This window comes from Erigeron canadensis, chromosome 7, assembly GCF_010389155.1.
Source record: "Erigeron canadensis isolate Cc75 chromosome 7, C_canadensis_v1, whole genome shotgun sequence".
Lineage (NCBI taxonomy): Eukaryota > Viridiplantae > Streptophyta > Magnoliopsida > Asterales > Asteraceae > Erigeron > Erigeron canadensis.
In genome coordinates this window covers 29,684,123-29,745,480 of record NC_057767.1, presented here as the reverse complement: position 1 = coordinate 29,745,480, position 61,358 = coordinate 29,684,123, and the positions used below count along the sequence as shown (strand labels likewise).

General features: G+C 33.6%; 5 protein-coding genes across 5 annotated transcripts; 2 read left to right on the top strand and 3 right to left on the bottom strand.

Moving 5' to 3' along the window:
• The first annotated feature begins 2,333 nt into the window (after window positions 1-2,333).
• Window positions 2,334-6,106, top strand: LOC122606985 (beta-fructofuranosidase, insoluble isoenzyme 1-like). The gene is made up of 6 exons (XM_043779898.1): window positions 2,334-2,535; window positions 4,085-4,093; window positions 4,212-5,074; window positions 5,160-5,318; window positions 5,397-5,656; window positions 5,763-6,106. Exons 1-6 carry the CDS (start codon window positions 2,334-2,336, stop codon window positions 6,031-6,033), a joined length of 1,764 nt encoding a protein of 587 aa, XP_043635833.1. The 3' UTR covers window positions 6,034-6,106.
• Window positions 6,107-8,263: 2,157 nt separating this feature from the next.
• On the bottom strand, window positions 8,264-10,726 carry LOC122608702 (ubiquitin-60S ribosomal protein L40). The gene is made up of 5 exons (XM_043781796.1): window positions 10,519-10,726; window positions 10,312-10,398; window positions 9,243-9,345; window positions 8,831-8,897; window positions 8,264-8,454 (listed from the first exon to the last, which is right to left on the bottom strand). Exons 1-5 carry the CDS (start codon window positions 10,619-10,621, stop codon window positions 8,428-8,430), a joined length of 387 nt encoding a protein of 128 aa, XP_043637731.1. The 5' UTR covers window positions 10,622-10,726; the 3' UTR covers window positions 8,264-8,427.
• Window positions 10,727-13,413: 2,687 nt separating this feature from the next.
• Window positions 13,414-17,613, bottom strand: LOC122608701 (protein ORANGE-LIKE, chloroplastic-like). The gene is made up of 8 exons (XM_043781795.1): window positions 17,357-17,613; window positions 15,795-15,912; window positions 15,564-15,677; window positions 14,722-14,808; window positions 14,563-14,639; window positions 14,359-14,486; window positions 13,822-13,958; window positions 13,414-13,746 (listed from the first exon to the last, which is right to left on the bottom strand). Exons 1-8 carry the CDS (start codon window positions 17,575-17,577, stop codon window positions 13,669-13,671), a joined length of 960 nt encoding a protein of 319 aa, XP_043637730.1. The 5' UTR covers window positions 17,578-17,613; the 3' UTR covers window positions 13,414-13,668.
• Window positions 17,614-18,541: 928 nt separating this feature from the next.
• On the bottom strand, window positions 18,542-21,069 carry LOC122607025 (beta-caryophyllene synthase-like). Its single transcript, XM_043779944.1, has 7 exons — window positions 20,963-21,069; window positions 20,573-20,846; window positions 20,104-20,485; window positions 19,771-19,989; window positions 19,533-19,671; window positions 19,195-19,443; window positions 18,542-19,029 (listed from the first exon to the last, which is right to left on the bottom strand). The coding sequence occupies exons 1-7, from the start codon at window positions 21,047-21,049 to the stop codon at window positions 18,736-18,738; spliced, it is 1,644 nt and encodes a 547-aa protein (XP_043635879.1). The 5' UTR covers window positions 21,050-21,069; the 3' UTR covers window positions 18,542-18,735.
• A 31,497-nt stretch (window positions 21,070-52,566) lies between these two features.
• On the top strand, window positions 52,567-54,206 carry LOC122609251. The gene is made up of 2 exons (XM_043782309.1): window positions 52,567-53,799; window positions 54,006-54,206. Exons 1-2 carry the CDS (start codon window positions 52,567-52,569, stop codon window positions 54,204-54,206), a joined length of 1,434 nt encoding a protein of 477 aa, XP_043638244.1.
• Window positions 54,207-61,358: the final 7,152 nt, after the last annotated feature.

The window sequence follows — 61,358 nt, the reverse complement described above, 5'->3', positions numbered from 1 at the left end:
CGATATTGGATAATGAATATACCGAAAAAATAGCGGAGTACCTCGGTAATACTGGTCGGTATATACCGGTATAACGGTATTTAAAACACTGGTCTCACCTAATATGACGAGTTTGAGATGATTTCAAAGACAAATTGAATTTCAGAAGAAAAATTAAGAAATGGTCATGGTAAAGTTCATGTGAGAAATATTCACATAATTTTAAGTATAAATTGATAATTTATATATGAACGAATATGTTTAGATATATCATTCACATATTAACATCAAGTTATATAATGTGGTTGTTCTCATGATTTTTTCGATTCAAATATTTCTCAAATAAACTTTTTTCTGAAATGATAATAAAAGGAATTGTAATATTGAAGGTTTGATATTGGAAAATGGAAATACACTTTGCAACAATATGATTAGATATATTTGACCCAACAAATTAACCCTTATAATTCAAGGCACTGCCATATGGATTTGAAGTTGCTAGTATCTCATAATCTCATTATATATGTCACGGAAATGGTAACCATTAAAGTCACTTTCATATTCTCTAGCTTTCTGACCGTTCTATATATATCCATTGCCATTCACTAAAGTCTCAGTTGTTGGATAAGCTTAAATAACTTTTCTACGGACGACTTTTTAACCTATCACGATGACATTTGTCGTCGCAAATTTATAGTATTTGGGATAAATATATATGATCCTACATACTTAATCGGGTTCAAAAATAGATAGATCCAATGTCCCATTCATCACTAAAGATCTATACATACGATACATGTATTAGGTGTATTTAATGTGTCCGAGCCTGTCCCATGACTGTATTAGAAATGATACCCAAGGATGGACGTAAAGCAGAACGTATAATATCTGATACAATAACAGATTGGAACGGTTGTAAGAGATGTGAATCTGTCTCCGCTACCCAACAAATTTCTTAAGTGTTCGAGTTAATTTATGAAATTAAATGACCGAGTTTTAATTTGATCCCTATTTGATAAAATTAAAAAGTTATAACGTTTTACAATTATTATCATCATCAATTTGATATAATCTCTAAAATCTTTATATCTAATAAAGAAGGATTGTTTTTTAAAAATATTTTTAGAAAGATTATGATGTGTCAAGATCACACATTTTTTAAAAGGTTTTTTCTTTCATGATGTCATATTTGACAAAAAAAAAAAAACTCAATCAATACTTATTTAAAAATCCCAATCTTTTATTTGAAACAAATAAATTTTAAATTTTCTATAAAATATTATGAAATGTCTTTTTATACCTTGTTAACGCAACATGTACTCTTATTTTACGTATCATTGTGTTAGTCGATTCACTATGTTCATATCAAGTTATAATATATTAATAACAAAATTTACATACATTCTTTTACATTTTTTTGGTTTTAAAATTTTGATTACAATGTCCATGTTGAACCCGGGTTGCTTAGCTGGTAAAAAAAATAAAATTACATTGTTAATCTTGTAAGTTCCTTCATAGGGGTGTCTTTTGGACCGAATTATATGGTTAAGTGGTTCATGTGCTTTTGTTTGGTCGACCGTTTATTATGGTACTTATTTTTCATAGTCAATTTATTATTGATTGTTTTAAATAACATTGTTGAAAATTCTTGCCTTTAATTTTGTAGGTTTATGTATTTTTTTTTTTCTATCAGTATAAAGCTTCTAATAATCATGTTAATTACTTTCTTCTACACCAATTCTAATTGAAAGATAATGCTTTAAATTACCAAAACTTAATTATAACATTTTGATTAAAGTTAATAAATACTAATATCGGAAACGATTGACCTTTTTGTTTTTCTTATTTCCCAAGGATGTAGATATAATTCGATCCCACTGCACGACGTGTTGAACAAGTTGCCATTTTGAAGGTTACAATATTAGAAGCTAAATAAATGCCCTTTTATCTTAAGAAAAATAAATGTGAAATATTTTGATAATTCTATATATAAACGTGTGAATATCTTTCCAATATAGAAATTATTGGACATCTTACTTTATTTTGACTAAATCCCCATCAAAGAAGGAAATATAAATAATCACACATTCGAAATGAAATCAAACTAATATTTTGCAACAACTAATTTTGAGATTTTTTAGATAATAAGCAATATAAATCGGTGGAGACTTTATCTATATGTATATAAATACCTTTTAAACCTCAACAACTTATTTCTCTTACAATACAATATTTTCTTCACACGTTAGAAGCATTGTTTTTGGTGGTTTCTTCTCTATTGATAATCTTTCTTCAACACTAATTATTTTACATGTTTATACATTAACATTCAATACATTATATTTTTTTTCAAAATGTGGGGTACTACAAGGTTTGCATGGCTTTTGTCAATGTTGATATGTCTTTTGCCAACGTTGAACAGCTTCAATGGAAGAGTGATGGCCTTCCATAAGGTGTATCGAAATTACTACGACGTTCAAACTCGTGACAATGCAGAAGTAAAGCAAGTATATAGAACTGGCTATCACTTCCAACCGGAAAAAAATTGGATCAATGGTATGTATTCGATCATTTTCATGTTCCTTGATTTGTATTGTATGTGTAATTAGTAAATACTAGTTGTATATGATCATGCATTGTATTATATATATATATGTTACTAATATATCTAATCTAGCTATATATATAAAATTCTGTTAACAATCGGATCATAATATCACATAAAACCAAATGATGAAATTAAGAATGAGAGTTAATGGATAACACTTATTATTCAATCAAGTTGTTTGTGAAATGGCTTTCAGATCAAATTCTTGATTTATTGTCATGTCCATGAAAAGAATATAAATATAATATCATATATAGTAACTATATATTAGTAATTAGTGCATGGTGCTATTTTGTTTAAACGTTTTCTTTGATGGCGATCAAGAAGGTGAAAAATTACTATTAAATTATATTAGGTTGTGTTTCGTAAATGATAAACCTTCAAATGATTGATTACATATATAAAATTGTCGCAAATTACAATTAGGTTAATTTTTGATGATTCTAAAGTACAACTATTTATCTATGTTTGATAATATTAATAACATATAGGGTAAAGAAATAAAGAAACTGTTCAGTACCGTATTTCATGAGTTTTGAGCTTCAATACCTTGACAGTGTATGAGGGTGGTTAAGACTCAGATAAAACTAAGTAAAGAGACTCTTCCATTATCTAACTAAATGGTGGAAAATGACAGTATTGCAATTCGTCAAAATTGATATATTATGTTACTTTTTGTTTTTCACTCAATTAAAACAATCACCACGTGACGACTTGATGATTTATCACGTTCCACTCCCTCCCCAGTCCTCACTAAGTTTTTTAATATTCTCACTATTTTTGTGAGAATTTTTCCACAACAGCAAAGCAAGTACTAAAAAGGGTATCACTTTTTAGGACATTGTGTATTATACATAATAGCGAAATGCAAGATGATGTTTGATAAACACATTTTTATTTAATCTGATTCTACTATGAAATTTTAAGTACGTTGCATAATATTTAAGATCGAAAGTAAAATTTGACATCTCTCATTTCTTAGTGTAAAAATTTCATAGCAGTATTTGATCGATTTGCCCAATTATTTTTATTTATTTATTCAAGAGTTAATCTCAAAAACCGTCCTTGTGGTTTTACCAAAAAATCACGTTTCATCCTTTAAACTTCAAAATGACACTGGTAGTCCTTCATACGCAGATAATGGTTACGTTGCGTCCTTTAGTCAACCGTATAAAGGACTAAACGTGACCATCATCTGTTAGATTAAAGGACGAAACGTGACCATCATCTGTTAGATTAAAGGACGAAACGTGACCATTATTCGTGTATAAAGGACTACCAGTGTCATTTTGAAGTTAAAAGGATGAAACGTGATTTTTGGTAAATTCACAAGGACGATTTGTGAAATTAACTCTTTATCTAATAACATTGATGTCAATTCAGACACCTAATCTTTACATTCTTAGTTTGTTTAGATTATTTTGAAGTTAATTAATGACTCTTTTTTGATCTTATTGCATGAAATGATGTGGGCACAACTATACTATATCCAAATAGATCCAAATGGTAAGTTTTCTTAATCAACTTCCAATTAACTTTCATTTAAATATAGCGTGTTATATATATATTTGACAATATATATGTTTTACTAACACTTTTATTTGTTTTTTTTACTTTTGAACAGCACCAATGTATTACAAAGGATATTATCATTTGTTCTATCAATACAATCCGAAAGGTGCTCTTTGGGGTAACATTGTATGGGCTCATTCGGTATCAAAAGATATGATCAACTGGATAAATCTCGAACCAGCAATCGTGCCATCGAAACCATATGACAAATATGGGTGCTGGTCTGGGTCCGCGACAATCTTGCCTGGTAATAAACCAGTAATCCTGTATACAGGAATTACTGCACTTGAACCGGCCCCTGGTCACCAAGTCCAGGTTTACGCTATACCAGCCGACTACTCGGACCCTTTTTTGCGCAAATGGGTCAAACCCGATGACAACCCTTTTCTCAAGCCAACAAGTGAGAACATTTCAGCTTTTCGTGACCCTACAACTGCTTGGTACAACAATGGTCATTGGAAAATTATTGTTGGTAGTAGGAGAAAACATCGTGGGATGGCTTATTTGTATAGAAGCCGGGATTTTGTTACATGGATAAAGGCTAAACACCCATTTCATAGTAAAAATGAGACGGGTATGTGGGAATGCCCTGATTTTTACCCGGTTTCATCTGAAGGAACATATGGTTTAGACACGTCGTCACTAGGTAGCAGTCTTAAATATGTTTTCAAGGTCAGCCTTGATATGACTAGGTACGAGTATTACACGATTGGGAAGTATGATCTAATTAATGATAGATATATCCCGGATAACACATCTCAAGATGGTTGGGGTGGATTAAGATATGATAACGGGAACTTTTATGCCTCTAAGTCATTCTTTGACCCGTCGAAGAACAGGAGGATCTTGTGGGGTTGGTCTAATGAGTCTAGCACCCCAAAAGAAGATATTGCCAAGGGTTGGGCCGGAATCCAGGTGATTGACTAGTTTCTAGGTGTATGTTTAACTTCTGTGATTTATGTGTTTATGTCAAACTGAATTAGATCATTATTTTGTGCAGTTGATTCCACGGAAGGTTTGGCTGGATCAAAATGGACAACAATTGCTTCAATGGCCGATTTGTGAATTGGAGACTCTAAGGAGTAATAAAGTGGAGCTTAACAACATTAAAGTTAACAAAGGTGACACCATTGAAGTAAAAGGAGTCACTGCATCTCAGGTTTGTGTGTTATAAAAGTAATTCTAGTATGCTTCATACATGACATTAACCGGCTTTGATGTGATATGAAATTTGTAGGCGGATGTTGAAGTTACATTTACATTTTCGAGTTTGGAAAAAGCAGAGTTGTATGAAGAAGAATGGGCAAAATTCCCACAAAATGATATTGGTAAAAGTATTTGTGGGGTTAGGGGTGCTACCGTACAAGGAGGGCTCGGCCCATTTGGTCTACTGACCTTAGCTTCAGAAAAGCTTGAAGAGTACACTCCTGTCTTCTTTCGGGTTTTCAGGACTACTGATAACAAACATAAAGTTCTGTTCTGTTCTGATGCCACTCCGTAAGATTCTCTCCATCGATATTTCATTTTTCTGTTTAGTAAAAGTGACAGCATTACCTTCACAAATATAATTTGAATAACAGAGACTTTTTTTTAATGAAAACAGTTCTTCATTGAACCCGAAGGGATACAAACCGTCATTTGGAGGCTTTGTGAATGTCGACTTAGCAGAAAAGAGGCTCTCAATTAGGAGTTTGATTGATCATTCCGTCATAGAAAGCTTTGCACAAGGGGGAAAGACGATTATCTCATCAAGGGTCTATCCAACACTAGCAGTGTCGGATAGTGCTCATTTGCATGTATTTAACAATGGGTCGGAACCCATCACTGTTGAGACATTGGAAGCATGGTCTATGAAGACGGCCCAAATCAAGTAGACTTGGACAAGTTTTGCCAGTTTTAGGAAAGTAACTAATAAAAAGAATGGGGTTTACTTAATAGAGTATCTTTTAGATATGTTAGGCATTTTTGTTTCTGTTTATGGATTGTGAAATAGGCAGTAGTCCTACCCTCTATTCATATTCTATATCTAAAGGTTTTGTAATCCCCTTAATCTTCTCAAGTTTTACTCAATATATATCAATGAAGTTTTTTGTTGGAATTTTATATGCCTCAAAGTTAAAATAAGTAAAGAACACGAGCAGTTAAGAAGAGAAGGCTAAGATTAGATGAAGAAGACAGCAGATTCATGCACAATCACAGCTGCAATAGTTTTTGCAACCTAAGACCAGTTTTATTTAACGCCTTCTCTGATGCAATCTCATTGTTCACATCCACATCTTATTGTTGGTCCTGTCTATTCTTACAGCAAACGACTTCAAGAGGAAGATATTCTCTACAGGTTACCTAAGAGAATTTATCTTATTGTTGAAAAGTAATAAACTATGTAATATATAATTCCCTCAGATAATATATAGACTTTTTGTTAGATTTTCTATATTATGATCAAGATATACAGGGAAAGCAAGTAACAGTATATATAGAACAAAAAGAGAAGAGAACGAGACTTTTGCACTTTACCTTTTAATTACAACCCGCATCCACTTCACTGTATGATCAGCCATGGTTTTTCTTACCAACCTGGCCGGCTTGTATCTTCTCACTTTCACAATATAAATTCGACACCATATACCTCATTTCACATTCAGGTTGCTTTTGTTTTAAAAATTCTTCTCTCAATTACGCTCCAATCTATACATTAACATGCTCCATAAAGACTTGCTTCTTCCAAGTATCCTATCGAATCAAGCAACCAAGATGCTTGCTACATGGTCTATCTATAGAAAAATCCCATGTATCTGACACATGATCTAAGATGTGCTCAGGCGCTCAGCCCTAAGAAGACTCAAATGCCTTCAATTTGCGAGCGGTCCAAAAATTGTAACGTCATCTGGTTTCAAACCAGATACAACTCTTTCATCAGAAACCTTTAGGCCATTGTCACCCAAACCACGCATACCATAGTCAACATTATGTTCCAGAAAGCCAAAATCTTTTGAGCTATCCCCTGTTGTCGTTGAAGTATTTTTTGAGGCAAGCAATGGCTTCAACTTTTGATACTCTCCTAAGTTGAGATTATAAATTTTTTGTGAGATTATAACCAGTAAAGTTGTATGATACACCTTTTATATTATAATAAAATAAAATGTGAAGATTCAAAGATCATTTTCAAACAAATGGTCAAAATTCTTCAATTTTAAAGGATCTCAAATCCATTTTTATTTTAATTTTAGAGGATCCAAAATTCCAATATTTTTTTGTTTAGAAACATCAATTTTCATTAAAAATAACTGGACGTACTATGATTTGGGACGTTACCAATTTACCATATATCAATGCTTAGGTTGTCTGGGCACTATAGTCTCAACACTTATTATTACATAGTTAGGGTATTACATAGTTAGGGGGAGGGAGTGGTCACCCATCCTCCCCAAACACTAACCAATTAAAACTTTACACCTCAATTTTTTCAAATCTTTCCCCATCTTTCCCAAATCACTAGCGACACTTTCCCCCATCTTTCCCTAATCTCCACCTCATCATTTCTTTTTCATTTATTTTTAATACTGTACTTTTTTTAAAATTATATAGACCTAAACATCTTTATATACATAAATACTTTAACTACAAGGACTAAATTACAATTAGTAATAAGTAAAAACATTTTTATATATAAACTGCATGGACTGAAATGCAATTAACAATAAGTAAAAATATTAAAAAAATAAAAACAGATCTAAAAATTCCTTTTCATCGTCTTCATATATACGCTGCTTCTCTTCTTCAATGTGAAAATCAACCAACTTAGGGAAAAAAAAAAAAAAACAGATTTTGCTTCTCTTCTTCGATGTGAAAATCAACCAACTTAGGAAAAAAAAACAGATTTTGATCATTGTGAGTCCTCACTCAACCAATTACACGCTCCTCTCTCTCCTTCCCCTCATGGGTGAACAACCCCGATTTTCACTCTCTCCCTCGGCAAACCACCGGCGGCCGCGCGGGGCCGCTATTGGGGAAGCCCTTTACCGCAACCACTCCCTCCCCTCTTACATATCATGACTAGGATAAAAGACACGAAAAGACCAAACTTCCAACTTAGAAGCAAGATAACCATAAAGTAATTTCATAACATCTTGAAATCCAAAGTACGAAAAACAAAAAATAATCCAGTTCACTTATTATAGGAAAACAATAAAACTAGAAGATAAGATGCAGGCTGGCACTACGACGACAGATCCAACATCCAACAAAAAGAAACAATCTGTAACCGCTTACTTGATCTTCTTCTTTGGCCTCAACTGCAAGATACACAGAAGAAAGCAATGAACCCGATTAATATAATGTAGAACACAAACTAAAACAAAAATGAATAACAGCAAACCAAAAACATATATATACAACAGTTGAATCAGCAGAAGAAACTAGTTTAGTGTTAGAATAAACAAATCCTTCTGATTTCAAAGATTAAGCCTCCTAGTTCACAACATATCTTTTTCACGCTTATATGTCACTCCTGAACAATTAACCTGGTACTCACCAATAGATAATATAAGTTGACAATTATATTTTTCATCTGTCTTACAAGTGATTCAGACTATCCAATATCATTTTAACACATTCAAAATTTTAATCGCAAAAGCAGAGCTTATAAAACGAAGTCTAAAAGATAATAACCTGGTTGCTGTGACCACACTTCTTCTTCCTGCAGTTAACTGCCCTGGGGTGAAGGCGAGCATAGCATCTGTATACATATAGCAACACATGTCAGTTAGGAATAAAATTAAAAAAGGTTCCACACATGAAGACCTGAAGTTATTACAATGAATACACTTCATGTTCCACACGTGAAAATCGACTGCAAGTACAGAAAAACCAGCTGACAAAGTTGTCGTGTGGAGTTTGATATTGGAGCTCGTAACAACACCCCCTCAAGCAATCAAGACAACAAAAGAGGACAAGTAAAAGCTCCAATAGCAATACACGATTTATTTAAAAAATGTAAAAAGCATTGATTTCTTGGTAAAATTATATGTTAGACAACTTTAATCCAATAAACTTAATATATAAACGGGAGAATAGAACTTACTTGCGGCAAATGGTCTTGTCTTGATTGTATTTTCTAGCCAAAGCCATCAGAGAAGGCTCAATGATTCCTCCTCTAAGCCTCAACACCAAATGAAGAGTGGATTCTAAACAAAATTTTTTTCACAATAAGCACTGTAATCAAAATGGTAATATCATAACAAAGTAAAACAATTCGCCTATAAAAAGCAAACACTTAATCAAATCTTAAAAAGAACTCACACTGAAGTTACCCGCCTATAAAAAGCAAACACTTAATCAAATCTTAATCATTAGAGTCATTTAGCTCATCCTGATCAGGGTAACTATCCCAGGTAATTCTGAACATTGTATTAATCGAAATTCATAATTCTATATAAACTTAATAGATTTAGGTCATTTACAAATCAGGTAAATTTAAACATCATTGATTTAATCCAAATCCATAATTCAATGTATGTTAACATAACTTAGGTAATTTAAAAAAGATAGTTTTAATCCAAATCCATAAACATTGTATTAATCCAAATCCATAATTCAATAAAGTTCATAAATTTAGATAAATTTAAAAATCAGGTAAATTTAAACATCATTGATTTAATCCAAATCCATAATAAGTCTAAGTAAAGTTAATATAACTTAAGTAATTTTTAAAAAATTGTTTCAATTAAAACCATAACACTATCGATTATCAAAACTTAAAAAAAAAAGACCTGAAAAAATCTGTTTTGTCAATACAAAAATTATACTTTTATGAAGTATATCAATGTTAAAAAATATATCATCAAACTTTGTCTTTCCAATAAAAAAAACAATATCAAGCTTAACTTTTTAACAAAATATGAAAACAATATATCATTAAAATTAGATCACTATAACCTTTTTAATCTTTCACAAAAGATATTTCATCCTTAAATTCTAAATTAAAAAGAAACACATATCACTTATAAAACACTTATAAAAACAATGTAATTAATATTACTAACATGAGACTCATATCTAGTAATAATCATAACATAAAAAAATTAAATTAAAGAAAAAAAAATTAAATCAATTAAAAACATTAAATAAAATAAAATCAAAAATTTGAATACCTTTCTGGATGTTATAATCAGCAAGAGTACGGCCATCTTCAAGCTGCTTTCCAGCAAATATCAACCTCTGCTGATCCGGTGGGATTCCTATTGTATTTTAATAAAATAATATTAATAAATAAATAAATAAACATAATTACTTTTTTTTTTATATAAAATTTTATCATAAACTATATATAGATATATTAGAGAGACAGAAAGACAGACCTTCTTTGTCTTGAATCTTGGCTTTGACATTGTCAATAGTGTCGCTGCTTTCAACTTCAAGTGTTATTGTCTTCCCAGTTAAAGTCTTGACAAAAATCTGCATCTTTCCTAGAGATTTTTTTTTATGTTGTATCTAAAGTTTGTATGTAAATATAAATCGCATGTACTGTGTTGTACTTTGCTGAACAGAGGCGGATGATTTGTTTATGTTTGATGTTAGGGTATTTATAGCCAAGTAGAAAGTACCTTAGGGTTTTCACTTTCTCGGTTGTGATTGGGCTGAAAAATGAAGCCCATTTTTTTTTTTTTTGGGCTTGGTTAAATCGGTCAACGGGGAATTTTAACTTTTCTTGCATACTAGCTAAGCAACCCGGGTTCAACCCGGGTATTGTAATCAAAATTTTAAAACCAAAAAAATGTAAAAGAATGTATGTAATTTTTATTATCAATATATTATAACTTCATATGAAGATAGTGAATCGACTAACACAATGATACGTAAAATAAGAGTACCTGTTGCGTTAACAAAGTATAAAAAGACATTTCATAATATTTTATAGAAAAAATTAAGATTTATTTGTTTCAAATAAAAGATTAGGAATTTTAAATAAGCATTAAGTGAAAAAAAATTTTTTTGTCAAAGATGACATCATAAATGAAAGAAAAAACTTTTTAAAAAATGTGTGATCATGATACATCATAATCTTTCTAAAAATACTTTTGAAAAACAATCTTTTTTTATTATATATAAAGATATGAAGGTTTTTTCCTTTTTTACAAATAAAAATCCATGCTAAATTTTATAACACGTACGTATATAATCCACTAAATTTTCTTAAGAATAGTAAGTATTATATATTAATGATTCGAATTCCGGAACTCGCGCACAGGATAGGAGCAGGACTCGGTGATTGACATGTGCAGTCGGCACAATCAAGCAGGGTACCAAAATTTAAGGGGCACCAATATATTTGACTTTCACATTACGTATATACATATGTATTCCAATTCCATAGCCCAAATGAGTTATATATTCTAATTCCATAGCCCAAATAAGTTATGCATTTACGTGTATGAGTGTGTCTAAATAGTCAGCCCAATAACAATGATTATTTTGTTTGTAAAGCCTTGATGACATTTTTTTATGTTTTAGTTATTTTTACTTGTTAATTGCAAATATAATAGCAATGATAGATTTTTTGCAAGTAAATTGGATATTCAAAAATATATTTATTGATGTAAGTCAAAATTAGATTAACTTTTTTTTTCCTTGACTAGTTTCAATTTTTGCTAATCATATTAATACTTTAATGTACTTATAGTATTTTTATCGTTTTAATAAATCATAATGCTAATTTATTAATTTATAAAAATTTAGGTGTTTGGAGGGCCTCATTTTATGCTATCAAGTAGGGTATTTAAAATCCATGAGACGAGCCTGGATAGGAGTGACAAACCGTATGCTCAAACACTCAAGAGGTAAATGTCTGAAATTATGAGAAATCAAGATTCAATCTCAGGTCTCATGCAATACTTTTTCTTTAGTCGTCTTATCTTTATAATAATTGATGCACGAAAATTCACGAAACAATTGATGCACGATGATTTTTATGATGCACGGTGATTTTGAGTGAAGAAAAATCTATTGCTTAATTTGTTTTACTTTAATATTTGTTTTATTTGCATACCACTTTTTAAATCGCTCGGTTCAAATCTAAATCTAAATTGTTATACGAATAATATTTAACTTCAGAGCTATATGTCGAATTCGTTACACATCCCCAAGCAACCATATTACTTTACTTAAAGTTATAAATGAACCGCAAATAGAGTTGGTTGCACGTTGGTAAGGTCTTTGGCCTTGGGAGATCCATCTGGGTTCGAGTCTCACTTCCACATTTCTGGGGGTGGGTTGATAGAAATTTTTCGATAGTCTTGAGTTTCATACCAGACATGCATGTAATTTAGGGTAGGAGTTGATTAGAATGCCATTTTTTTAAAAAAAAAGAAGTTATAAATGAACCGAATATATTACATACAGTTCGTGAAATTGTTTTGCAGGAAATCATTTATGTTCCTTTATTCAATAAACGAGCGAAACAAACAAACAAATGTCTTGTTTGTTCAACGCTAACTATGTTTGTAAACATCTGTTTAGTATTTAATATACCTAAAAGTTCAAGTTTTAAGACTTTCGGGTAAATGTATAAACTAGCATAATGTCTAAGGAGTAAATTTTACTCATTGATGGTTTGATGTGTCAAAGTAAATCTTTGCGACGATCCAACATTTAGCGAATTCTCAACATGAATCATCATGTATTCATGTGTTTGCGCAGAATTGACGAACCAGGAAGCAGAACAGTAAAAAGGTAGAATGCATGAATGCTTGTTTATTTATTCCCAATGTATTTATAACACTATCCGACCGGGCCCTATATTTGCTTAAAATTTGTATAACGTAAAAGAATGAAAACAAAGGTTAGCTAAGTAAATTTACAAATGAAAAGCTTGCGGCTTCTATGAAACACTATTAAGGACTTTTTTTTTCTTGAAACTCCTAAAAACTTTTCGCCAAATATAATTTTAAACTCCAAATACAAGTCGTTTTACATAGCATTAATCTAGTCCAATACAAATTGCCTAAACCTAACTCTAAATGATCAATAATTTAGCTACTATTTGTTTTACAAATATGGAATATCAGTATGCTTGACCAATTAATCACATGGTTTTAGGAAAAATGTAAACCTACGGTGGTACAATGAGCAAACCAAGTACAAATGGCTAGGAATATAGGATCATGATTCATGATCAAACATAGTTTGAATAAAAGGCAAAGAATAGTTGGACTGTTTCCAGATCAATTGTTCCGTTACTGAAAGAGCTCAATTCCTTGGAAGAAAATGATATAGTTGTGTGTGTGGTAGATCATAGATGAGAGTAGTACAAGGCCAGGGAAGAAACAAAAATACTTACAACAATGTATCTTTGGTTTTTACTATAACAATCAGCTTACAAATATATGCTACTGCAGACATCAACGTCTATAACCGTATACATTGATCCGCCATATGACGCCTCTTTAAGCTTGTTACACAGTAAAACATACCCCTGTCACAACCGTTCTGCATTATTATTAGGGGGGTCTTTAGACAAATGGGTCTATCCGGTGATCATGCTCACTGGCCATCACCATTCCCGTGCAAAGACATGTGGGGCACATTACCTAAATTCAAAAAGTCAAAGTAAATAACCGCAACTAGAAAATGCCACCCAAAACTAAATCTATCCGAATAAATACCTTTCCTGCCCCAGAACAGTTCAGACATCTTCGAGTAGTGGGAGCTCGTAAAGGCCGATCAGAAGCATTTGAAACAGAAATCGGCTCTATGTTTAAGCACACACCACTAGACGAACAACGAGCACAAGCCAAGTATCCTGTATTTTGGAATATGAACACTCCTAGTTAAAAGGCATACAATCAAAACAACAGGCATAGATGTAGCAAAATAGGCGGTGGTTCAGTCGGGGTTGATAGCAGGTCATAGGCTATAATATTTAGGCTTTTACAAGGGTCCAGAACACTTTGTCCAAAGTTTATTTCTTATAGCAACTAGTGTATGATTACAAAAGAACATTATTTCACGTAATAGTCTATTTTTTTTATAAAAAATGACTTTACGAGGTATTTGCTTTGATAATTTTTGGCAACTTTTGACCCAATCAACCCACTTAGTTTTTGCTTAAAGCTATTTTAAAACATAACCCCGATCAACTTATTCGTAAGTTTATGTGTAGAAATAGCTACCAGGCATACTGCAAAAGTAAAACTTCTTACCAGTTCCATGGCAATACTTGCACCTTTTCTTCTCTTGTTGTTTAACATTATTGGCTTCAAGGAGCATCAGCGTCGATATGACACCAACTGCCCCGCCTGAAAAGGATGCCACTATCGGATCTACCTGACTGAAATATACACAGAAAGTTTTAGTGTTACTTAAATAAAACAAGCATTCTTTGTGTTATGTATGATTCCACGCACCTCAGCTGCATAGGCAAATGCAAATTGGTTATGAAATCTTTATATGAGGTGCCACCCACACCTAGTTTTAACTCCAGCTGTCATGAAAAATGGGTTCTTATGTTACAATTATATATGTGATAACTTGGAAGAATAATCGTGGTAGAAAACCGAACTTACAATTGGAGCAAGAAGGCCACCAAAGACAATAATTCCCGATATAAATGAAAAACTTGTCAAATAAAGCTGCTTCAATGTCTTTGGCGTCTAGTTCAGATAAGATGATTAGATATGGTTAATGAAGGTATAAAAGCATTATGAACTAAATACGAGTAGTTGTGAACAAAAAGTGAATACTCAAACTATCTGCAGAGCAATACAAGACAGATATCTGCATACGTATATAATAACACGCAGTTTCAATAAAAACTAAGACACTCTAGTAATTGGTGACATATGTTAATCCCTTTATGGCTTTATCCCATTACAATGTGTCAATGTTTGACTTTACAAATTTAACTGGTGGGCAAATTCACAAATGTCAATATTACGTACTACCCTTAACAATGCCAATTCAGAAACATCAACAATAGAACATATCGGATTAACAAACTACAATGATGACAATGGGTAATTAAGTAACTTTTAGATTGTCTAAATGTACCCCAGGAGAAAGAGAAAAAAAGGATTTTGCAACAATGTTCACGGGACTAAATTAAGGTAGCCCGCGAGAGTATCATGCAGATACCATATGTTTTAGCTAAATTATTTACACTTTGTAAAAATATAACCAAGAGAATCTCTATGTTTATAATGTTTCACACATACATGTAAAATGCGGTAATTTTCTATCATTCGATTTCTCATTCAGCCTCTGCACACCACTCACATACTCTAGTTCTCCCTTAACCAGACAAGACTTAATATAATGAAAAGAGAACTAAGGTACGGGCCATAAAAGGTTTACTCTTGAACAAGCAATGGCTATTGACTTGAGACAAGTTTAATAGAGTGTAGCTTACCACTGCAGGTAGAAAAGGAATTGAAGAAGGAATGTCAGGCATCTCATTGTCCTCAGAGCTGATCTCATTGAGTTTTATGTTTTTTAAGCGTTGTTGGACCCGTAACCTCCTCACCTGGAAAGTTGAACACATCATATTTACAACTAGTTTCTTCATAGACTAACACTTGCCAAAAGGAGAAACGCTACATTGTTGTGCAAAAGAAGATTGCTTTCTAATATAAAATTATACCTCTTCCATGAGTAGGAAGATCTTATTACGCCTACTCCGTATATTGTCCTGGATTTCCTTAGTCTGCATCTGAACAAAATCCTGAACAGTCTCTGGTCCTTCAATAATACAAAAGTTGCTACATCGAAAAGAAAACTATGTAAGTATACATAGCCCATTTTCTTGAGTTGAACCATTCCCCACACCCTTTGGAATTTCAATTATATCAAATATATCAAAACTAACTACAACATCCCATGTTATTTTTTTTTTCTCTACTTTTGTCAAAGAGATAAGTTTTTTTCCACGGGCTAATAGCCTAATACTATATGTTTACTAATCAATCATAAGTAGTCGAAGGTTTTGATATTTTAAATAAGCTACTTCTCCGTATGTGATTAAAAGCTTTACTGGGGCACTACAAGCATAGTTTATTTTAGTGCAATGATTCTTGATGAAATTTCTGATAATTCCAATGCCTAATTCTATGAAAAACTTGAGATCTTTATTGAAGTAACTCAAATAGTCGAATGTATCTACATGAACTATCTCACAAAGATGCTGATACTTAACAACACATACCAGTCCATTTCCCTTTGCCCCATGGACAATATGTTGAAGGCAATATTCAGACTGGTTTAACAGCTTGCTAAGTAGAGTGTCCAACTACCTTACGAGGGTGTTTTGTTAAAATACTTATTGCATTGAAAATCAGCACCCCTCTCGGTGCTTTCCAAAAGCTCACTTTTTGCATTGCAAATAAGCTACAATGCATCTAATTGACCCCAAAAGTCCTCCAAAAATATGACAACATTCACAATCTCAAACACCCTTCAAAAAACATGACCATATTTACGAAAGTCCTCCCCTCTAAAACCAACTGAGCTACACGTCTGAGGGATGGCCTGAAACTAGGTTCTCGCTCCAACTGAGAATCCCAAGTCCCTATCACTTTTGAAACAATCACCACTTTCTACAATCATGATTTTACTTATTATTCAGAATTTGATTCTGCTAAACATATCACTAACGAAAACGGGTACGGTTAGTATGCTTAGACTTTTCAATAAAAGTCATTCACTTGAATGTTCATCTTTATTTCTACGAGCATGATACCCGCGCGATGCGGCAGCGATAACATTAGTTGCGATATGGTGGCGTCAGTGTCAAGTGGCGTAGGTAATTGAAAAAAAGATATTTGATTTTTAAGGATAGTGAATATCTTTTGAAAGATGATGAAATGATTGTGTAAGTTAATTATTTAAGGGTAAAATGGTAATTTCGCATGTCCCAAAATTGTAAACTTTTCAACATAGAGGTATAATTTTTATATGGTAGTATAGAAGTATAGATGGGCACTAATTTTATATTTGTTCCCAAAATCCTTTATTAATAAATATCAAAGTTACTTATTCTAACCTTTAAATAATATGATGTCACATTTCAATTTTCCCCATTTATATTAAACAAACACATATATACATATAAAAACTAATTAGAAGATTACACTAATAAACAACTAAACCTTATTTACCTAGAATATACAGTAATATATATGTATAATGAAAGATATAGATACAGACCTTGGAATATTATCACCAGAGGTAATTGGAGCATCATCTGAAGAAGAAGAATAAGATAAAAACAAAGGTCTTCCATGGTTAGTATTTGAGTATTTTAATATAGTCAAAGATTTATTATTATTACAAGAATCAAAATTCATATAATTAGTTCTAATATTTTTATCATTTTTATTAGTACAGGATGGAAAGAGGAAATATTTGAGAGAAACAGTAGAAGCCATGATGATATTAATTCCCAATTTTAGTAAGAAAGAAAGAATGAAAGGAAGAAGAGATATACTAGTTTTATAAGTGGTTTTGGACTTTTGTCAGTTATAGAAGATGGATCTTTTTAAGAGTATCTTTTTTTTTTCCTTTTCTTTTTTTTTGTAAAAGAAAGGCATTTTTAAGAGATTTTAAAAGTGTAGTGTTTTTGTCTTTAATCAAAGTTTAGGAAAATGAGCGGTGATTTTAGTTGTTTAATTAGAAATTGTAATGGGATCTTAAGCCTGCATAGTATTGTTAAAACTTGATTTTGACTCGATAATTTTGATGTTGATTTGAAATTTTGTTGATTCGCTTATGGTATTGTATTTTTAGCTAATGTTTATTTAATCTCTTAATAAAAAAATCGTGATTTGATTAAAAAAAATTAATCCATTAAATCATTAAAAGTTTAAAAGTGTTTTAATTTTTACTTAATAAACAATTAATAATTATTGACTTAATATATACGTAAATTATTTATTAATTCAGAAAAACAAACATTCTTGATAATTGATGAAATGTACATGCACCATTGATATATGATATCTAATACATAGATGAGTCGTATTACATAACTGCAAAATTAATTAAGAGATTGAAATTGACTGGACACAAATGAAGTATTAAAATTACTATAATGAAACCGTTCGAGATTGTGATTTATTTCTCATTGATTACTGAAGATGATAAAAGACGGATTCATACATATTATGAGCCACTTCGATTCCTCTTTACATTTTAGAAAAGAGTGAAGTCACTTTTGAAAAATGGGTTGTCTTGTTGGATTCGAAGATATGTGATAGTGTTCATTAAAAAAGTTATTTTAGCAATAACCCGTTTTTGATAACTTTTTTGTCCTATAACATCAGCCTATTTATTCATTAGATACTTTCATTGAGATCGAGAGAAAAATACAAATGACAAAGTAAGGTACATCCATATATAAAGTCGCATGAATATAGCGATATAGCATACAAGGTGAAACATCATGCCAAATTACTTTAATTAGACCTTATTCGATATAATGTTGAGATGGCCAAAACCAAACACATTAATTGACAAAGAAACAACCAAGTACTTATTACAAGTTCATATATTGAACGGTTCGACCACCTGACATGAATAACTGGAATTCATATGACCATATCACGTGTAAGCAACGATTTGATATGATTGATGAGTTCGTCTCCCACATTTGTGAAACTATCTTTAGTTTTGTATAGAACATCCATGACCCGTGCCAAGTTGATCACACGCATTATTATAGGCATCGGAACATCTTTACACATGAGGGACTCGTGGTTTATATCTTTCCATGTGTCTTCAACTTTCTTGTTAAATAATTTGTGAACATACTCCTCTGTCACATTGTGTTCCTTCATGTAACTTTCAACACTGGATACGACATGCTTTCTTTCTTTCTCCTCCTGCAATTTCAGTTGAAGAAATTATTATTGTTTTTATTGTTACTATTGTCACTATTGTTAATGTGAATGTTCTAGTAAAAGGATTGTTATTAGACTATTAGTTCACTAAAAATATGTCACATAAAAAACCTAGCTAGCATTTTATTTGTAAAAATTTTAATGTACCTTTTGAGAGAAGATATCATCCATGAGTCTAGCAATTGCACAAGAAGCTTTGACAAGAGGAGGTCCTCCGAGAGCCCATTTCATCGACTCGTGTGTGGCTATATCTCCCATGCCAACCAAACATGTTGTTGCGAGCATGCCATAACCGCTGCTCACATACCTAAGTGACATGTTCTCCTCTGTTGTTGGTACGTACCCTTCATTTGCCCATTTTGCTTCCATCATATAGCTTCTAATAAACTCTTTCATCTGTACATAACTCATGGGGCGAATCATTTTAGTGAAAAGTAATTTCAAGAAATTATTACAATTGACCAATGGTGTCGTTATACACTTACCGACTCTTTGGCATGGCTAAGTTGATATGATTTTCCCTCCTTTGTCAAGATTTCTTCCATTTCTTCGTAGATATCGATGAGTGCCTGGAATATCAGTTTCATGTATTCTGGAAGTACATCCATACATGCAATCGACCACCTATATTTAATAATTTATGTACAACTTGCTAGATTAGTTTGATAACAAATTAATAAAAATAAGTTGTATTGTGAGCCTGTTAACAAAAGTGCAATGCACCTTTGAATTGCTTCAGTAAATATTTGGAGTTCTTCATAAGTACCATAGACATCATAAGTGTCATCAAGAACGGTTGCCATTGAGATAACTTTTGCTAGAAACATTCTAGAATGAGAATATTGTGGCTCAAAGTACACACCAAGTGCCCAAAAGTAACATTCAACCAATCTATCTCTTGCATATGGTAGATTTTTTGGGACATCAAAACCTTTCCACCACCTAGAGTAACATAACATACATGTAGAACTGATCAACATGAATAATAATAATATACGAGTAGTAATCATTATTTATATTTATATAGGGCGGAGAAGTATACATGTGTATGTATACCTTGTAAGTTGGCTAAGTTCCTTCCTATGGAATGACTGAAGCAAGTTGAAATCTAATTTGGCAAGTTTAAGTAACGACTCGTTATGAGAAGCTTGTTGCTGATAGAAAGGAATGTAGCGCAACGCTTCCAATCTTGGCAGCCTTTTATGTATAGGTTGTTTTAGTGCCTCAGTTATTTGGGTAGACAAGGCATGGTTGCTTTGAACAAGCTCATTTGCAATGTTTTCAAGACGAGTTCTTGTAAATACAAGAGCCTCGTCTAGTATATCTTCGCCTTGTACCCTCAAATATGTTGCCTCATATAGCTCAAGCAAACCTTGGGCATCGTTCATTAACGATTCCTTAAAAGACCCATCTTTGTCTTTGTAGTTGTTGAATATATCTGTCTCGGATGGTATAAAGATGATCATTAGTTCGAGTGTCTCACGAGATTAGTTATTATAACTATATTAATTTTATGCATACTTACCACAAGAAACAGAAAAGCCTTGCTGTCGTAGGAGTCGAAACCAAAGAGAAGGGCTACCGCCGTTCCACTTGTCACCATAAACATCATGAATATGTTGCAAGGCTTGCTTAATTTCGTCTTCGAATATATAAGCTATGCCAAGGCGTTGGATTGAATCAATCAGTTTTAACAATTCTGTATGTTCCATTTGAACATCTATAGATGTCATTATATCTTTTCTCACATCTTCTTTCAAATTTCTGATTGTTTCTTGTACATCAAGTAGCTCGGTTTGCTACATTCAGACATAAGTCACCCATCAAAGTTAGTTATTGCCAATTTAGTTTTACATACATTTTTAAATAAATACTACTTAATACTTATATAAACTTATTTCTTTTTACTTTTTACCTCTTTGTAGATAAGAAACTCATCCCCCCACACACTTGGAGGAAAGTTGGCAATGGGGCGATTAACATCCTTTTGTTTAGCACTCATGTTTCTATAACAAATTTACTTTGATGTATTACAAACCAATGACTAGAAGCAGAGATGTGGGATAAAGACTATTTATAAAGCGTCACGGTAATAGTTATCAACTCGGTATTTTTGACTCGACTCGAAGTCTGAGTTTTTAATTCTTGACTTGAACGTCAAGTGTCAGAATATTTGATAATATATAACTTTATAATTATATATAAATTTTTATTGTAGAAATATAGTATTGTATTGATATATTAAACTAAAATTAAAAGTTAGTTATTATAATAATATTGAATGTAAAAGCATATAAAAGAGTTATGTTTAAAGATAAAAATAAAAACACTTAAAAAAAATTATTTTTGTGACCCGGAACATGACTCAGACTGACTCACATAACAAAACACGAATCATGTTACGAGTCTGGAGCAAAACCGAGTCATCCATTGAGTCGCATCATAATCATTTTGTTTACGATTTTGACAACTATGGTCATGACATCTATCTATAAATTGTTAATTACTCGTAAAAGGGTTTGATCATTGATTCTTATGTATGTATATATATATATATATATATATACTTTTTAAGGTTGTACTGTAAGTTTTATGTATCAATAATAAAAATATATATGTTCCATACAAACTTTTTTAAATTGTACTTGGTCAGTATTTTGGTGACTTGTTGACCGGTTTAATAGGTCACCAACATACCAAAAGTTTGTTTGGAACATTATATTGATAAAAAAGTTTATGATCCATGTATATCTCTATATTATAAAGCAGATCTTCTCTATATTTTCAATACTAAACTTAAATTTTCAATATTGATTTTAAGTACTTCCTAAAAATGTCTCTCCCATCTATTCTACATTTACCTAAAATAACTATAATACCCTTTCTCTCTCCTCAAATCTCAACCAATTATTTTTTTCTCTCTCCTCCATAAATTATTTTATCCTTCTAATTCATTCAAAATCTTTTATCTCAAAACTCATACATCGATAAATTATAAAAATTATATGGGTGTTCTTAACATTTAATGTTCTTTCATTAGAGTGGTCATTCGATATACTTTCGACGAATTTTTAAATCTTAGAGCCGAGCTTGTACGGTTAAGGGCGGAACCCGTCAGATAGATCACCTCATCACCGCTACCGCCGCCGCCGCTGCCATTACATCACCACCCCATCATCAATTACCTCCATCACCGCCGCAACACACGAATACCGTTCTAAAAATATGTACGGAGTTTAACAAATGTATTAAGAACCTCTTTAAATAATACAAAAATAACAAATTTGTGATAACCATTATTTGGATATGCCGTAACGAATTTGGATAACCGATCAAGCTCATGGTAGCAATTTTTTAGACGAGATGACTTCTTAGTTCAAACAAAATCTTTATCTTTATCTTTATATTTTTATATATACTATAAGGTAACTGACCAAACCTCTACTAAAAAATAACTCATCAAACCTCAATTGGCCAATCAAAATTCTCAATTTTGCTAATTTTTCAAATTAAACATGTGACTTAATTCTATTAATTAAATTAAATTATCTTATTTAAAAATAAATGTCGATCAACAAAAAGACTCAATAGATAAATACAACTATTAAATAGATTATAACTTTTGTGTATCTTGATCGAATTTATGTTTTACATTTATACATATAAATAAATAATCCTTATATACATATACTGATTTAGTAGTTGGGAAACATATGTTATATTTTCTATTTTAACTAATGCCAATATATAATAAAATCGGTATTGAGTTTATAGGGTCTTATGCTGAGTTATCTTATTATCTATAATTTCAAAGTTTTCATTTTTTTTTAATATAAACACTATAAATAATGTTGCATTTATTCACACTTTTAGTTAGCGTGAACAAATTAAAAATTTTGTCACACTTTTATATGTGTAAAAATATATAGAAAAGTGTGTAGAAATTTATTCACACTAAAAAGTGTGTAGAATTAAAAGTTCACACTTTTTTAGTGTGAACTTTCATAATTATTTTGTAGCACCAAATTTGTCCACGCTAACATTATTTAGTAAATATAGCTTTCAAATTTAAGTGATTCGAGATAGCCCAACATGTAAACTTATCTTTGAAGATCCTTTTTTCTTAAAAAACGATTTCTTACTACTACATGGGGAATCGTTTTCACATACAACAGGCTCACAAAAAATACAAATGACGATTCAAGTTAAAACCATGTGTTTCCTCTGCTTCCCTATTCTGCCATCATACCATAATACAATGGAAATAGTTTCATACGCATGTATGTATGCAATCAAAATGTGTGTAAACTTTCTATTTAATTATAATAGTTATTATATTAGGATTATCTTGGGAAGAAAAATAATGCTTTTATTAATAGTTGTAAAGGGGGAGGGAGTGGTCACCCTTCCTCCCCCAACACTAACCAATCAAATTTCGACACCTCAATTTTTCTCAATCTTCCCCGTCTTCCCCAAATCACTGGCGGCACTTTCCCCCATCTTCCTCAAATCTCCACCTCATCATTTCCCAATTTTTATTTTTAATAAATGATAAAAATTCAAAAAGGAGTTGGTTTTTATTTTATAATAATAGTGGGGCCCCCCACTAACTCATTCCAACCAATAACCATCATCTCCCACATCTCTCTCTCCCCTCTCTCTTCATTACCCTTCAATCCGTGAACTTCCCCCAAAATCACATTCTCTCTCATGGGGTAAACTAGTGGCGCCAGTGTACCCGCGCGGCCTGATATGTCGTATTTTATGCCCATTTCCCATAGCTTAAAGTGGTCGATTAGTGAGGTTTACGAGTCGTTTTCGTATGTAGTTGGTGCGTTTATGGTATTTATCAGTGTTTCAGGAGGAAAACAGGTACCTAAGCGATAAATTGAAGAAAACGAAGTTTCTGGAGCAAAACGAGTACTTACGGACGTTTTACGGGGCGCGTAAGTGAAGATAAGAAGAAAGTCAAAGTTGGTCAATACAAGTCAACGTAAAACTGCTGCGCAGTGTGGTTATGCGTCGCAGTGATTATTGTCGAGGTTGAAACTGCTTCGCAGTTGCGCGAAACTGCGACGCAGTTAGACTATATACGACAGAGTGCCAGTCAATGAAAGTCAAGTCAACAGAAAAGTCAAAGTTGAAACTGCGACGCAGTTTAGCGCCGAATCTGCAGAATTTGGTCAGCATATAAATAGCTTGCAAAAACATTCCAAAAACCTATCTTTGATATTCCAGATGATTTTGAGTCCTCTTTTTAGGGTTTTTCTTATATTTCATCAATTTGGAGGATCTAAGGCTTGATTGGAATTATATCGTTATTCGTTTTCAATCCTTTGTATTCGGTAACAATGAATTCCTTCATTTTGATTTGTTATTTCATATGTAATATGAGTGGCTAATCGCCTTTTCATCCATCTTGATGGAGTGAGACATTATGTAGGGATTGCACAACATTTATTAATTCAAGTGATTTGATTTAACGTTTTGTCGTGATCTTAATCTATTAATTCTTTGTTATTCAATTATTGATTGCGGATAATTTGTATTCATTGCTTAGTGACGACTAGGATTTGGGTATAAGTTATTTTAATTGCTTGGTTAGAAGCAATTGGTTCTATGACGGGTACGGTAGAGGGTAATTGATATTCGATAAGAATTAACGGGTTGATGGTTGGGTACAATCGATAGGCAAAATTGTTATCTGAAATGGCCAAAACCATTGTTAAACTAGAGAAGTTATAAAAAGGTGTCTCGGGGTACCGATCTTAATAATGAAACTAGTTTATACAAGAGTCGAACAAGTTGTTAACTTGACGGGTACGGGGTTGGCGATTAATTTGAGTCTCGGTCATTTAATCACTAAATTGAATTTGAACTTCAACAAACGTGCAATCTTAACATTCTGTCAAGCGAAATCAAGATGGGTGACCTTTAAATTATTGTTTTCAACAACAAACTTCTCTTTTGATTAATCCTCTGGGATTACTAACAAATTTTACTAACTACTTGCAAAGTGGCAATTTGGCCACAAACCCCCCATTTGACTTGAATCACTTAACAGTTACAATTACTTATAGAAGTCCTTGTGAACGATCTCGGCTTACCAGTATTTACTATACTGCATGCGATCAGGTACACTGCCTGTGAGTGTGTAGTAGTCAGTCTTCCGGTAAACTGTGTTTATAAATTTAAAGCTAGATTTCACACATCAAGTTTTTGGCGCCGCTGCCGGGGATTTAAATTAAGTAGTTGTTAGTTTTGTGATTCGATCCTTTCTTGCATTCATTTGTGAGGAAGTTATTTGTTTTTAATAGGTAGATTTTATTTTTTATTTTAGTTTTATTGTGTTAGTTTCTGGTGCGGTTAATGGTATTTCTTGTGGTGCGTGTGCAGGTGCTTTGTAGTCGATGAACACAAGAGCCTCTGGTAAACCTTTGCTTAGTCCTCAATCTAATCCAGGGAAAGCCAGACGACGCTTACTTAGATCAAACAATACGGAGCCCTCAAACACCGACAACATAGATTCAGGTACCGAAAACCGTGATCACCCGGACGTAGATTTGGATCAACATTACTCAAAGAAAGGTTCAACGTCCGAGGTGCACTTAAATTCCAAATTCTCCGAAGGTAGTGGTTTGTTCAAAACTGGTGATAGCTCAGAGAAAGAAGATAATCGGGTTAAAACTCATCAACCGGATTCAACAGAAAGTCCTAGAGCAAATCTTCAGGTAACTCAACCAGTTAGAGCTAGGAGAATGGGTGATCAAGAACCGGTAAACCCCAATAACCGTCTTTACGGTGACCGTAGGAGAAATGTCCCCACTAATAGGGGCACTCCTATTCGCCTTCTAACCACCGGAGTTAACTTTTCTCTCAAAGGAAGTCATTTGAAAAGTGTGGAGGAAGAGAAGTTTGATGGGGTAACTAATAATGATCCGTATAGGCATTTAGAGAGGTTCGAGAAGATTTGTAGGTTTTACCACTACGGCGCGAACCAAGATGATAATGTGAAGCTTGAGCTTTTTCCACTCACTTTATGTGGAGGAGCTAAGGCATGGTTAAAGGAGCAACCGGATGATCTGTATACAACTTGGGATGAGCTCCGTGTTGGGTTTATTGATGAGTTCTATTCTATAAGGACTCAAAGACAGTTGGAGAATAAGATCCGGTCATTCACTCAAGATCCAAGGGAAGATGTAGTAGATGCTTGGAAACGATATAAAGAGATGATCAGGAATTGTCCAGGAAACAATCTGAACCCAGAAGCAGTGGTTGAGATCTTCTATGATGGTTTGCTAAAGAGAACTCGAAGGGAATTAGCCGGGGCATTTGGAGGTAGTTTGAACAATGTGACCCCGGCTGAAGGTTACAAAAACTTAGATGATATGGCCAAGGAGTTTTCTGATCGCGAAGAGCTCGTAAGCAAGAGAACTAGTGGTAAGACTGTGGCGAAGTTGGAGAGTAGTGAAGAATCAAGCTTGGTTGCTGAAGTCAAAGCCCTCACAAAGTAGATGAACGAGAGGTTTGACAACCAAGATGTGAGATTCAAAAGCATTGAAAGGGATGTTAAGGTGATTGTTGACGGGTGTGACTACTACGGAGACATGCATTATTCAGAGGATTGCCCGGATAAGCCGGCACAAGAAGTTAACTATGTCCAGAATCAGCAAGGGAACTTCAATTAGAGTACCGGTCATCAGGTACTTCTTTTCCTTCATCTAATTTTAATGCTAATAATTCTAGTTTTAGTGTAAGCAGGTTTAGCAGGTTCAACAATCAGCAGAATGCGAATGCTGAATTGAGAGATATCATGAAGGATTTGGTAGGTGCTCAAAAAGCTACCAATGAGAAGATGGCCTCTCAATGGGATGCTATGACTACTAGGTTGGATGGATTGGCAAATAAGCTTGAGCAAAGTTTGAAGAGTACCCAAGCAACGTTTCAGGATATTGAGGCCAAGCTTGAAAGGCTAGGAGTGTCGAACAAGCAGCTCGGTACTTTACGGAGCAATACCCAACAGAATCCTAAGCCTCAGCAGAACAATCAAGGATCTGGAACCAAATATAACCATCCAAACGCTAGGAATGAGCAAGTCAATGCTATCATAACAAGAGCAGGTAACACTTATGACTCTGCAAATGCTTTACCTAATGTTGTTACTCCTCTTGTGCAGGTTGAACCAGAAGGGACTGTTGATGAATAGATCGAGATGGAACCGAACTCGGCCGTGAAGATCCCGGCCGTTCCATCTAAGAATGTTGAGAAACCTACTGTTGAGACACCTCCGGTGAAGCCCTACCAACCGAAGGTGCCATTTCCTCAACGGTTGAAGCGGGGGAAGATCAAGGAGAACTTTAAGAAGTTCGTTGAGTTAATTCAAAATGTTAACATTACTATTCCGTTAGTTGATCTCCTTGCAGGTATGCCCAACTACGCGAAGTTTCTCAAAGATCTTATTTCGGATAGGAAGAAGCTACAAGAAGACAAGACGACAGTTATGAGTGCCGAGGTTTCTGCGATAATAAAGAACGAGATACCCCCTAAGCTTGATGATCCAGGGAGTTTTCTTATTTCTTGTTCTTTTGGTGTTGAGTTGTATAAGGCATTGGCCGATCTTGGGGCCAACATTAATTTAATGCCTTACTCTGTTTATAAAAAGTTGTCTCTTGGTGCATTGACCCCGACCCGCATGAGCATTAGGCTTGCGGATAGATCATTCCAATATCCCATGGGGATAGCGGAAAATTTACAGATTAAAGTGGGTCATTTGATTTTCCCGGTTGATTTTGTTATTTTAGAAATGGAGGCGGACATTAATGTGCCTCTAATTTTAGGCCGACCATTCCTCATGACCGCGGATGCTATCATCCGGTTTCAGGCCAAGGAAAAATCTCTCTAGGTGTCGGTGATGATCGGGTTGTTTTTAATGTAGATAAAGCTCTTAAGCATTCGTACTCATGTGATGAATCTTGTTTCAGGATCGATGTGATCGAGGAGGAAGATGCTTTGGAAAAGGAGCTTATGGACTATTTGGATATGGAAGATGGACAAGCTTTGTTAGCTTGTGGTGAAGAAGAGCATGAGTTGGTTGAAGAAATGATGCATGAAATCATGGCTCTTAGTGTTGATGAAACTCCACCGGAAGACGAATCTTTTGAAGAGGTCAAAGCTGATAGAAGCATCCGAGTGCCTACATCGGTTGAGAGACCTCCAACCGACTTGGAACTCAAGCCACTTCCGGATCATTTGGAGTATGCATATTTAGAAGGTACATCTTTCCTCCCCATTGTCATTTCATCTTCTTTGATGGAGGATGAAAAATCTAGGCTTATTACCGTGTTGAAGGCCCATGAAAAGGCCTTTGCATAGAAGATTTCTGATATTCCGGGTATAAGTCCAGAATTCTATAAGCACACAATTAATTTTGTTGATAATGTTAAACCTGTTGTGCAAAGACAACGGAGATTGAATCCAAACATGAAGGATGTTGTTAAAAAAGAAGTTTTGAAGTTATTAGATGCGGGAATCATATTCCCCATCTCGGATAGTTCATGGGTAAGTCCGGTACATTGTGTACCGAAGAAGGGTGGGATGACTGTTGTTTTAAATGATAAAAATGAATTAATTCCCACAAGAACTGTCACGGGGTGGAGGGTATGTATTGACTATCGGAAACTAAATGATGCGATCCGCAAGGATCACTTCCCATTGCCCTTTATCGACCAAATGCTCGAACGGCTCGCCGGGAATCAGAAGACCACCTTTACTTGTCCCTATGGCACTTATGCCTATAGGAGGATGTCATTCGGTCTTTGTAATGCACCCGGGACTTTCCAACGTTGCATGATTGCCATTTTTCAGGATATGATAGAAACCTCCATGGAAGTATTCATGGATGATTTTTCAGTTTTTGGTAGTTCATTTGAAAATTGTTTAAAAAGTCTTGACAAGATGTTGGAGAGGTGTGAACGGGCACACTTGGTCTTGAATTGGGAAAAATGTCACTTTATGGTCAAGGAGGGTATAGTTTTGGGACATAAAGTTTCTAAGGAAGGGTTAGAGGTTGATAAAGCTAAAATTGATGTGATAAGTAAGTTGCCTCCACCCACAAATGTTAAATCTGTTAGAAGACTAAGTTGTTAGAGAAAGATGTCCCATTTGTTTTTGATAAAGAGTGTCTTGAAGCTTTCAACTTACTTAAGGAGAGATTGACCAATGCCCCCATTATGACTCCACCCAATTGGTCTTTACCATTCGAGTTGATGTGTGACGCTAGCGATTATGCCTTAGGGGTCGTTTTAGGCCAAAGGGAGGATAAGCATTTCCGCCCTATCTCGTATGCTAGCAAGACTTTAAACCCTGCCCAACAGAACTACACTGTTACTGAAAAAGAGTTGTTGGCGGTTGTGTATGCTTTTGATAAATTTCGTCCCTACTTGGTCCTTAACAAGACCATTGTCTATACTGATCATTCTGCCTTGAGGTACTTGTTCTCGAAACAAGATGCCAAGCCCCGTCTAATTCGTTGGGTCTTGCTTTTGCAAGAATTCGACATTGAAATTAAAGATAAAAAGGGGGCTGAGAATGTGGCAACTGACCATCTTAGTAGGCTCGAAAATCCTCACCGTGAGGAGTTACAAGAGCATGATATTAATGATGATTTTCCTGATGAGTTTTTGATGAAGATTGAAACAGGACCTTGGTTCGCCGATATTGCTAACTATCTTAGTTCAGGTGCAATCCCGGAAGACATGTCAAAGCAAGAACGGAGGAAACTTTTTACCGAGGCTAAACATTACTTTAGGGAAAACCCATTTTTGTTTAAAATATGTGCAGATGAGATGATAAGGAGGTGTGTGGCAGATGATGAAACACGCCAGATTCTTGATGCTTGTCACCATGGGCCAACCGGTGGACATTATGGAGCGTCAGTCACCGGTAAGAAAGTAATGATGCTGAATTCTTTTGGCCAACCGTGTTCAAGGAAGCACAAACTTTGGTAGAGGTTTGTGATGTGTGTCAGCGACAAGGTAATATTTCCAAACGTGATGAAATGCCTCAAAGCTTTATTCAGGTATGTGAAGTTTTTGATTTTTGGGGCATAGACTTTATGGGACCTTTTCTCCCATCGAATAGGAATTTGTATATACTTGTTGCTGTTGATTATGTTTCAAAGTGGGCCGAGGCGAAAGCCTTGCCAACGAATGACGCATGTGTTGTCATTCATTTTCTGAAAAAGCTTTTCTGTAGGTTTGGAGTGCCCAAGGCCTTAATCAGTGACCGCGGAAGCCACTTCGCGAATCACCAACTCGCTAAGGTGCTAAAGAGGTACGGTGTCAACTACCGTTTTTCAACCTCATATCACCCACAAACGAGTGGCCAAGTTGAAAACACGAATCGAGCATTAAAAGAATTCTTGAGAAAACCGTAGGAGATAACCCGAAGTCTTGGTTCACCAAGCTTGATGATGCTCTATGGGCATTTAGGACCGCCTACAAGACACCGATTGGGACAACCCCATTCCGGTTGCTTTATGGCAAGACTTGTCATCTTCCTATTGAAATTGAGCATAAGGCCTATTGGGCGCTCAAGAATTGCGACATGGACCTAGTTGAAGCCGGTGAGTTGAGATCGATGCAACTAAATGAACTAGAAGAACTTAGGTTGTATGCGTATGATAACTCTTTGTTGTATAAGGAACGAACAAAAGTTTGGCATGACCGTAGGCTTAGGAAAAAGGATTTTAAAGCCGGTGATAAAGTCTTGTTGTTCCTTTCTAAGTACAAGTTTAAACAACCCAAGTTGACGTCTAGGTGGACCGGCCCTTTTGTGATCAAACATGTGTATCCGTCTAGTTATGTGGAATTGTTTAAATCGGATGGTACTTCGTTTATTGTGAATGGTCACAGGTTGAAGTTATATCATCAAGATGAAGAAAGTGTGGGAGTCGTCGTCGACGAGCTGCCCTTTTTCGAAATGAAGCAATGATGGAGAACTTTGAGTCTAGCTAAAGACTCATAAATAAATTAAGCGCTTCGCGGGAGGCAACCCGTGTGTTGATGATTTTCTGTTTTTGTTAAATTTTTAGCAATTTTCATGTTTTTAAGGTGAATATGTCGAGTATTGCAGGTCTGTAGCTTCTCTACGCGATCCGGTAAGTTCTTCGTGAACGAAATTCAAGGTAAGTGTGTGTGTGTGGGGGGGGGGGGGGTGAAACTGCGGCGCAGTGTGGAAACTGCGACGTAGTTTTTGGCTTATAGGTTTATGCTTCGCAGTTTACCCCAACTGCGAAGCAAAAAAAATCCTCGACAAATAAGGGACTGCGACGCATATAGGTTGATGCGACACAGTTTTTGTATTGTTCAGAAAATTCGAAAATCCAAAAAATATATATATATAATTAAAACGAAACTGCGACGCAGTGTGGAAACTGCGACGCAGCTGGGTCAGATCTGGTCAAACAAATAAGAGGCTAGGGTTGTTTCACTTTTTACTTTTACCCTAAAATCTTCATCCACTTTCTCTCTCAAGAAAACCTTCCGATTTTTCCTTCTTTCTCATCTTAATTTCTTTGAGTTCTTATTTCTTTTGCACAATAATCATCATGACGAGATCTGGAAAGGTTAGTATCCTCTATTTAGCTTGTTTGTCTTGCATTATATAGATTTACTCCTGGATTTGTTGTCACGCTTGAATGAATTAGAAATCATGAATGGGTAAGGGTTTTCTTGTGTCAAATTGTTTGATTAATGGAATTCGCGAAGAGATTGGGAGTTTTGAAGTTTTGGTGTTTAATGGTTTGAAACCTTTGTTAATATACTCAGATTATTTTTCCAGTTTTACTAAGAGTGCGACGTAGTGTAAGAACTGCGCCGCAGTGTAAGAACTGCGCCGCAGTGTAAGAACTGCGCCGCAGTGTGTTTGTCTAAGAGTGCGACGCAGTTACCAAACTGCGCCGCAGTTATTGATTTCGAGGTTCAGACTGCTTCGCAATCCATCAAGACTGCGTCGCAGTCTGACCCTGTGCAGGCCTGACCCCCTTATGGAGCATATATGGTGGATAATATTTAGGGGTTTGAAAGTTTTGATGTTTGCCGTCTTTTTGCAGGCCCCCGCTACTAGTGGACGAAACCCGAGACACGCAACTTCTTCTCACACGGGTGAGGAATCTTCGGGAGCAGCTCTAGCTGTTGTGGCACCAGTTCCCACTCTATCTGAACACCAATGGCTCACTTGGCCAAGAGCTTCACAGGAACAGAAGGCTGCTTACAATGAGCGGTTGGAAAAATTCCTTCACAAGGACATCGAAGAGCCCAGGTATCTTCCTGATGATATGCTTGACATGTTGGTTATACGAAGGGACATTGAGGGATTCCCGAGGCTGGTAGGTATGGAAAATGATGCGAATGGTAACCCTGTTGACCAAGAATTTCGAATGTGGATAGACGTTTTTGGAAATAGGGAAATGGTTTGTAAGGAATGGTGCTTGGAATTCTTTTCAACTATCAATGTGAGCACCATTGACAAAGTGAAGAACATTTTTGATGAGAAGTGCATACATTTTCGTTGTGGGGGGAGAGATCGATCTTTAACCATAGTTGAATTTGGAATTGCTAGCGGGATGTACACTAGGGATTTGGTAGATAATAACCAATTGTTTAGGAAAGTTTTGAGGATGGGAGCTCGTACCGGGTTGGGATTCCCGGAGGGTAGTCAGAAGTCGTACTAAGCACAGATTTCTGGGGAGACTTGGAGTTTTAAGTCGAGGGTGAAATCTATTAAGTCACCGGTTTTGAGGTTGTTTTTAAAGATGATTACATACTTGGTTGTCCAGCGATCAAATCAGCGGGACAAGGTGTATTTGGAGGATATGTGGTTGTTGAGGCTTTTTCATGAGGGTGCCCCATATATATTAGCTTGTGCCCCTTACGTGGTGGCGAAGCATATGGGCACCCGAGGCATGAGGGACAGAAAGCTTGTTTGTGGCCATTATGTTACAAGATTGGTGAAATTCTTTGGTTGTGAAGGGGATCGAGCAAACATGGTGTTTAACTTGAATTGGAAGCCTATGAAACTGTTTGAGTATCCGAATTTGAAGCGGTTTGGGTTACTTAAGCCTCAAACCAATAGAGGTTTTTACTCTTTGATTGATTTTGGTGATGCCGCCCCTGAGGGCGAGGAAGGTGATGATGGTGAAGATACTGATGAAGAGATGGAGGAGGCAACGGAGGAAGAACTGGTTAGACGCCCTAAGCGTCGTGCTACTTCTACTGCGGGAGCTTCTTCTTCTTCTTCTTCTGTTCCTGCAGGTTTTGATTTCACCTCTCTTCAGTCTGTTGTTGATAGGATGTTCGAGTCTCAGCAGTCATTTCACACCCGCATGGATAGTTTCAGAGAGCAAGTTGGGGGAGATATGACTATGATGGGTTCTGGGCTTGGGAGAGTGGTATATGACTCGCGCCGTTACCAGCCCATGTCGTAGGCACAGCTGAGAGGGCAGGATTTTAGCCCACCCGCTGATCTTCCCGACTACCGTCCACCCGCCATGTTTATCCCGCATCAGAGAGTCGGTGGAGGTTTTTACTTTCCTCCCGAGCATGTGGTCGAGGAGCCTCCCCGTCACGATCCAGGGGCACTGGGACCGGATATGCCGGTCCGATTTGGTTCTTATACAGGTACTTATGTTGGCATGGACGTGACCCAGGCAGGAGCTACTGAGCAGACTTATGCAGAACAGGTGGTTGGTTCTTTCTTTGATTATGGTAACCTTCCTGGTTACCAACATTACCCACCTCATCCTCCTCCGCAGTGATTCATATGCAGGTTGAAGACTTGGAAGCCGTCAGTCAGCTGATTTTGATTGCCTGTACTATTTGTTTGAACAATTTCAATTCCCGTACCTTTTTATTTTTATGTGGTTGGTTTGTATCCACCCTTCGGGGTGATGAGACATCGTATTTTCTTTCCATTTCCTTAGAATAATTAGGTTAGAATGTGCATGCTAACGTTGGTATGATTATGTTGGCTTTTGTTTGTGTTCATGTGTGATAGCAAGGTTGTCATTTGCATATGCTGGCAGTAAGTTCAACGCTCATATTCTTGTTGGCATCATTCGCGCATGGAACACAACATATACTCGACAAGTTTTTCTTGTTCTTATTTTGATTTTTAGTTTACTTTTCCCTATTTTCCCTTAGGTTGGCTTAGTTATTGGACATTGAGGACATTGTCCAACTCAAGTGTGGGGGGGAGGTAAATAGGAAAAGTCGGGTATTTTTGACGATTTTGCATGTTTGTCATCGTAGTTAATTGCTTTTGTCACCTAATTATAGATATAAATGAGCAATGTAACTACACCTTGGTAATACTTTTAATATGTGGAATGTGTTTTGACTGATTAACATGGCAATCCCTTCTGGATTAATAACATTGCTAGCATGCTTATAGCATCAAAACACCAAAATTGTGAGATATTATTGATTCATTGCTAGTATGACAGGTGTTACGGTTTTGGAACTATTAACCTTGTAAATTTGTCCCTCTCTTAGGCTTTCGAATTTATCCGGGAGTAAGGGTCTCTTTTTGAGCTCTGAACTAGGATGTGCGAGTTTGAGGTTGATTTTCCATTTCCGGATTATTTCATTTGCTATGAGTGTGCCGGTGATTGCGTGGATTCTAGAACTTGTCCTTGTTGATCGTTCCGTTATTTTGTAATATGATGAAGAGGCAAATTTAAGATTAAACCTCTGTTCTTTGTTTATTCACCCTTTTGTTTCGTAAAAATCTGTTATGTGCATGTTTTGTAATGTGCTTAGTAGCTAACTATACCGGTTAGTGAACCAACCGTTGAAAACCCGTATGTTGCACTCACTTTTAGTGCAAGAAACAATAGAAAACATGTTGTCATTAGCCTGTTCTTTGTTGAATCTACCTAAATATAAAACTTTCTTCGCCATACCGATAGTCGAAGTCCTGGTGGGTCATTGGTTGCCTTTGCTAGATGGGATGGTTTGGGTTTTGCCTTATTATGTCGGGTCGGGATATTCTCATTTTATGGGGTAGTTTGATTTCGTCATGGTTCGTGGATAAAGTCTAGATTGTTCATCTTAGCAAATTTTTGTAATGATTTGTCACTGTTTCTTCGTTATGTAAGAGAATACCAATTAGGCAGAGTAAAAGTAGCTCACAAAAAAAAAAGAGATGAATAAAAAGAATAGAAGAATTGAGAAACAGAAAAATGAAAAAAAAAATTGAGCTTTGGCTGTCAGTTGGTATTTCTCCTTTTTGTCAAATCATTTTGTGAAAGTTGGTTCGTCATTAAAATCAACAAAGTGTGCTGAAGTTTAATATATATATGGTTAGTTTGTTTGAAGTCAACATTGGTTGGATTTGATTGATAAGTTGTTTGATTGTCATACACAACAATGGTGCCGGTTTTTTTTTTTTTGGATCGTTCTATTGGGGTGTGGTCGGGAGAACTTCTTGGGATGTGGACCGTTGGCAACTAGTGACATGGGTTTGTTTGGACCAGACTATTTGTGAAAAATTGTTAAATGTTATGTCAGTTCTTTATTAACACTATTGGTTCTCCTAAATTCCCATACCTTGTTTAAATGCCCTGTTTAGCCTTCGAATGTTATATCCCTTAAAGTCCTCTTCTGATAGACGTTATAGGGCGCATGCGCCTTGGCGACTTAGGAACGATCCTTGTACAAGCCTATGGTTAAAAGATTATGCATCACGACTTGGCTATTGAGTGATTATTCAAATATTCAATCCCAAAAGAAAGTTAGTGGGAGTAGGATAGGCGAGATACACTTGTTCGTTTCATTTGTGCTTTTTCGTGTTATTGAGGCTTATGTATCAGTCAAATATTGTCAAACATTCCGGTTTTCATTTAAGCTTAAAACTGCCTAACCATTTATTCTCATCTTTGATTATGGTTGAGCTTCTTTTTGATAGCTGAAATGTGGTTCCATAATGCACCAAGGTTTGATTTGTTTTCAGTTTGGATTTGCTTGAGGACAATCAAAGCTTAAGTGTGGGGGGATTTGATATGTCGTATTTTATGCCCATTTCCCATAGCTTAAAGTGGTCGATTAGTGAGGTTTACGAGTCGTTTTCGTATGTAGTTGGTGCGTTTATGGTATTTGTCAGTGTTTCAGGAGGAAAACAGGTACCTAAGCGATAAATTGAAGAAAACGAAGTTTCTGGAGCAAAACGAGTGCTTACGGACGTTTTACGGGGCACGTAAGTGAAGATAAGAAGAAAGTCAAAGATGGTGAATGCAAGTCAACGTAAAACTGCTGCGCAGTGTGGTTATGCGTCGCAGTGATTATTGTCGAGGTTGAAACTGTTTCGCAGTTGCGCGAAACTGCGACGCAGTTAGACTATATACGACAGAGTGCCATTCAATGAAAGTCAAGTCAACAGAAAAGTCAAAGTTGTAACTGCGACGCAGTTTAGCGTCGAATCTGCTGAATTTGGTCAGCATATAAATAGCTTGCAAAAACATTCCAAAAACCTATCTTTGATATTCCAGACGATTTTGAGTCCTCTTTTTAGGGTTTTTCTTATATTTCATCAATTTGGAGGATCTAAGGCTTGATTGGAATTATATCGTTATTCGTTTTCAATCCTTTGTATTCGGTAACAATGAGTTCCTTCATTTTGATTTGTTATTTCATATTTAATATGAGTGGCTAATCTCCTTTTCATCCATCTTGATGGAGTGAGACATTATGTAGGGATTGCACAATATTTATTAATTCAAGTGATTTGATTTAACGTTTTGTCGTGATCTTAATCTATTAATTCTTTGTTATTCAATTATTGATTGCGGATAATTTGTATTCATTGCTTAGTGACGACTAGGATTTGGGTATAAGTTATTTTGATTGCTTGGTTAGAAGCAATTGGTTCTATGACGGGTACGGTAGAGGGTAATTGATATTCGATAAGAATTAACGGGTTGATGGTTGGTTACAATCGATAGGCAAAATTGTTATCTGAAATGACCAAAACCATTGTTAAACTAGAGAAGTTATAAAAAGGTGTCTCGTGGTACCGGTCTTAATAATGAAACTAGTTTATACAAAAGAGTCGAACAAGTTGTTAACTTGATGGGTACGGGGTTGGCGATTAATTTGAGTCTCGGTCATTTAATCACTAAATTGAATTTGAACTTCATCAAGCGTGCAATCTTAACATTCTGTCAAGCGAAATCAAGATGGGTGACCTTTAAATTATTGTTTTCAACAACAAACTTCTCTTTCGATTAATCCTCCGGGATTACTAACAAATTTTACTAACTACTTGCAAAGTGGCAATTCGGCCACAAAACCCCCATTTGACTTGAATCACTTAACAGTTACAATTACTTATAGAAGTCCTTGTGAACGATCTCGGCTTACCAGTTTTTACTATACTGCATGCAATCAGGTACACTGCCTATGAGTGTGTAGTAGTTAGTCTTCTGGTAAATCGTGTTTATAAATTTAAAGCTAGATTTCACACATCACGGCCCCCCGCGGTAAACTCTCTTCCCCATAGGGCTGTCAATTTCGACGCAACCCGAACCCAATCCGAAAAAAATCTGGTTAGGGTTGAGTATTTTCGACCCACCAACCCACCAACCTGATTTTTTCTGGGTTGGGTTATTGGGTTATCAGGTCGACCCGCCAACCCAATATCTTTAAAATAATTGAATTATATATAATAATTCATATTCCACATTACACTAATTCATATGTCCTATTCTCATTTTTTATATTTCTAACCTAAAGTAACTTCAAATATGAAATAAAAGGAGGATTCAAAATTCTATGAGATGATAAGTGATGTAGGATGAGGCGGTAAGTTTGTTAACTTTGTGCCAAGTATTAACAATACCCTCGTATTTCTTTCTTTTTTGTACCCTTCGTTTTCGGCTTACACCATCAATGATAAAACTTTATATTGGTTAATTTATTCCATTTTATATTTATATATATTTGCTTCTCGGGTCACATGGGTTGGGTCATGGGTTGGCGGGTTGTGGGTCAGGATTGAAATTTCTGACCTGAAACTTTTAGTGGGTTGGGTTAGGGTCGGAGTTTTTCAACCCACCAACCCGAACCCATTGACAGCCCTACTTCCCCGTGTTCCACTCCCCCCCCCCCCCCCCCCCCGCTAATAGTTTTAAGTTCATTTGTCATGAATAGTTAAATACTATTTTTGTTATGAGCAATGCTAACTTAAATCGAGTAAATACATAAATACTATTTTTTTATAATGATAATGCTGTAAACCCGTGTATTTGACACGGGTCTAAAATCTAATATATATTAAAAGACAACTAACCTAATAACTTATTGATCAATCAAAAACCTTCATTTAATCAAATTGGAGTTTGCTTATGTCATAATTATTTATATTAATTAAAATTATATTAAATATCTAAATTAAATTATACGCATCATTTCTTATAGTAAATTTATATAAAATTAAATAGCCCAATAGTTTATCTAATACTACGTAGCATATATTTCATATTGATACGATAATAATCTCTTATATAAATAAAAGAGGATTGTTTCTAAAAATTTTTTTAAACAAAAATCTTATGTGTCAAGTTCTTATTATTTCTTACAAAGGTTTTAAAAAATTATGACATCATAAATCATTTTGATTTTTCTTTTCTTTAGATTTTTATAGAATTTGATTTAATTTGGAAACCAAATCTTCCTCCTACAAATTCCATGCCAAGATTTTTACTTATAGTTATTAACTATTATCATTATGCTAATATTATTATTAGTAATATAAAGTTATAGTTTATTTTAATTTGTAGCTTAGTTATTATTATTTTTTAATTGTAGCTTAACTAAAGGAATATAATTATGAATTCGTGTGTATTTTATAAGATTTTTAGCTTTAATAATGATTTTTCTTCTTAAACAATATTGTAATAATTTTCATAATTTTTTTTATTATTTTTTGAATTTGAAGGTGTTGAGCAAATAAAAAGTTGATTGTATGATCTCTATTAAAAGCTTTAAATACATTAATATGTTTATAACTTTTTTTTTCTCATTCTTGTATATTATTTTATCAGTTTCTTTCATATATGTGAAATATATCAATGCGAAACTACTTTATTGCACCGTGTTCAATTATTATTGCATTCTTTGATTAAATATATTTCATATATAAAAATTAAACAAATATGCAATTATTCCTTATTAAGCATTATTGAATATTGACTAGCAAAAATTGTATTAATAAGTCCGGGTTGAACCCGGGTTATTTAGCTAGTAATGAAAACAATTATGCATTAATCTATTATAAGATTTTGAATCCGTTTGAAATTTAGTTAAACGGAACGCTCATCTAGAATCAACTTGGGATTTATTTTTCTAAAACACATAATTCACAATATGAGTTTATTTTATTGTTTTTCATAATTTTCTTATTATCATAATCTACCTATATATAGTTTCAAGCAGATCATTTTTTATGTATGACGTATAAATAGTCCAAAACTTTCATGAAAAACAAATGACACAACAAAATCGACAAGAATTTAATTGTATCGCAAGTTAAAAGTTTTCGACAATGTTCCAGTATTACATTCTGTTACATTGATTTTCATTAAATTATTTATATTTGAATTTACCGGTTTATTCTTTCACAATTTTGATTACATTTTTTATATTTGAACTCATTGATTTATTTTCACAACTTTTCTTGGATTACATATATTTAATTTATGTAAATCTAGTAATTTATTATCTTTAATATGTCATAAATAATCTATTGGAATGTCCTCTTAATTCAACTGGAAAGGTTTTTCTCAGTAACATAATCTACTCCTGCTGAGTTATAAAAGACCCGAACCCCATTGTGTTGCGATTGATTCAGTCCTATCGGTCAATTCTCCTCGGCTAACACTATGGGTCTAAATCTAGTAATATGTTATAATTAATATTCTAGCTATAGACCTAAACCTATTTTATTAACTTTTTGTTTAATTAATAAACTTTTTCTTTCACATGTTACACCATAAAACTTTTTATATACAAAAATCGTATGAAGAGGTAATTTTTAGTTTTTTGTCATTCTATTTTATTGTTAAAATTAAAAACTATTATCCTTAGATTGTTTAATATGATTTTTTTTAACAGCAAGTTAATAGTTAACATTTGATATGTGTTTCCTAACGTTATTTGTTAGTGTGTATTTTTAATAGAGTAAATTGCATTTTGTTCCTTGTGTTATCATCTAAACTATAGTACAGTCCAAATTCACTGATCATTGCAATTATGGTTTAACTTTTTGCTTTTGGTTGCACCATCAAGCCAAAAAGTGTTGTTCGTCTATTTTTTTACCGTTAGTTAGGTTATGTGGGGTGCATGTGATGGGTAGATTTGTCATTTGACATAAACATGGACCATTCAGCTTTTAGCTTTTGGTTGCACCCTTAGGGCGGTGCTTATAGCCGTCCTCATTGTGCGTCCCAAAGGTCGAAGACGTTGGATGGCTATTGACATTGATCGTCCTTGTGGCTGCGTCTTCAACATTAGTCCTCCTGTGGAAGATAGAAGACGCTATGAGAGGAGGGGTAGCAATTTTTTATTATTATATTTTATATATATATGTGTGGGGTGTATATATGTGTGTGTGTGTGTATGTGTATTTGTGTGTGAGAGATAAATTATAAAATAATAGATGATGTCGAAAGAAGCTCCAAGAAGCTTTTCTTTATGGACATCGAAATTCCTGAGTAAAGTCCTGGGTGATGTGGTGCTGAGTTGGCAGACAAGAAGCTTCGCCTTATAAGCATCGGCCTTAGTCCAAATTTTTATAATCTTCTTTCTCACATATATATATCATCAACTTCACCCTTATTTATATATGACTATATGTATTACCGATATCTATATTTTTACCATGTCTAGTCTAGATTATAACTTAAAACATACACTGAATAAAACAAAAAAAGAATAATAATAATTCATGCTATATAGTTCAACTCTTAACGAACAAAAAACTTTTCTTGTTCGTTTTTGTACCGAGGGTGCAACTAAAAGATGAAAGTTGGACTATAGCTGCAACAATAAGTATATTTAGACTGCGGCTACTAACTGGATGATAAAACAGGGACCAAAAATGCAATTTACTCTTTTTAATATTAGTACATTTTGTAGAATGGTAATTACTTAACTAGATCTATACCCGGTCGTTGACCAGGTTAGAAACAACATATATATATATATATATATATATATATAATTTTCTTTATTTTGATAACCATTTTTTGGTAAGAACCATGGGATATCTCAAATTATATATATATATATATATATATATGGCTACCACTACAAAGAGAAAAAAGTAAACAATGTTTTGATCTAAACCATTGAAAATAAACCAAGAAATTAATCTCCACCATTAAAATTAAAAGTCAACTTTAATAGTTAATTATATAAATAAGGCATTCATCATAATTAAAAAACCAATTAGTCATTAAGAAATAAATTGTGGATAATTATGGTGCATCAAGTTGGCGTTAAAAAAAAATGCATCCATAATAAATTTATGTTATCCAAATTATGTTGCTTATTAGCTATGAAATAAAAAGAGTTCATATAAAGTCCAATTAAAACATATGGAAAATTTGATTGTATTTAAATAAATACTAATTTAATACTAACTACAACAAATATGTCATTTGTCGACATTTACCTTTAAAAAAGGTGAAAAATTTTGTTCACTTTTCCACACTTAAAAAGGTATATAAAGAACTCACATTTATAAATATGAAAAAAATTTAAAAATTTAAGTTTTTTCACACTTATTTTTATATGTTCACATTTAGAAATGTAAAAAGTCAATTTGTAACATTAAATTTCTTTACACGAGAGGAGCGGTAAATTTCTTTATGCGAGAGGAGCGTGAAAAAATTAGGTGTTACAAATTAATTTTCACACTTCTAAGTGTAAAAATCAATGACAAATGTTCACACTTCTAAGTGTTAACATTTTATTAATACATTTATAAGTTTGTAAAAATTATGATTTTTGAAAATTATTCACACTTTTAAATATAAACTTTTTCTACACAATTTAAATTGTGAATAAATTAACATATTTCTTCACACTTCTAATGAAGTGTGAAGAAATATGTGTGGACAAATAACCCATTTTGTTGTAATGTCTGGTTAATATATATACGTTGAAGTGAAATTTGGTGTGCAATATATTTATGGAATTGTTTGATGGCTATCTATCTATATATGAATAAAAATATCATGATAACAACTTTTTAAAGAATAATAATTAAATTAAATATAAATCTATAATTATAAAATGATAAAAGAATATAACCATTTAAAATAATGAAGATAATTTTTTTTAAAGCAAATAATAGAAGTATGGAATAACACATTATTTATGGTGCAAAGTTAGTTGTGAACCAACCACTAAAATTTTTGAGACAAAAATCTAAATTTATACTTGACCAGAGTTAACCTAATTAATTACAATAAGTTTGTTTTTTTGGGTCATGTGGGTTGACAGATCAAATGGGTTTGTTTTAGGTCAAATGAGTTGATTTTTTGGTCAAGTGGGTTGACGGGTTGGTAGGTCAATTAAGTTGTTTTTGGGTAAAGTGCATTGGCGGGGTTGTAGGTTAAATGAGTTGGATTTGGGTCATATAAGTCGACGTTAATTAATAAGTAAATTAAATTTAAATGTTCAGGTTTACAGGTCGACTTAAAAAACTAAGATCCCAACTCGGACCCAATCCAAGAAAATTAGGTTGGCGGGTTAAAAATCTATGACGATTTCAGGACGAATTTCTGGTTCGGTCGAGTTTCAATGTGTGATACATACATTGGTTTCTTTTGTTACTCGAGCACTAATTGTACATTGGGATCGTGAAATGCGTAAATTGGTGAATATTTGTCAAAAGACTTAAACTTAGATTTAAAAATGATGCTTATAAACTTTTACTCAGGAAAAACGGGTGAGGGTGACGATGGTTGACTTCACCAACTGTCAACTTTAAAATTTCTATGCACGGGAAAATAACTTTATTTAAAATAGTAACTAAAACAAATATAAGTATAGTTATAAAATAATTAATTGGGGTTGACAGATTGATAATATCCAACACAAACCCGACCTGATATCAATATTGAGTTTGAAATCTCAATCTAAATATGTCAATCCGTAAAGGCGTAAACCCAAACTCAACTACCAACCTAAAAAAATTGGGTTAACGGGTTAAATGGATAGGTGAATTGATTTCAAGTCATATGACTTGATGGATTGATAGTGGCGGGTTGACTTCAGGTCATATGGGTTGGTGGGTTGACCCTGTCACCGACCGGGTATAGATCTATAGTATTCTTAATGAAATTTATTTACAGTATACATTCTTTTACTTTAATCTTTAAAATAAATACACTACCTCATTTTATATCAATTACGTTTACATTAGTAACCACACGTTACCATCACCACCACCCATCGCTACCACCACCGCTGCATTATAAGGGTACACCACTCGTATAATACTTATAATCTATCGGTTAGCATGAAACTTAAATATTCACCATACATATCAGACATTAAGGTTGTTTGCAATATTTTAAAGTGCTCGACTCACTCTAAAATGTTGAACTTTAAAATATTTTCAATCCATTGGTAATTTGTAGGTGTCGTTCTATATAAAAATATAAAACATAAGAATTTGCTAATTGTACGTAGGTAAGTAATTTATTTGTATATAGTATACATGATTCAAAAAGTGTAGATTAAATAGTATTTAAATGGTTACCATATATAAAATAAGAAAGTTGACTTTTAATTTTAAGGGTTAAGATTGTTTTGATTATGAATTTCAATGGTTTAGATCAATAGTTAAAATTATTTTTTTCTCTTAGTTGTGGTAACCATTAATATATATAATATTATGCTTAAGTGGATTGTACGTATGTTTTCTATGGATTATAACAATTGTAAGTTTGGCAAGCATATCTTGAAATTTGGAGGCATAATGAGAATCGTATGGATGTATAGCTGATCTTGCACCCGTTGTTTGAAATTATGAATCCTATACATTAATTAACGATACCGTTTATAGTGTTTGTTATACCTACAACAAGGTGGTACCATCTTACAATTTTGTATCATCTTGTAAGTTCTAGAGGATCTGAAATGTCTTAGCTTTATCTTCTAGCAAAAATTTTTTTAAAAAAAAGTTGATTTAGGTTGAAATGTATAAATCTATATATATTTATAAAATTTTGGTATTAACTTCTATATTAAAGGAAGTATAGCAATAAAAAGTGCACCGGGATATGGCGCTCTTTACCCTCAAATTCAAACATGTGGCGCAAAAGGCTATCCTGTTCTATTGTTACGTAGCAATAGAAGCTTGCTTATGTTGCTTCGGCGGCGTTTCGCCCAACTATGAAGTACATCAGCAGATGTTACAATAACACGTAGATGACTTTTGGCTGGTACAACCACTCGATTGTCCACTTCTAATAAACGTAATTGATCCAATTCTAGATCATCTTCTGGAGATTCTTCTCTAAGAGCTTGTCCAGTACCTTTTGTTTAGAGTCTTTCTACTTTCTCTTAGCTATAACCAAGTTGCTATTTCGGGGTTAAGGAAATGAATTGTAAGTCGCGTATATCCGATTCTGTCACGTCTCAGTTCATTCCATCATTTGGAGTTCGCAATTTTGCAATCTATGTTTAAAGTCGGATAATAATTTTTCAGATATCCGGAAATTCGAATTGTGTATTTCAATATCTGTAAATTTTGGATACCCAAATAAGTGAATTAAATAGACTATGATGAGTGTTGTATGACTTTTATTTTTCTCAAACGTTTTTCTTTATATTTAACATCTATCTAAAAGAAGCCATATTCAGCAGATACTGAAAAATCAAAATTAATAAAACAAATAATAAAACTATATATATAAACGTCGTACTTTTTTAATTAATATATTTATATCCATACTTCTTTATAGAATTATTCAACCTCTACAAATAGAAAGTGTTATTCAAATCTGAACATATGAAGGTATTAAACTGTCCTTAATAAACACCCGTTATGGAAATAGTTTTTATAATTACCAAATTTGCTCTTAATAAATTAATTTACACCCTAAACCCTTATTTTAATAATTAACACTTTAAGTCATATTCAGCCGATATTAAAAAATCAAAATTAATAAAATAACTAATAAAACTATATATATATAAAACGTCGTACTTTTTTAATTAATATATTTATATTTACACTTCTTTATAGAAATTATTCACCTCCTACAAATAGAAAGTGTTACTCAAATGTTACATACGAAAGTACTAAATTGTCTTTAATAAACACTTGTTATGGAAAGAGTTTTTATAATTACCAAATTTGCTCTTAATGAATTAATTTACACAATAAACCCTTATTTTAATAATTAACATTTTAACCCCTTATATTTTTAGATATTTTACTATCACCTTTACATCAACCTACACCATTTGACACCGCCACCCCCACCAATATTACTGTCACCAACATCACTAGACCGTCGTCCCTACCGCCGCCGCATTGCGGGTACCATGCTCGTAACTTATAAAAAAATAGTCTCATGTTAAAAGTTATATCAAAAAAAATGTTTAAAATACCCATAATAATTATATTACGCTATTAGTCCTTTATCTTTTAAAATATCTTCATTAACCATTTAAATCAATTATTTTTACATCAGTTATTTATACCAATCGACGCCCCCTCTACTGCCTTCTGTCGTTTTCCACTATCACACCGTTGCGATGCGCGATGCGTGAGTACCGTGTTAGTATAAACTTCGTACTGGTAAATAGGACTGATCAAGTTATGCGCATGATATGGGACATCCGCTATCGCAAACTTTTTTCTTATTATTATGCTTTTTTCAATTTAATTGCACGTTAACAATGTAAGATCATCTTAGGAGTACATATGATTTGTCCTTTTAAGTATGTATATAATTTTATCAAATTAAACAATTACATAACTACTCTCACCAAAATCTTAGACCATCTTCATGTTTTTCCTTTTTTTTTCTTTTTTTAAATTCATCCACACCATATCATTACTTTTAGTACATAGGCCCAACTCAACAAATTATAAGAACACATTGTTGTAGACTTGTAGTACTTAAAGTCTTAAAATAATGGTTTATCATATGAAAACTCATAAAAACAATTCTTCTTAATCTAGCTATCACGGTTTTTAGTATTTGTTTATCTTGATAAAGTCAATTTATCACGCTTCAAAATATATGACGTGAGGTCACAGTGGTACCGTTATCATGTGACCACATGGCTCATAAGTGAGGCTAAAGGTCACAAGTTCAAAACTTACCAAAGGCAAATAGGAAAACTGTATCTCGTGATCCATGTATAAGGATGGTGATTTATTGAACATGAGTTTTATAAGAAATACGCTCTGGATACCAAGACGATACATATAACCAGAGTGTTCCCACCTATTTACCCTTTTTTGAAAACATTAAAAGTCTTCACAACTATATATATGAAAGAAATCAAATATAGTATAAGGTCTTTATAGTATCTGCATAACTTTTTACATTGAAAATGGTCAGACGGTTTTGGTCGATGAGTCTATTCTAACTATCAGTGAATTCTTCAAATTCTAGGCGGGATGGAGATTGTGAAGAAGATTACTTTTTCTAGTCTTTGTGAGGGATTTTTGATCTTAACAAAGTAATGAAATCATTTTTCAGTTCGATGTATTACACAAGAATCATAGAATTATTATCATATATTTCTAATAGTACAAGCAAATTATACTCTATACACTTATATTACCATATGGCCATACCACTGAATCAACTTTAATTAAAATTAAATTTTTATTTACACTAATACAACCCAATCAAATTTAAACTTTTTCCTCATATTTACAGCTCAAATTACTTTTTGTATTATCTCTATTTTCATATAAAAATTCTTCACACCACTAATATGTCGTATTTTATACCCATTTCCTACTGCTTAATTAGTTGTTTTTGTATAGTTTAAGAGTTGTTTTCTTATATACTTGGTACGTTTATGGTATTTGTTAGTGTTTCAGGCTGTTGACAGGTACTTAAGCGTTAATCTGGATAAAACAATGTTTCTGGAGTAAAATGAGTGCTTACGGACGTTTTACGAGGCACGAAAATGAAGATTGGAAGCTAGTCAAAGTTAGTCAATGCTGGTCAACGGGCACTGCGGCGCCGTATGTTAATGCGACGCAGTTTCATGTTTCGAGGAATAAACTGCTTCGCAGTTTTGTGAGACTGCGACGCAGTGGGACCAGATACAGCCAGAGGAAAGTCAATGATCGTCAAAGTCAAAGGAGGTCAAACGTTGGAATGCGACGCAGTATGGCTCCGAATTTGTTTTTTTTATTTGGAAATTATAAATAGCTTGCAAAAATAACATTCCTAGAACCCTAACTTCACTTTCAGTCGACTTTTGGAGCTTTTGGGAGCAGATTTTCATCTGATTATTTTTCTTTCAAGAACTTCATTACGATTGGATCAATTCCGTTATTCGTTTTCAATTCCTTGTATTCGGGAACGATGAATTCTTTTAATTTGACTTGTTATTCGTATTTTAATATGAGTGGTTGATCGCTTTTTCATCCATCTTGATGGAGTAAGACAATATGTAAAGATTGCACACTTTTAATCATTCAATGTTGATTACATTTAACGTTACATCGTGATCTTTGCGTATTTATTCCTTATCATTTATTTTGAATTGATTGGTATTTTATATGTGTCTTTAATGGTAATTATTGTTCGCATAAATTTTATTTCAATTGTTTGGGTACAAACGTGTTGGATCTATGACGGGTACGGTAGATAATCATTCAATGATAATAGAAATAAATGTGTTAACGGTTAGGTACAATCGGTAGATGTAATTGTTATTTTAATAACCAAAACCATTGTCGAATTAGCTAAGTTATAAAAGATGTCTTGGAGTACCGGTCTTTGTAACGGAACTAGTTTATACAAGAGAGTCAAAAAATGTTATTAACTTGACGGGTACGGGGTTGGTACATAATTTGAGTCTCAGTTATTTAATCAACTAAAATGAATTTGAACTTCATTTAACGTGCAATCTGAACATGTCGTTGAGCGAAATCAAGATGGGTGCTCTTTAAATAATTGTTTTTAATCAAAACTCTCTCTGGCGATTAATCCTTCATCTCACTAACAATTTGCAACGTGGCAATTCGGCCACAAAACCCCCCACTTCTTGAATCACTTTATTGTAATAATTGCTTATAAAAGTCCTTGTGAACAATCTCGGATTTACCGGTTACTATATTGCATACGAACGGGTACACTGCCCGTAAGTGTGTTGTAGTCAATTCCCAGTGTGTGTTTTATAAATTTTATAACTAGATTTCACACATCAACCACTATAAGACGAAAGATTGAAAATGTCTCCACGTGAAATGACTAGCTATTATACCCTTAATGAATTAATCAATTCTCTCTCTTTTATTCACTAATTTAAACATCTCCAATTAAAATACCTATAATACACTTAATAAAAAATTTATAACATAGATCCGTCAACTCCTAAAATAACTACACTACCATTTTATATCAATTACCTTTACAATGATAACCACTCTACCACCACCCGTCACGCCACTACACTACCAACCATTGCCGCTATCACCATCACCGCCGCATTACGCGGGTAAGATGCTAGTATTAGTATGATTTATAATTTATACTTATCATATTAAATATAATGATTTCATTGTAAAGAAAAAAAATACGCATTTTTTAACCAGTTCTATTTTTAATAAAACTTACGTCATTTAAAAATAACAAAGAATTGTGTATTTTTATAAAGGGTTTAGTGCTACGGAATGCAATAAACTATGACCGAAAAGTTATATTGTGCACGAACTCACGTTTTTCTTTATTCTATGTTGAAAACCTGTAAAAAAAGTTCTATAACATTCAAATATGACCTGATAAAACGATAACAGGTTACACTCTTGCTTTTATGAGTTTGACCTGCTAAAAAATTGTATCTAAACAATTTACACACACATACAAACAATCTATATCAGTATATCTATTATCTATATCTTCCACCTGAAAATGTTTTGTATCCTCCCTGTCTCCGATTAGCCTCGTCGTCGCTGGTTATCCTCACCGCATTCGACCAGCCTCAACTTCGTCACTATCGCGCTTAACCACCACCAACGATGTACTCCACCATCAAAACATCTCCAACATCCCACCGTCAAAATCGCACCACCACCACCACCAGTCCACCACCGTCACAACCACTCACCATTGATGCACTCCACCACCAACGATTACTTCACCACCACCACCACCGATATCCACCAACCCCCTTGAATATGATCTGATTTGTTTTAGTATTGGGTATGATTGATTGATTGTTGTGTACCTATGTATAATTTTTTAATGAATAGAAGTATTTTCCGGCTAGATAGAACGGCATCCTGGCGGTGGGTGTGTGATGAGCGTCCATTTTGTGATAAAAACCCCTAGTGAAAGGCTTCATTTCTATGCCTAAATGAGTTAATATTCCGGAACTCTTGGTACTTAATGAAATGTATGTTTATGCATGTTCACGGAATATGCGAGAGAGAGTAAATGGCATCAAGTAACTCAAGAAGGAAGCCTATGAAGATTACAAGACACAAGGAAGTGATTTGGAGTTGAACGAAGACGCGAGAGGTGCAGTAGAAGCCACCAGCGCCGCTGGCTACAAGCCAGCGCTGCTGGTACACCACCAGCGCCGCTGGCCCAGTAAAGCCCAGAACCAGCGTCGTTGGTGAGCCCACCAGCGCCGGTGGTCAATCCAATTCAGCAGCCGACTTTCACCTCTATATAAGTTGAACTAACCCTCAAAACCCTAAGGAGAGAGCCGATTCAACAACCCTAGCCGCCCAGAAACACCCCTAGGTCGATCTTGTAGATTTCCAGAAGGTTTTGAAGCCTCTAACGCCTTCCAATCTTCATCATCGTTCTAAATCTAGCTTTTCTATTTCTCTTATTTTGTTTGAATTATGTCTTTCATATTTTCAGACTTTGTTATTCCATTAATAATGCTAAGCTAAGGGCTGAATACTTGTTTGGAATCGATGTGATCATGTAGACGTTTACTATTTTATTGTGTTTGTTAGTTTACTATTGGAGTTTGATTTTTACTGTTCATCGTAGATCCATGTTTATTAGTAGTTCATGTTGATATTGGTTTTATATCTGAACATGTTGATTTAATTCTGATGATTGTCTATGGTCATACACTAGGATTAATATGCTAGGACAGAAAACAACTAGTCGGTCTTTAACTAGGAGTAAAAAGTGATTCACTTGTAATCGAGAGATCCAGAACCATAGTAACTAGGGTGAATTGAACATGATGCTTAACAATATCAGACGCGATCCTTTGACTTGGAAACGAGCACTGTGGTCACCGGAAGGAATTATATCTGGTCATGGCTTAAGAGCCAGGTAACTAAAAGATGAACTAGTAACACAAACTTTAGGTCACTTAATGCTTAAACAATGAATCTAGCGAGAATTTGTTTATAGAGTAGTGTGAGTCTAGGGACAGCAGTAGTAACTTAGGCAAGGTGAATCTAATGAGAATCCGAGCCATGATGAAGTTTCCAACAGTCTAACAAACCAGTAGAATAAGTATTTGGTCGTACCATGAGACCTGAGATGTCCAAACAAGTATTTTAATTTTATTACTGTTATTTGTTTTTCTTCAATTTAATCTGATTTACGTTGTGTCTTCCGACACGGCCTGCCCCGATAACACCAGATAGATACTGTTAGGTAATAGTTTATTAGGAGTCAGTGACAAACCCCCAACCATTAGAATTACACATAGGCTTAGATTAGGTAGTGCAACGCGTCCTTGTGAACGATCCTGTAGCTTATCATTAGACTATACTACATCAACCGGATTCGCTGCCCGTAAGTGTGGTTTTGTTTAAGTTAGTTACTTGTACAACATTATAAATTTAAAGACCCGTAAAACAAACGCACATCAGTGTGCCGGAAGCTAAAAAGGTGGAAAGGGGGAGGGGTGGTGAAGAGTTTGCTCTGCAGATGTGTATATATACACACATGTACACTACTACAAAAATGGGCATTTGTCTATCTACATTTTACACAGTTCTCCCAAAAACTATGTTAAAAAGAAAAAAACGGAAATTTTGCTACAGTTGTAAACAACAACCTGTGTCAAAAAGGTGATACGGAAATTTAAACACAGTTAGTCACGGAAACTGTGTAAAAAAGCATGTGACAAAATCCCCCTTGGATTCCTGATTTAAATCTTTACACAGTTGGTAGTATTAACTGTATAAAAAAGCTGGTAGGTGTACGCATTTAATGCTGGACAACCATTTTACACAGGTATAAAATAAAACTGTGTAAAAAACATTCTGAAAATACTATTACATTCCCTTATTTGTTCACAAATCTTCACTTTCCAACATTTTCTCTTCAATAAATCTCCAACTTTTTTTGCCTTCAATTCTTCTACTAACCATATAATTAAGTATTTTTACATTTATTATACATATAAAATATTATGTATCCTTTCATATTTAATATATTTTTGTATTCTATATACTTTAATAGTAATAATTGCATTATAAATGCATTTTGTTGTATTTGTTTTAATTTTTCTATCATATATATGTTTTTAGGTAAATCTTGTTTATTTGAATTTGAAGAAGTTACAAACTTGATTATGGATTAAATAATATTTGATACATGTGTGCTTTGATAAGGTAATATTTTTTCACTTCACATTTACTTAAATTTTGATTATGCATATTTACTTATATAATAATTGTGACATATATCATTTAGTATAGGAAGTTCATGTGCCGTAGGTCACCCGTCCGAAATAAATCCAATAGGGATTAATTTTGGATAGTCCCCGTTTGGGACTGTTTTTTGAATAATTTGTCTCATTTAGGATGTGAATGTATATAATGATTTGATTATTTAAGAAAAATTTGGTAGACATTTCTCTTTGCTCCTACGAATATGTATTTTATATACATATTTGGGGAGTTAAGGGGAAATGCTGTCCAATTTTTCTTAAATTATCAATCTATTATATACATTCACATCTGAGACAAAGTATTCAAAAAGCGGGTTAGGATGGCCACCCAACTTGTCCTAGATTGGTAACCATCATGTATTTAGTTAAAAATTAATTTTCAATGTTACAGATGGAACGGAGTTATTGGATGTACGAAATACCTCGTGCTACAAAGGATTATTTGACATGCTTGAATCAGTTTATTGAAGCAGTAGAGAAATATATATGATGGAAAGTGGAGACAATCATATTAGATGTCCTTGTAAAAAATGTAAAAGATGTTAGTGATAAAAATGTACTTAAAGACCATTTAATTTGTGAAGGATTCACTGAAATGTATACACGTTGGATATATCATGGAGAGTGTTTGGATGATCATAACGTGGTTAGTCACGATTCTAATGAAAATGATAACAATGTTTCTGACAATGATATTGGTGATAATTTAAAAGGCATGTTACATGATGTGGAGGATGAGGTTGTTGATAAGGATTATGAAAAATTTCAACAGTTATTTTCTGAATCTGAAAAAGAATTGTATCCTGGATGTACAAAATATACCAAACTTTCAGGTGTCTTGAAATTGTTTAACGTGAAAGCAAGTCATGGTTGGAGTGATAAAAGTTTCACAGAGTTACTAAGGATATTGCATGACATACTCCCAAAAGGTAATAGGCTACCGGTTTCAACATACAAAGCAAAAAAACTCATGTGTCCAATGGGAATGAAAATTGAAAGAATAGATGCGTGCCCGAAGGATTGTATGTTATATCGAAATGATTATAAAGATTTAGATCAATGTGTTACATGTGGTATGTCACGATACAAAAAAAATAATCGAACAGGGGTTGACGGTATCGTGTCGAATGATGGGCCCCCGACAAAAACATTATGGTATTTACCTATCATACCGAGATTGAAACGATTATTTGCAAACTCTAAAAATGCAAAGTTGTTGCGTTGGCATGCCGAAGAGCGTAAAATAGATGGAAAGATTAGATATGTGGCTGATTCGTCTCAGTGGAGGAATATAGATTCCAGTTTTGAAGAATTTGGTGAAGAAATTAGAAATATTCGGTTTGGTCTTAGTTCAGATGGAATTAATCCATTTGGAGACATGAGCAATCGACACAGCACTTGGCCAGTCCTTTTATGCATTTACAATCTTCCACCATGGTTATGTATGAAACGTAAATACATCATGATGTCATTGCTCATTCAAGGTCCTAAACAGCCTGGAAATGACATTGACGTGTATTTGGCTCCATTAATAGATGACTTGAAAACATTATGGAGTATAGGTGTCGAAGTTTTTGATGCGTACAAGCGAGAAAGTTTCCAACTTAGAGCTTTACTGTTTTGCACAATAAATGATTTTCCGGCATATGGTAATTTGTCAGGCTACAGTACCAAGGGGAAAAAAGCTTGTCCTGTGTGTGGAGATTACACAGATTCTTTAAGGTTGAAACATTGTGGAAAACATGTGTTCGTGAATCATCGAAGGTTTCTTACAAAATACCATCCGTACCGCAAGCTAGATGCAAAAATGTTTTATGGGCTTTGGATGGTAAAACAATATATTCCCAGGTTGAAGATATAAACACTATCTTTGGAAAAAGTCATAAGGGTTTGCCTGATGGTATTTGGAAAAAGAAATCTATTTTTTGGGAATTACCATATTGGGAGCATCTGCAAGTTCGACACTGTCTTGATGTGATGCACATTGAGAAAAATGTTTGTGACAGTATGATAGGTTTATTGTTAAATATCAAGGGAAAAACAAAGGATGGGATCAATGTTAGAAAGGACATGGTCGACTTGGGAGTACGACCAGAGCTCCCTCCGGTCAATAATGGAAAGCGCACATGGTTGCCAGCAGCTTGTTATAACTTGTCGAAAGCCGAGAGACAAAGTTTTTGTAAATGCTTGCATGGTGTTAAAGTTCCGTCCGGGTATTCGATCTGCAAACATTAAAAAGTTGGTATCCATGAAAGACTTGAAATTAATTGGTATGAAGTCTCATGAATGTCATGTTTTGATGACACATATGATTCCAATTGCAATTCGTGGAATAATGCCAAACCATATCCGAAAAACAATCACCAAGTTATGTTGGTTTTTTAATATGATTCATTCAAAAGTGATAGATGCCGAACAGTTAGATTTATGGCAAAAGGAGATTGTGGTCACTCTTTGTGAGCTTGAGATGTATTTTCCGCCTTCCTTTTTCGATGTGATGGTACACCTTATATCTCATATAGTTGGAGAAATAAAGGCATGTGGTCCCGTTTTCCTACGGTACATGTATCCATTTGAGAGATATATGGGTTTCTTAAAAGGGTATGTAAGAAATCGATATCGACCCGAGAGCAGTATCGTTGAAGGATATGTTTCTAAAGAAGTGATTGATTTTTGCAATGATTATCTCGCCGGTGTTAAAAGTATTGGCATTCCACGATCACGACATGAGGGCAGACTTTCAGGTTTTGGGACAATTGGACTGAAATGCATTGATCCAGATTACATGGAACTACAAAAGGCACATTTATACGTCCTAGAGAACATGACAACAGTTGCTCCTTATGTACATGAGCACATGGCATTGTTGCGAGAAATGAACCAGTTAAAGAGTGATTTTGAGTGAACATAATGAAACATTTGCAGAATGGCTAAAAGAAAGAGTGAAAAAGAAATGCGAAGGAGAAATGGTTGATCCAGTGGTGGAACATTTGGCTTATGGACCTCGACATAGAGTGTCAACATACCAAGGGTATGACATCAATGGATATACATATTATACTAAAAGTCAAGATGAGAAAAGTACATTGCAAAATAGTGGAGTCACACTAATTGCTATGACGACAGAGTTCTCTACGGCGAATAATGATGACAGGTTGAGAATAGCAAAAGACTCGTATGATGGCGTCATTCAAGAAATTTGGGAGCTTGATTATAGGTTCTTCACTATACCTTTATTTAAGTGTAGGTGGGTCGAAAATAGAAGAGGCGTTAAAGTTGACATGTAACTACTCATTTTTATTTTCTAAACTAACGTGTAACATATCATTAGTCAAACCAGTTCTCCTTCTCAATGTAGGTTGCAAAGGAAGATCTTGAGGTAGATTCAAAGAGGCAAAAGTTGCCTCCGAAGTCTAAAGTGAAGCACTCAATGGCCTTAAAGATCAATATGCCTACTAAAGTGCGTGCTCGACCATTAGAACTACAAAGATTTTACACCCGTTTGAATTCGAATGATGAGTGGCATCGAAATGGGGTTACTTTTGAAGCTCATAAAGGGGTCTTTGGACCCGAGAAAATGCTGATTGCAATATCCTATGAAGATCTTTATGACCTATGTGGGAATGGTTTGCTCGAGTCAGGCATCATAGCTGCTTTTATGAGGTGATTTATAAGATATATATATATATATATATATATTGTATCCTATAAAATAATCAATTTTATTAACTTTTATTTCTTCAGTGGACTGCATTCGGTATTATCCCAGAAGGCAAGGAGCAACCAATGTGCTTTCCTACACCCGGATACAATTGGTGATCTTCAGATTCGAACTTCTCCATCACATGTCACCGATCTAATCTATGGAGTGTTTACACTCAATAAAAACAAGGAATTCTTTATAGCACCGTATGTGGATGGGTAAGTGCCATATTATACTCCATTAACTCTGTAGGGTTTTAAGTTTATACTTCTAGTTTTACCAAGATTAATTATGTACTAAATCATTATAAATAATAGGAATCATTGGGTGCTTTTAGTGGTTTTGCCTAAATGTCGCTCTGTCTATGTTTTGGATTCAACTCATGAGCTGTCAAAAAAGAAGCCTGGATCATATCACATCAAAGCAGTACTCGACAAGTAAGTAATATATTGCATTTTTGTATGCACTATAACGCCTTAACATGAAAACTATCTAGTTTACCTTTGCTGCTAGATATGTTACATGGCATGGCTATATATGCATACTTTTGAGCTGTTTTTTATAAGTATGTGAAGTAATTAGGTTAGAAAATCATCTTTGAGTAGTAGTCGTGCACCTTACTTTTTTTTTAATGAATGAGTATAAATTCCATGTAAGTTGTTTGTACATTAAGTACAACAAAAGAAAAGTGATATGCTCTCTCCATTTGCTTTATGTGCTGGTAATATATGATGATTAAATATGGGCCTTCTCGTGAATCTGTTGAACCAGCCCAAACCCGATACAACTTGTAATTAACCGGTTTGGTAGTCCTCAAAATAATGTACATATTTTTGCTCTTAGGTTAGGCTGCTGGCTTGTGAACCCTTTAAACTAGCCCGAACTCGATACAACCTCTAATTAACTTGTTTGGTAGTCCCTAAAATGTACAAAATTTGGATCTTAGGTTGGGCTGGGGTTGGCCCGACTAAAGTCAAAAAACATGACAGGTCCGAAATCATGGAAATGTTACAACATGTGTTTTTAAACTGCTCAAAATTTATTGATATCCCTAGATGTCACTGGTTAAATCTCTTATTAAGATAGCAAACAAGGCGATTTGGGAACAATTAGAAGCAAGAATATAGTAGTACACACAGCTTCTTTGTAGGGTTATAATCGAAATAAATGGAAATAAAACTAACATATTGTTTTTCCGTACAGGGCTATTCTAAAGTACAATACTTGTGTTGGACCCGTCACATGGATCATCATGGAGGTATATTTAGTTCATTTTTTCATATTGCAATTTTATGTTTTAGTGTTTTTTGCTGTCCAATTTTACCATTTTTTTAAAATTTAGTGCAATCAACAAACAAGTGATTGGGAGTGTGGTTATTATGTCTGCAAGTGGTTGTTCCAGTTTGTGATGGAACATCAATATACATTTCCTAAGCAGGTTTGTTGTTTATTACATACATGTTTTGAATTTAATATTTTTTGAATTATTTAATTTCATTTCTTGACTTTCATTTGTAGATACCATGGAAAAAACAAAGCTTCAGTGTTGCAGAATTGGACGGGATTGCTATATCAATTGTGAATCGGCTAAGTATAAGCTACTTGAAAACATGATATGTCTTTGTAAGCTAGCCTTAGATCTAGGATATCCTTAGTTTGGTACTTTTCCTCATCAAACGTCTATGTTATATGTATATCAATGTTAACTTTAATGTCTTTGAATATGTTTCACCTTGACGGTGATTTTGCACCTTGATGGTGATTTTGTAAAACTCATGGGGCATTTTAATACATGTATGATGTTTGAATGAATGTGTGTGATTATGTTAGTTTTGTGAGTATTTTGTTATAGTGCAGAAAGATTGTTAGTGTTTTGTTGTAGTGCAGAAAGATCATTTTGTTATTTAATAAAAGTGTGGTTGATTTATTGGTTTTGTATGTGTAGAGAATTACACATTTGTACACAGTTGTGATATAGTAACAGTGTAAAGTACTATACAATTATACACAGTTACGTAACTGTGGAAAAAAGCTAGACTTACTGACACAGTTGGAAAACTGTGTAAAAAGGGGTAAGAATCAGTTACACTACTCTTTTACACAGAAGCAAAACTGTGTAAAAAGACATGTTTTAACTGTGTAAAAAACCATGTTTTGTAGTAGTGGTATATGTATATATATAATTATAATTATATATGGTGCCACATAAGCCAAAAAATATTTTTGTCCACTATAACATGTTTAACCATTTTCCTACCATAAAATAAAAAAAATCGTTAGTTCGTGCACACTATAACTTTTCGATCATAGTTTATTGCATTCCGTAGCACTAAACCCTTTTATAAAAGGTTATAAGATGTAAAATATGAAAAACAAAATCCTACTCGTATTAAGATAATTAATATTATATATAGAAAAAATTGTAAATGAAATCTTCAGATGGGGTGATGAAAATGTGATATCACCTGTACGTGGCTCTGGCTGTGGCTCAACCTTTGATCGACGAGAGTCGGGTTCCGGAGGAAAATCATTAAAATTTTACATTTACAATATTTTTTTATAACGACCAAATAGAAAATGTCAAGTATTCCGTATACGACGTTTCAGTTGCTAATACGGAGTTATACTTACAACTTGGACACTTGATCACTATTCCATTCCAGAAGTATGGATCCCTAACTTACTTAACTTTATAATTTAAGTATCCGCAAGTCAAACTTTCATAAAAAAAACTCAATGCCAAGCTTTCATGAAAATACCCCCATTATGCCACTCTTTATATCTAAATGATCACCGATAAAGGTTGTCTTCTAAACAACCGTTAAACTTATTCATACTTGAAAAAGTTGGACTTATTTGGTGTTGACTTTTCTCAGTTTAAATGTAAAAAAAAAAAATCTGTTTCCACACATTCATTCGTACTAAAAAAAGTTGGATTTTAATTTGATGTTGACTTTTCACACTTCAAATAAAAAAATTTATATTTTCTCCCACATTCGAGGGTGTACTAATGTCGTTTTGTCACGTAGTATATGATGATGTAACCCCCATAAATTTTGAAATAACTTTTTTTACGATTAATAATATATGTGTATAAAATAACATAAGAGTATGATACAAGTTTAATAATATGACCCAAAATAAGCGGTCCCAAATCAGATGATGTGATCACATCAAAATTTTAAAAAATGGTTCCCATATATACACTAACTAGATTAAACCCGCACATTATGCGAAATAAAACAAAAATTAAAAATACAATAACTGATAGTTACATTATTATTCACAATTTATGATCAAATAAAAAACTGTGATACAAACTATAAAATTATAATCTATAAATATATGATATACGTCATTATTTATGATCAAGTAAAAAACTGTGATACAAAAAATAAAATTATAATTTATAAATATATGATATACGTCAAATATGTAAAAGCATGACTACAAAACATAAATATTTATAAATCATAAAAATCTTTCTTATGATATATAATTATTAAATATAATATTCAAAAATAAACATAATATAACAAACAATATTATTTGATAAAAAAAATAATTATCATTGAAATAATAAAAAAAACGTAATATAATGTATACAAAATAGAAAAATAAATATCTATGGTTAATTTTATGATTGATGATTAGGTTTAAAATTAATGATTAAGATCAGACAACATAAATATAGCAATTTAAATGGAAAAATAAGACCTCATTGAAAATTCAATGTGGGAAAAAACTAAAAATGTCACATAGAAAAAAAAAACATGGATACAATTTATTTTGATAATATTATTAGTTAAGGTGACCTATTTATGTTTTGTACAACTATAGCTTAGAAAAAATGAATGCAATTACGGTTTTTTTACAAAATTTATGTTGTGAAAAAAATTTTAGATGTGACTTTTAATTATTTCTTTGTAGATCGAACTTCCGTTTAGTGAGAAAAAAATACAATTATATATCATAAATACATAAATATGATAAGATTATTTATAGAGATTTTCTAGTATGAATAATAATAATAGAGAATATCTATTTATATTTATAAGTATTGGATTGTAGGTAATAAGATATACTCCATTTATTTATCATAAAAGTCATATAATACATAAATAATTAAAACATTAAAAAAGATTTAATTGAATATGAGAAGATAAGATAGAATTAAAGATAAATCAAATCTAACTAATACTTTATAGAAAGAATTATCGTTGAATAAATTTATATAATATTTAATACATAAAGATATTAAATTAAATTCGAAATTAAAGATTAAAAATAAGGCTATTACAAAGATAGACTTTTAACTACAATATTACATATAGGAAAAAAGCTTAGTTGTCAACACAAAAGAATCGTCACATAGGCACTTAGCTATCATCTTTTAGTTATTTAGAGAGATATTTTACCCACACATTACTGCAGAACACGCTTTTTGGATGATAATGTATAAAGATTTAGACTTTAAATATTTAAATTAAGACACTTCTAATGAGACGGGTGAAGTAATATTATTCAACACCAAAACTGATGTATTTGTAAATTAGATAACAACCACGTGTGTTGCAACGGTAAGTAAATAATTTATAAGCTTTGACATATCATATTTAGTGATGTATGGTTAAAACTTGATGCATATCAACACCATATCATATAATAATTTATATATTTTGTGAATGATGATAATTTGTCAAATTTACATAAAGATAAATTAGGTAAGTGTTTTTAAAGAAATAGAATCTTGAGAGACATTAAATCTCTATATTTACATATATCAATATCATTTTTTTCCAAGTAAATAGTCAATATAGTGTCTTAATGGCTAGTGCTAAAACATTAATAATATTGTGAATTGCATAGCAATGTTAAAGAGTTTCCATGTGTATTACTAATTAGTATGGTACTGAATAAAAATTAATTATTATTGTTTTTTTTTTTTGAAAGGTGTGGATTATTTGGTCGTAACAGGAGTTCTAGCTTACGTTGTCTTAATTGGGTCTGCGCTAGAGAGACGCCCTTACCCTCAATACCTAGTAGCAGGAGAAACTCCCAACTAAACCGTCCGAAGGCATGACATTTAATTGGGATAACACTCTGCCCCCTCTACATGACTCGAACCTGCTTAACTGGAGGATTTTATTTGTAAAATACCTTGAAATGTCCTTCACATGTCTCGAACTCGAGACCTCCAACATGAAAACTAATCCTTATGTAATACTGATCAATGTCGTTGAACCGTTCAAAATTAAAACTAAATACCAATAATTAGTACGGGTAAGTAGAGTATCGTATCCACAGGGAATCAAAGGAAAGTGTTAAACAAATTACAAGAGTTAATTGAACTAGACATAAACTTAAAATGATTTGATTGATTGATTTGTTTGATTAAAACTAAAAATGAGCATAAACTTAATAAAATACTTCAATTAAATAAAGGGATCATTCTCATGCTTCAAATTATGTTTTCAAAAGTATAACCTAACTTATGTTTGTTGGAAACCATATAGACATGATTCGTTATATGCTTGGATTGAATGAATGCTAAGAACTAATCAATTAGGTTGTGATGATTCACGATAATGAAAACCGGGGAATTGACACAACTAAATTATCTATTCATTAACAAGATTACAAGTTCACAAGAGATTCTTCCAATAATAATTGATTAACAAGAA

Excerpts from the sequence above, each read along its gene's own strand:
- LOC122606985 (XM_043779898.1), top strand. The coding sequence starts at position 2,334 with ATGTGGGGTACTACAAGGTTTGCATGGCTTTTGTCAATGTTGATATGT. Across the intron at positions 5,075-5,159 it reads AGGGTTGGGCCGGAATCCAG|TTGATTCCACGGAAGGTTTG; the intron begins GTGATTGACTAG and ends TATTTTGTGCAG. Across the intron at positions 5,319-5,396 it reads AAGGAGTCACTGCATCTCAG|GCGGATGTTGAAGTTACATT; the intron begins GTTTGTGTGTTA and ends TGAAATTTGTAG.
- LOC122608702 (XM_043781796.1), bottom strand. The coding sequence starts at position 10,621 with ATGCAGATTTTTGTCAAGACTTTAACTGGGAAGACAATAACACTTGAA. Across the intron at positions 9,346-10,311 it reads TGATTATAACATCCAGAAAG|AATCCACTCTTCATTTGGTG; the intron begins GTATTCAAATTT and ends AATTTTGTTTAG. Across the intron at positions 8,898-9,242 it reads GACAAGACCATTTGCCGCAA|ATGCTATGCTCGCCTTCACC; the intron begins GTAAGTTCTATT and ends ATATGTATACAG.
- LOC122607025 (XM_043779944.1), bottom strand. The coding sequence starts at position 21,049 with ATGAGTGCTAAACAAAAGGATGTTAATCGCCCCATTGCCAACTTTCCT. Across the intron at positions 19,672-19,770 it reads TTTACTGAAGCAATTCAAAG|GTGGTCGATTGCATGTATGG; the intron begins GTGCATTGCACT and ends TATTAAATATAG. Across the intron at positions 19,030-19,194 it reads ATGATATCTTCTCTCAAAAG|GAGGAGAAAGAAAGAAAGCA; the intron begins GTACATTAAAAT and ends CTGAAATTGCAG.
- LOC122608701 (XM_043781795.1), bottom strand. The coding sequence starts at position 17,577 with ATGGCTTCTACTGTTTCTCTCAAATATTTCCTCTTTCCATCCTGTACT. Across the intron at positions 14,487-14,562 it reads CATTTGCCTATGCAGCTGAG|TCAGGTAGATCCGATAGTGG; the intron begins GTGCGTGGAATC and ends TGTATATTTCAG. Across the intron at positions 13,747-13,821 it reads ACTGTTCTGGGGCAGGAAAG|GTAATGTGCCCCACATGTCT; the intron begins GTATTTATTCGG and ends TTTTGAATTTAG.
- LOC122609251 (XM_043782309.1), top strand. The coding sequence starts at position 52,567 with ATGTATACACGTTGGATATATCATGGAGAGTGTTTGGATGATCATAAC. Across the intron at positions 53,800-54,005 it reads TGTTTTATGGGCTTTGGATG|GGAAAAACAAAGGATGGGAT; the intron begins GTAAAACAATAT and ends TTAAATATCAAG.